Consider the following 72,089-nt stretch of genomic DNA (forward strand, 5'->3'; position numbering starts at 1 on the left):
TCACCAGAAACTCTAAAGAAACTGGACAACTAATACACTACCTTCAATATTGACAACATGCCAATCCCAGCCTCCTAGTCCATAAAAACCTTGGGAATTTACCTGGATTCAAACTTCTCTATGACTAAACAAGTCAACTCCATCGCCTCATCCTGTGACTACTACTCCAAACTTATAACTGCTGTTAGGCCCTACCTAACTAGGAACAACTGCTTGACGATAGCCAGAGCTATAATAGGTTCCCATCTAGACTCTTGTAATGGCCTTCTGACTGCTACGTCTAAAAAGAATATTGACAAACTACAAACTGAGCAAAATAATGCACTCTGTGTGGTTTTCAAAATCCCCAGAAGAGACCACATCGCAGCCGCCTGGAAACAAGCACACTGGCTACCTGTAGAAGAACCTGTGATCTTTAAAACACGTTCCCTCACTCACAAGTGCTACTGCTATGCCGCGCCCCAATACCTTTCCCAGAGAATCACTAGAACAACCACGGAAAGACCTATGAAAACCCCATACACTAAACTTCTCATAGTACCCAAAGGCAATAGACCAAGGGCAGGAGGCACAAGCTTCCCCTTTATAGCAGCATCCCAATGGGACGCCCTTCCTCCCAGGCTAAGAAATATCTCATCACACAAAGCCTTTTGCAAGGAAATCAAAACACACTTGTTTATCTGAAACCCTTATACTTACTCACTCACCTCGTCCTCCAGGACATACTACCTACACAAAGACTGAATGTTGATGTACCATTTATTTAACTTTGGCTCATTTTAACTGTAACTTCTTGTAACTCTCACAACATGGCTACGCCTAATGTAACCAGTAAGCAATGTTGTGTTCGTGTAACTATGTTTTCCCTGATTTAACAGCGCCTCGATACCTATGGGCTGCAAGTGTGCTATATAAATTCAAATAAATACATTCAAATAAATTAATCTTATAGGAGGAAAGTCTACCTTTTACATATGTCACCTTATCATTTAAAAATAAATTAGGTAAAATGGGAAAAAGTCTATTTTCTAAGATCTTGGCAAAAATCTTGCAATCTGTATTTATGTGGGATATTGGTCTATAGTTTTGAGGACATTCAGGATCTTTATTGGGCTTAGGGAATACAATTAACATAGCTTCCGAGAAGGATCCTTGTTCTGTATTTGCTATAATAAAATGAGAAAACAATTCATTGAGTTTAGGGACCAATAAGGTATTAAAATGAGCATAAAAGTTAATAGTTAAACCATATGGACTTTTACCTTTTTTTAAGGTCTCTTATGGCTTTATGAATTTCGCTGGGAGAGATAGGGATATTCTGTGAATCAAGATCAACTCTTGGGTATGTAGAATGAGGGGCACGCTGAAGAAAATCTTGACTTTGAGGATTATTAGGTTGTGATTCTGAGGAATATACATTCTGATACAACTTATATAAAAAAAATGGATTTATTTCTCAGTCTGAAAATGTCCTGTCACCTGTCTGATCTTTGATAATGTTGACCCTAGCTCTACCCTTTTCTAAATTTAAGGTATACAAGTGATTTGCTTGTTTTATTGGAAAATTGGTAGATTTTTGCTTTGTATTTTAAAATGTTTGCACAGTAGTATTGGGAGGTATTTTTATTATATTGAAGTCTTAGTCTAATAGATCATTCAGAGTATTCAGAGATTTGAGAGATTATAGTTGTTTAAGAATAGTATCAGATTCTTGTTTTAGTTTTTTCTTTGTATTAGAAACAATGGAAACACTATGACCTCTAAGTACAGCTTTGTAGCAGTCCCAATTATTGCCAATAGAAGTATATTGATCATTGTTGTCGGAGAAGAAATTACTATGCTGCTGAGTAATGAATGGAGGCGAGTTGGATATGGACAGGAACATGGTCTGATAGTGCTATACATTCAATGTGGGCATTAAGAATAAGATTTGACATAGATTTAGAAAGAAATACGGATTCCATTCTAGAAAAGGAATTATGGGAATTTGAGAAAAACATGAACCCTAAATCATAGGGGTGAGTAATGCGCCACATTTCAATAAGACCTAACTTTGATACAAAGTTTAACAATTGCTTATGGGATTTGCTGCTTTTGAAGTGCACACTAGATTTTCTATAGAGATAAGGATCTATTATCTCGTTGCAGTCTCCACAAACAATTTGACTATGAGGATTGGTTTGAATGATATGATTTCTTAATTCTAGCCAAAAAGAAGCATCACGAGAGGTGGGACCAAACATACTGAGAATTGTGTCACACCCACCTTCCCATATTGTCAGAGTCAGTTCCTACAACTTTACATTTGAATACTTTATTAATAAAATGAATGACCCACTCTTTTTCCATGCGCTGAACTTGACAAACCTTGACCAACCCCAATGGCATTTAAGTTTGGCAGCTTCAGCCTGTGAAAGATTCATTTTTTGGATACAATCTATCAATGGTTTTGTTCTATTGAGGTGGGATAATGCTTTCTGTCAATTAACAGGGTTATGTAAACCTTTCAAATTCCAAGAAGTTATGTTAAGTGGTATGATTTAGATTGAAGTAAAGATACAAATCAAAATTTCTAAAATTAAGAACACAAATTGTTATTTTAGTTATTAGCACAACATTATGATTAGAAGAAAAGTCAGATAGCAACTTATTATGGATATACTGATTTCCCTGCAAAAAATATTAACATAAAGAAGAGACACATGAGGGAAAGGTATAGACAAACAAGGTCAACATGGATATGTTCATTAATCAATACCAGAAAACAACTGTGGATAAGATTGTGGCTAAAATGAAACAATCACACTAATTCATGTTTACAGTAATGAAACAGGGGTGAAGTGCCAATTGAGAGAAGGCCCAAACTGCATCCCATGGCGGTATAAGAGATCAGTAAATATTCAGAAGAAGCAAAAAACATGTATTACTTCTGAATCTAATTGAGTGGTTGTCTTGATGTATCCATTTCCTCCATTTTGTATATTTGAATACAACATCTCAGATCTATGGGGTTTTCAAAGGTAGCGTTGTGACCATTGAGGGTAACTTTGAGGATAGCTGAATCTTGCCTCAGAGCGGGTCTAAAGGTGAGAAGTTATTTTCTACTAGCAGCTGTTACATTGAACACATCCTGGGATATGCATATCTTCCTGCGTTCCCAAACAAGTTGCTTGATTTGTTTTAGTGTTCATTATAAGAAGGACATGAGTATAATCCAGAAGAATGAAGTTGAGAGTTCTAGACGGGATGTTGGTGCTGCATATTGTGTTATTTGGCCCACACGATGGGCCTGCTGAATATTTAGTTGCACAGACGCAAGAAGATCCAGGAGCTTTGGAAGCAAGGTATTAAGGAACAGGATGGGATTATCTTTTTTGATTCCTTCTGGAAGGCCCACAATAAGAGGCAAACCTCTTCTTTTTGTTTAAAAAAAAAACACAGCCCTAGAACCAGCCTTTGACTGAATCATGCAATGTTAAAATCCTGGTGCTTCTCTGTGTATTTCCATGCTTTTTCATGATTTTTCATTTTTACATTGGATTTCAACTGAATGCCTGCTTTTTATAAACATTAAAAAAGAAAAAAGCCACTTAAGAAATAAAAAAGGCTACCATAAAAAACCTACTAATTGCTAATGGTTGTTTTCTCACCTCATGTTAGGGATCCTTGGACCTTGACATGGGACACCTAGGAAGGTTAAATAATTAACTGCCCAAAACCACGTGCAGTACCCGAAATTCTTTGAGGACAGGACCACCCAATGTGTACATACGTTACTCTACTGATAACATCCTCTGCATCACACACTCATCGTTCCACCTTTATCATTCTTGACTCAAAGTTAGACCATTTACCATCAAGATGTTGTAGTTTAGCATTAGTGGCCTCTACGAAGGGTTTCAGAGTCCTGATTTCCATTAGAAAGGTCTACATGGCGAGATATAGAATATCTTCCTTTAGCGTGGGTGAGACATTTTTTGGCTTTTGAGAGTGTTAGTCGGTGGGAGAGACACTTCTTTGGCTTGACCTTTTTTGATGCTATAAAGAGGTGACTTACGTGAATTCAAATACCTTAATTTAAAAGTTATAAGGTCAAAAAGATGAATACAGAGAATCTTCAATATATCCCTGTGCGACTTGACCAAGGCACTCGAAACAATATTAGGCAAACCCATATTGTATATTATTATTATTAATTTGTTTTAGTTCATCAAGAACCTTTACAAATATAAGAATATGATATGACATTAAGAACATTAAAACATTAAGACAAAGGTATGTACATATACAAGTATACTTGAACACATGTATATAAACAAACAAATACCACCATACACAAAAGCATAATTTTGTAATCTCCATAATCTAAGTCCCAGGTCCCCAAACCACAGTTCGTTCGAAAGGAGCTAAGAGCTGGCTCATAGCTAAAGGGGCGCACACCAATAACATAACATATACCCATACCATACCATAGGCCCTACCTTGTATAATCTGCATCATAATGTGTTTCTTCATCTATACATATCCAATTGTATATTGTTCCATTTGTATATTGATGTAAGAATGTTTAACTCAAATAATGTGAATCAAATCAGGTGCACACTGAATGCTGTTCTTAATGTAGATACTGTGAAGCAATAGAGGAAAGAAACTGCAGTATAGTAATAGGGTTAATACAATGCCAGCATATATGCTTGCGGCAGTGCTTTCAGGTAAATGAGAACTTCCATGTGCATATAATATATATTTGCTCCCATATTCATTTAAACTTATGAATACAATTGTATTTTCTGAAAAATAGTCATTGAAAAACACAATCTGTGCGGATGTTTCAGTTAAGATTTGCACTTATGTCCATTCAAATGGTTAGATATGATGAGGAAAAACATATACATTTTCCAGCGCTTAAAGTGATTTTGTTGAAGAAGAAACAGTGCTTTTTTGTGTTATAGTACTGTTTCCAGGCTACGTTTCTATCTGGAGCCTGTGTTGTGAAGGAAAGGCGCCTCCGGTGTGAGACCGTACCTCACGTTGCTGACAGGAGATGTTGGCTTCTGTAGTCATGGGGTCTCGCAGCCTGAGGCCTTGACTGCAAGCATTCCAAAGACTCTCCCACCAGGTAGCCCGCACTTCTCCAAAAGTGCAGCAGCAGATTACCAAGGATTTTACGAGTACATTTTATGAGTTTACGTCCAAATACATAGCGAGATGTTTTTATAAAAGTACAACCGGGACGGGGGCGTTAAAGTTAGGCGCCATCTCGCACAACACTTCGCCACGCCTTTCAAATCTAGTAGCTTATACTCCGCTGATCCATTGCATTGATCATTACTCAAATGGTTCTCTATAATCCTGTGCTCAACATATCATCAAAGGGAAGGAGGATCTTTACAGTTTGTGCACGACAAACTGTAACACCTCACGCGGGAGGAAATTTAAAAAAAATCACCTATTTGCCAAATTAGACAACGGCAATGTGTATAAATCCAGTGTTAGACGGTCTCCAATTGGTGTACAGACCAGCACTTAGAGACATAGATGTCTGAAAAAACACTATTCAAATGCACTTTTAAACTAACGTGGTGTTAACTCTACCTGAGAGAAATGTGGTTAGAGAGGGCACTTCTCGTGCTATTAATATAAATATAATGTTATAGATTATTTATAACACGCTTAATACCCAGAGATTTCGAAGCGTGGACCCGGGGATCAAACCTGTGTTGCTCTGTGTTTTTTTGCTTTCAAGGCGAGCACCTTACCCTTGGGCTATCCTCACGACTCTAAGAGATATAATTACATTTATTAGTTGCTGGTGTACGGTCCACACTAGAAATCCCTCTGCACAGGGGATTTTGTGAAACTTCAAATCTATATCTACTGGCTACTGTTAGTCAGTAACTGGGTGAACCCCAAGCGGAAACCAGCATTATCTTGTAATCATACTGTCAATATTTCTTTAACAAAGGTGCTCCTTTCTCATCCATCATGATGAAACCACAAGCTTTTATTGTTCACGTAGGTGTAGATGCATTGGATTTCGTATCATGTCCTTCATCAGGGATGTGCCTGTTTTACAACTTGTACATAGGTCTTCACCATTTTCGTATTGATATTTGAGGCTAGGAGTTAAGACGTCAACCAGTGACTTGACTGGTCAAAGGAGTGAACAGCTCTCATTGGCTCGTACATGTGACATAGCTGAAGTAGTATTAAGGAGAATGACACGCAGGCAGTGGTCGCAGTGGGCGGGAGCGTTTGGGAGCAGTGCTCCTTGACTTAAAAAAAAATAATAGGTTTTACTGCTCCAATACTTTTATTTTAAAAATAAACCGTTCTGGAATGGTTTACTTTTAAAATAAAAGTGTAAGAAGAAATGTAAACTTGCACTTCAGTGCACTGCACCGAACATTACCTTAAACAGCAGTTGTGCTTGTTTGGGGGTTTGGATTGTGCATGGGAGGTGGGTGTGATAGGGTTTGTGGGCAGCAGGGGCAGGACAGCAGGGAACTTAGTTTCACTACTTCTTTTAGTACACATCAACCACTGAACACAGGGCTATATTCTCTAACTGTTGTTAAAGGAATACTAATAGTAAGATTGAAAATTAATGATGGTGCCCACTTAGGGTTCACCCAGCCACTGTCTAACAGCAGCCGGTTGAAATAGGTTTACTATACTAAGACCCTGATTTATGGAATTTATTGTGTGGCAAATAGGGACTTTGCGCAGAAAACCATGTGCAAAGCTGCTTTTGATGATTCATGTAATTGACTGAGCAGGACTTTCCAGGGAATTGTGAGGACTTTGTGCAGCCCTGGCACGTCTCTGTGAGCGAACCATCACCTTGCACGAGGCTCCTCGCAAAGTGTTGGCCGTGTCTACACAGTGGGCAAAATAGGGTGTGGAACATGCAGAGTGAGGAAGAACATAGCAACATGCGGGCGTGCTGAGGAACGGTCCACGGCTAAGCAAGCGTACGCCCATTCATATGCAAACCCAAACGTATTTATGCATCTCAACGCACATCCTTGTTTTGAGAAAAGGTACGCGCAAACCCTGTTATCCATCCGCCACATGATAGCAGGAGTACATTTCAATGTACATAGGAACCGATGCGTATAAAGCACACAATGCACACCAAAATAACATCTACAGCCACGATGAACCCAACAATAGTAGGAGGTATTGTGCACGGACACAGCAGGAGCAGGAGGATGTGCAGGGCCTGGATATTCACAACACGAACCACGCTGTTTGGGATGGTGGATGACCAGGTATATTCTAGATAGAGGTTCCCCCATGTACTCCTAGATCTTGTCAGGGAGTGGGAAGATGGCTTAATATCACCCACCATCTGCTCCCAGGCCCTTACCCACCTAGAAAAAGTGCTAACTGCACTCCATTTCATAGCAACTGGATCCTTCCAGCGAACCACCACAATAGCTGTTGGGATATCACAGGCCAGCCAATCCCGCTCTCTATACCAGGTATTGTCATGCATAACTGCACAAGCATGTCTATGCAGGCACATGTATGCCCGAACACTGGTGGACAGGCACATAGTGATCCAGGAATTCTATGCAGTAGCAAACCTTCCCCACGTATTAGGTTCAATTGACCGCACACATGTTGCACCCCCCCACACCCCTGATTGACAGAGCACATCTATTGGAATCAAAAGCACTAGCACTCTATTAATGTGCAAGTAGTGTGTGATGCCAATGGAATCATCATGGAAGTGTATGCCAATGTTTTCGGCCAGCACACATGATAGCTACATATTCTGCCAGTCACCACTGCATCAGGCCCTGGCATCTGAGAAATATGGCAATGCATGGAACATCGGTGAGTATGAATGGTCATGAACATGCATGAATGCGACACACGGAACAAAAGACCCTCACAATAAATAACAATGACAACCATGTACACATAAACAGGGGACAGTGCCTACCCGATGTCAACATTCATGATGACACCAATCCCGAATCCCACAACACCAGCTGAGGTAAGATACAATAAAGCACATTTAGCTACTAGGGGCATAGTGCAATGTACATTCGGAGTGCTGAAGTCACGGTTCTACTCACTTGATGGCTCTGGTAGGGTATTGCTATATGCACCACCAGTAGTATGTAAAATCATAGTTGCTGTATGTACTGCACAATATTGCCACACCGAGCAGCGTACCAGTGGACACCGCCCGCACCCATAGGCACCACTGTTGCCCTTGTTTGGTCAAAGGGCAATTGGAGAGGCTGCACACATCCAGCTGGTGAAATCATACTTCATATAAAAACCTGCACACACATTGAGGCCACTTCCCAGGTGTCATTCAATGATGAATTTGGGCCCATCCTCCGTGGCCATAACAACACCCTGAGAATGTGTCTCTTGGAGAGCCAAATTGTTGTGTGTTAATTAGACATAGAACAACATGCACACACACAGCCCCAGATAAGACCTGCAAGTGGGAGTATTCCAATCCCACTTTGCAAAGAGTAATATGATTTTGGAGGCATACAAAATGTAAGCACAAAACACAAATGTGAGAAATAGATAAATAAGTATAATTATGTTGGAACAGAAACAAACATGAACTTGGCAACATTAAAATCTTAGCACCTAGTCGTTCATGGCCATCAAAAGCTACATATTTACTTATTCCAATCAGCCAGTCAAAATACTATAATACACTTTTGGGACTGTGTGCACTACAGGCCAAAACCTATCCATATAACTGTAACTGTGAGTGTGAAAGCAGGGGTGCACGATTCTGCATGTTTGAAACATACTGGGGGTCATTACGACCTGGGCGCAAAGGGATAGCGGGCACCGGTAATGACACCGGTGCCGGTAATACCTTTGCGCCCTATTCTGAGGTCCCTGGTTTAGTACACCCAAAAGCACACATCACACGCAATAAACTCTCCGCCCACCATCACATGCACAACAACTGTTCTGCACGTGGACACCAAACTACACACAAGTGACCACAAGTAGGAAGGAATAGTACTACATGAACGTTATCAATAAAGACATGTTAGGAGTTCCCTGGACCCACTCTGCATGTTCCACCACAATAAACACGTTGAGTGGCCAACCCATTCTCTGACACCAACTATGCTCACAATACACAGGCACACCAAAGCAGTTAATCAGATTCCGAAAAATGCAAGTCCACTGAAAGAAATATGGACATCTCAACTCACACCTTATCCCTTGTGAGCCTGCACCAGCCAGACCATGGAATCCAAGGATGCCCCCGTCTGTAGGGAGGCCTGGAAACCACCAAACCCTGATGTGTCCTATACACCCTTAAAGCAGCAACTCCCCCAGCAGTCCCAACGACCATGTTCCCCTGCAGAAGGCCTCAGGAGAGAAATACAACACAATGTGAGAGCAGGCAACACATCCATGCACCCAATTACACAGCAACATGCCCCCCCGACTTACCTGCAACAAATGCAAACAAGAATTCACCAGCCACTCATCACCATGAGTCCCTGCACCTATGCAGCCAGATCTGCCCGCCTCATGCAATGCAATATGAAAGCCCCACACAGTGACATCTTACCCACCCACAACACCTAGACTGCCTGCCCCCTGAGGGCCATGCAGTGAAGGACCACGTAACACTTACCTATTATCAACGTGATGGGATATTGTGAACACTATGATCCGGTGATAGTCAGTATGACACTGAGAGGACTCCCAAAAAGAGAGAACTGAGAGGTTAGAAACACAGTATTACCTTGGACACAATATGTCATCCCCTGATTAGGGTGGCAGTGGGACAGTGCAGTAAACAGTGGGAGGGGATCCGGTGATGTAAAGTCCAAGACGATGTGATGGAAAAAGATTACCAATTGCACAGAAGACAGGGTCTGGCAGAAGGCAGCTCTTCACAGAGGCAGCTGTCATACTGGAGGGCAGGGCACTGAGGCAACTGGCATGAACGAGACAAGGAGACGTGAGAAACGAATAATAAACAGAGGCCAAGGACACTGCCACACAAAAGGGAGAAGGCAACAAGAAGGAGGAAGGGAAGGCAGACTTCACTGGGACTGGATTGAATTGGGTCCAATGTACTTTGAACTGAAGGGAGCATTGATATGCACTCAACATCTGTCAACAGGCCCAAACAAATCTGTCAGTGTACCATGCACGGTACATATTCACCATGGCAAACAACCCAAGGCCAATGGTGTGTGACTGGTGTCTGTGGTGAACATAGCATCCCCCAAATGGCCAGAAATGCTGCTCTGTTTGTGGAATTGTCTTGAGATCAGCCCCCCAAGAAGGGGGGTAAGGACCAAGATTGGACTGCCTGCATGACTATTAATAACGCATTCAATGGGATGCCTTGTGGCATGTGAAATGTGCATGTGAAATGTGCTAGGAAAAACTCCCCATCACTACCATAACCATGTGTCACAGCACACAAGCAGCCCGGCTTGCCACCCTCATGACAACTCACCAACAAAGGTTCTACAGTGACAGCCTCTCTCACAACTATGAGCTTGCACCCAGCACTACCCTGATTGTCTTGACAAAACAGCATGTATAGACACATCAGCCTACCATCAGCATGTGTCACATGTACCCATGAAGCTGGACTGGACCCGCTCACCTCATTACAGGTAAAAGAAAAACAACCCCACACAGTGCCAAACTCCCTGTCACCAAACACAACACAAGTGCCAGCCTGAGTGCCCTTCACTTACATGCAAAGGTACCCACCTGGCTTGCATCCACTGTATCACACCTGAAAAAACATTTTGAAATCGTTAAGACATGCATTGCATCGAGATAAAGAAACTGGACATCTATATCAACTCCTGTATGGAACAAGAAAATAGGCATGGAAGACCCACTGTCGAAGGATCATAGAGTTCAAGAGGGAGACAGGACACAGAATGACGATTGCCTAGCAGTGGAGTGGAGAGAGAAAGAGAGAGAGACAGGTGAAAAGCATTGCAAGGAGGATACTGGTTGCATGGTCGATGAGGATGGATATGCCTGACATCACAATGGGTGAGGGCAGAGGGAAGTTGTCCAAGAGAAGTAGTCAGCGACACTTTTGCAAGAAGCAGCTTGTTTATAGAGCCTGGAAGAAACATAGAAGGAAAAGTAACACATGTAGTGGGCAATGGTGAAGGGCACCTGCGAAGGCCAATCAGCAGTTCTACATCAAAGAAACTACAGGCAACACCCACCATGGCATGCAAAGCGTAAAAAGACCTATGTATGCTATATCCCCACAAAGAAGTGCCTACAACCACATTCACATAGCCTACACCAACCAACATACCCCCTGTTGGACACCACTGTAAATGGACCACCCAACAGACTGCACACCCTGTGTGAGACCATCTCATCAATTGTGCATGGATCCCAAGGTGCACTCGCAAGCCACACTGGGAGAACATATGAAGTCAAGCTGTGTGGAGTGAAGGATGTAACACATGCATGGGCCCACAATGTATGTGTACACACACACACACACACACACACACACACACACACACACACACACACACACACACACACACACACACACACACACACACACACACACACACACACACACACACACACACACACACACACACACACACACACACACACACACACACACACACACACACACACACACACACACACACACACACACACACACACACACACACACACACACACACACACACACACACACACACACACACACACACACACACACACACACACACACACACACACACACACACACACACACACACACACAGGATGAGTAATGCAAACAAAAAATCATGTGACAGATCCTGTTGTAGATAAACCTACCGAATTAATGAAGAAGAAGTGACCTATTGGGTAAGACAGAAGCAGCCTGTAAGTGGTACACATGTGCATATCTCTACAGCCCTACATGCAGCAAGTGTGACAACCTGCCCTGTGGAGTCATTGGCTACATCATGAAGCAGTGCAGCTGAGGATAAGTAGACCTGACAATGGATGTGTGTGGTACATGTGGAACAGGTGCAGGGCTGGTCATGTAAGTGGATAAGGCAGTGGAGTGGGAAGTGGCGCAGGTCTAAGGGAGGTGTGGTCAGGGAGTACACCTGCAGGACCCGGTAGGTAACCTCGGTCCAGGGGGAGTAGAATGGGGGCAGTAAGGAGACATCATCACGGTCAGTGAGGCAAGCATTGGAGAACCCAAATACACAGAGTACAGATGCACAGAGAATGCATGCCGTCAATTTGTATGAACATCCAGAATGTTGGAAATACTGAAAATGGCTAAATTGTGACAAGTGCTACCCAATCACTTGCATAAATTGTGTCAACTGTGAAAGTGCATCCACAAAAACAATGCACCCGCACAGAAGTGTAACTGCACATACACACACAAGCATGTGGACACACACATGCACATACATTTACTGTGACTCAAGTATAACACACACAGCTAGCACAAATATGTCATGCATGCAAAAACCATGGTGACCAATAATACAGACACAACATGAGAGACAGTGCACATGCTTACCTGCTGACAGAGCTGGCATGATGTGATTCCCTCATCACCTCCACTGGAAACTGTACCTCCAAATTCGTGAAAAGAGGGCCAGTACCTGGCAGAGGGCATGGGGACATGAAAGTTTTCAGGGTGGACCTCCCGTGGAGTGCAGTCACCGGATGACTCAGGATCACTGCAGCAACATTGGCCATTGCATATCACCAGCCATAGTTAACAATAATTCATACTGCACATATGTGTCTCATTTCCCTCAACCCATTGTTACCTGCACATGCCATCCTGTGGTCCTCAAGGCAGCCATGGCAGTTGACACCACTGTGAATGGCTGCATGTCTGCAACTGCACTCATATATATGTATATATACATATATTCAGTGAAAAAAACTTTGTTAATGGAATGTTATGATTAAGTTGCGCTACCAAAAACCTGTGAAATTCAGTGAAAACATGTTTGTTAAAGGGACGTTATGGTTCAACGTAAAAGCGAAAAACCCTTGAAATTCGCAGTTATTGTACGCTAAGCAACCATAACTCGCGCCACCACGGCTAAGACTAACACTCAAGACATCAACAATGACATCACAAATATCATTGATGACATCACTGATGACATCACATGTCTGGCTCCCTCTTTTTTCCTTTACTGACATATCTAGGCCAGTAACAGTCAGGAACTAAAAAATCATATACTCATAATTCATATTTAGGTACTGTATTTGTAGAGTTATACTTCAAATATGTTCTTACAGTAATTCACTTGGGGTTCACTCACAGCATATGAACCATACATAGGGGAAAACACAGATTTGGAAAACAGCAATGCTTTGTGCGTATAAAGATAATCAGTAAGGTTATCAACACGTTCTTATAGTTCTGCCTTTTTTTATTACTTTACTTTCCTGGATATGCTCATATTTGTATACATTCTATGCACACTACTCTCCTTAGCGTCCAGTCTCATTATATGATGGTTATACATAGCAAATTAGTAGCTTTTAAGCTGAACAATCATTTCTGTGTATAAAGTTAATCAGTTGGGGTGTGACGATTGGCTGGTAATACTGTTGATTACTTCATTTTTCCTGTATATGCTCATGTTTGTATGTGTTGTTGTCATTTGTGTTTTGTTTGAATAATGCAATTATGTAGTAAGTGGGTTTTATTAGCTAGTTATTAAATGTTGCACAGTAGAAAAAACTGTAATAAAAAGCCTTTATCATTTCACTATTCAACATGGTAAGATTAAAAATATTGCACATCCATTGTTTATGTTGCACTCAATGCCTATGTTTTTACATGAGTAGCTCAGTATACTGGAAAGAACCTGATAATAGAATGGTATTCTTATCAATGCATTACTTAATGCGCTACGTACCTCATGAGTTTTATTCCAATAATCCTTCACACTTTTTTATCAACATTATTATAAGAATCCGATGGACACACTTTTCATGAAAAGTAAATGCACATGTGATGTCATCAGTGATGTCATCAATGACATTTGTGATGTCATCTTTGATGTCTTGGGCGTTAGTCTTAGCAGTGCACGGTGGTGGCGTGAGTTATGGTTGCTTAGCGTACCATACCTGGTGAATTTCAAGGGTTTTTGGTTTTACTTGGAACCATAATGTCCCTTTAACAAAGTTTTTTTTCACTGAATTTCATAGGTTTTTAGTAGTGCAACTTAACCATAACGTTTCTTTAACAAAGTTTTTTTGCCTGAATTTCATAGGTTTTTAGTAGCACAACTTAACCATAACGTCCCTTTAACAAAGTTTTTTTGACTGAATTTCATCGGTTTTTAGTAGCGCAACTTAACCATAACGTCACTTTAACATTTTTTCACTGAATATAGATATAGATAATGTAAATTGTTATAAATATATACTAAGTCTCCCTTAGCTTACATACATATAACATAGAAAATACAGAACCCCTGCCTCGCTAGTAATTTTAGTATCCGCCGACCGCGCACATGTCCGCGGACGGGCGTGGTCACCATTAACACTATCGAAAAACTCAGGGGTTATCTTACATTATTGTATCATACAATAAAAACACCAAACATGTTCAAAAAGCACCACATAAATACATTACATTCAATAATAAATAAGAAGTGGAAACTATATGTAACACACCAACCTTCCAATTTCATAACATATGCAACATAATGCAATGTACCAAAACAAAATAATTATGCCTCCAACAGAATTACCTCACACAAACTGCACAGCAAAAATCAGCAGCACACATACGCAGCAGTAACACCAAAACCTAGCAACAAATTAGTGAGTAGACAATATGTATTTTATATATTTATCAACTTTCTGTATTAGGTACAGTGATAATAATATATTTATGTCTTTTTACACAGAAATGTCTACTATTTTGGAATGGCTGGAAGAAAATGTCCCTCGTGATGAAATAAGTGAAAACATTTATACTAATGGAAGACACTACACTTCTCTATATAAACAAATTATTACCCATTACTTTATGTGTACTTACCATTTTGTTTTTTTAAACACGCCATACAGACATTAAAAAGAATATAGAAACAGACATTAGAAAATCATCTGCAGTGAATGCAGCAAAAAATGGATCTATTAAAAGAATAGTGCACTCAGAAATATTATTTTACCAAGTGTTCAGGCATGTGCTTCTAAGCATACTTTGATCGATCGTACAAACATTTCCTATGCACCTTACCTTAATTTTCCTCTTTTTTACACATGCGAAATCAGACACCAGGGCACGACCATCTTGTGATAATCTTATCCATTGCCGCATCGCCCAAGGTGGACTGCCCTGGCGACACTAATTCATATGCCCTGCCCCTGAGGCTGACATCACCAAACCTGTGACATTCTCCACCTATCCGGACATTACTATACAGTGTAGTAAAACGCACCCAATCATCACCTACGTGATAATGTTACTTGACGCAAAACCCAGAATATCAACACACAATATCTCACAGCACAGCGCGTCCCAATTTTGAATATAAAACCATAATTTTAAAGGAAATAGCAAAACGGTACAATTTGTAAAGTACTTTTATTTGACAATAAACGCTCTGAGAACATCCGGCGATTGCCATATTCAAGCAAATAGGTAATTTTTTTCTTTGTTCTGGATCCACAAATATTTATCGGAAGTCAAGCAGTGTTCCTTTTGGGTATAATAACGCATTGGACGCACTGTGAATCGCAAGCGCATGAACCTGGCGCTAGGCCAACGTAAACAATGTAAAAGTTGCTCCTTATCGCTGGTATGGCATATGGGCCCATGGCGATCGTCCCAAAAAAGCGTAACTGTGATCCACCCATTCATGTGTATCTGTAGCTGACGGTTAAAAATAAATGTCAGTTGGTATCTGGAATCCATGACAATCGCAGAAAGCCAAGATGTAGCTGTTTAAAAAAAGATAACAGAAATGTATCTCAGTAGCCAATCTTTATTACAGTTTACAATTTAACCATTAATTTGGCCCCCTGTTACAACTATTATAAACATGGACGTGAAACAATGTGAACTCAGACAAAACAACGTGCAAAATACTCTTCAGTTTGCTTTAAAAGTTACTGCTATGGACTATGGTCAGCTCGAAATAGGATGCTGAGGCTAACGCTGCAATCAGGGAGCAAGATAAAACCAAGAAGAACACATAGACAGAATTTTAATTAAATATTAGCGTTGAATTATGCATTTGTGCAACCTGGGGGAACCCACTACTGGACTACACGCATCTCGAAGCTGCACTGCCCACGTACCCAGGCCAAAACAAACTACACACACAAGTTGTAATTGTGTATTGTTGCAATATGCCACACACAACAAACAATACAATGTAACCCACCAATAATGTCACCGAATGATAATTTGACTACTTCGTGTATAAAATCATCCAAAGTAAAACTTACATAATATTCGGCATTTCCATTTTATCGGCGTAATGCAGACACTCCATTCAGTTCAACGAATTTTCATGAAAATGAAATTACATGTTCCTTTGTCCAATTTTTGAATGGTGAACATTATCACATTTGAAAGTCTTAGATCCCTCCATTCATGCATTCCTTTTGAATCCTTCCTTTATTTCAAGGTCAAAAAACAATTGAACCTTATACTGTGTACCATGTATGCGTTTGCTCAGCTAGGAAACAAAAATTCAATGGCACTGACCTTCACTCAGAATGGGAACCAATAGCCCTTCAGACCACAGTGGCATTACAAATATTTTTGAAAAACATATGAATTGTTTGCTACCATTCACCAATGCGGGCGACATTTCTATGGATTTATTTTGTTTCTCTGGAGAACTTTGCACTCTCCCAGCGACTCCCACAGTCAGGACACACCACTGTCACCTCATCCCATCTCCTCTTCACACGGCAAATCACATAAACATTTTTGAAAGGAGCAACTCTCGAGCCCTGACAAAAAGTGGTCATATGAGAATGTCCGAGCAAACTCTGCTGCAACCCCCTCCGGCCACGACACGGACCCTGACCCCAATGACTGCAGTTATATATTAGTGGCCTATAATTTGCACACATGTGTTTGTATTATCCCACTTCCGGTCACTAGCGAGATGAACGGTGTGGGCGTCTTGCCACCTTACATATACTGACACATAATAAATAAATAATAGTAATCCTTTCACGTTAGAATGCAGATGGTACCAAAAACAACTGCAAGCTAACTGGATTTACACATGGTAAACTATCACTTGGTAAAAAACCTTCACAACAGTAGGTATAATCTACCACACAGCAGCCACAACCAATACACATCACTACACTGCATATATAGAAAAAAAAGTGTGGATGGCTCACATATAGTGATACCAACATTACTGTAAAACAGAGAATGAGAAGGTCTGCGACCTACCTCAATAAACCGCAACCTGATCTTCTTCTTTCCACCTGCTGAGGACAAAAAACAAAACTTTTGTCCCATATTGCCCTAGGTACTAAACCAGAACAAATAACCTTGACATTTGGAAGTATTGTCATTACTGCCTGAACCAAATATTCCAAATCGACCAACAAAGTAGGGACACTGACATACCCCAAATACAAAGCACCACAGTGCCAAACAATTACATGTGCAATGTTGACCCTGCCCATATCTCCACAAACTTGAACAATTCCCTGCAAATTAAAACCAGGCACAGTGCTCCACACCACCTCCACTCCTTTAACATCAAAATTGTTTGCCACATTCCAACATTTAGCATACTACTCCAAACCATGCACAAACATATCTCCAACCTCCAACACCCTGATTTTCTCCACCTCTCCCATCTTCACTACACACAGCCTCTTTCAACACAAACCACAATCTCAATATCTGATTGGCTGATCCCTAAAGTCCCCTGTACATGCTGCATTTGCTGAGAAACCCCAGATGTGGCATGCCCTGCCCGCGCATACCCGCGATGTCCGAAGAGCGCGTAACACTGGGGCAGCCCTTCTACCCTTTCCACTTCACTTTCTGCACCATTTCCTCAATGGCTACTGAACAGTCACACAATCATCCACCAATCACATTAATTCAAGAACTCTACATCTAATCTATCATCACAAATCAGCACTTTAGATGTACTATTGATCACTCTCAGTCCAATATGGCTGTCTCTACAGCAGACCTACAGCAACAACTACTATAAAACTGGCCAATATGTCTGCTTGCAGATTCATGCACATCCACATGCATGAACACAGACTACAGGTATGAATGTTTTCTACACAGTACATGTACTGCTCTTCTAAGATTACATATACACAAAGTAACTGCCACTTACCCTGTATAAACTGTAAAATGACCTTAATGTAATTTATCCCATCTGCTATGATGAAGTGTCAATTGCAAAGCTGTCTCGTCTCCAGCTCTCACAGCAATCTATTTTTTTTTAATTTCATATTAAAAGTAGGCAGAAATAATAGTATAATTATGAAAAACACTGTCCAGTGTGTTATAAAATTACACACAGCCAGGGTGAGTACATGCATCTTCATTCAAGCACACACACAGACAATATCATTACAAAGGCTCACAGCTCAAACAACACCACTGCCTCTATATGAAATCCTACTCCTTTATTTCTCACACCTTCACGGCATGCTTTTCTGTACAATCGCTGCCATTTACCCTGTCAAAATAGCAAAAAATGCATATGATTATTTCTTCTACCTCTTACTTTCCAATAACATAACATTAAAAAACAAGTGTGTTCTATACAATTACTATTATACTCATTTGTAAAACATATTCAACTAACAGATTCTAAATAAAAAATACAGGATCCACATAGGCAATAAAAGTGCATATGCATATTATGCTCAGTTGTAAGAAAACACTACTACTACAAAAACAAAAAAACAATGTCTACATTAGCAAAAGTGCTATAAACACACATATTCACTAACTTCTTTCTTTTACAATTGCAGTGAAGACCACTCTCCTGAAAAGCAGCAGCATCTGAAGAACGAACGACGACTTTGAAGAAACCTACCCCTTCCATACAAAAAAGTAAGTACAATACTAACATAATGTTCTAACTGTTACTCAAACACACTAGTATTTTACTGTTGTAGAACAAAGAAGTGTATTAACCCTTTCCCATTAGATGTATTATTAGTGCTTCCCCTTACCAGTTGCATACTTTATATTGTCATCTGAAGTCCAGCATAGTAACACACAAATACAAGAATAATCTTCCCAATTTGATATAGCTGCCCATTGCACAATCACACACCTCCACAATCATCCTTACCATCATACTCAGACACTCGTGCACAAAGCATGAGTACACGGCACAACAGCCCAACCGGCACTTTCTTTTTTTCTCCAACAAACCCCAAAGAATGCCTACCAAAAAGCAACTCCATAGAAAGCAACGCAGAAGTAGAGCAAATTAAAATAAAAGTGTCCAAAAAATCATCCATCTCTACCAGATTTTGTACAAAAACTTCAAACAAAACAGCTAATAGTCATTACGCGAAACAAAACAAGCTTCCAGTACAGAAACATTCCCTCCTCTATCAAAATGTAAAAGAAAACAAAACAAAAAGTGATTAACAATACTTTAGCTACCACTACTGCTAAAGCTGCACCTATAAATCTTGATATAGTAGCAACTAACCATACCAAAAAAAATATTTTACAAAAAATGTTCCATCACAGTCCTTCAGAACCTTATAAAAACAGGAGAGAAATCATGAACAACCCTTAAAACCTACCGTAGAAAATTAATACTAACATCTCTCATAGACACTGCAATCCTTCTCAAAAGGAAGTTATTTATTTCATTTTTAAAAAGAATGAAACCACTAACAAAGCTAAATACTAAATTACAAAAAACTAACAGGGTAATTCATGGAAATTCGCACAAAAGTGTTGCACGCGGCTGGCACACAGCGTGCCCGTGCGAATGTCTGCGCCAGCCGCGTGCACAGCGTATTCATGGATTCTCGCCTCCAAAAGCAGACGTGGCGCAGAGTGGCGCAGCGACCCTGCAGCAGCGCCAGTTACGCCCCCAAGAATGCCCTCGCGCAAGGAAAAGCCATCAAGACCGCAAAACCATCGCAAAGGGCTACGCCAACCCTGTACCAGTTTACCGGACTGGCAAACAGCAAACGCAAAGTGGGGAACGTGTATTACGGGTTTCGGGAACACGCGTGCGCGAGAAGTTTCACACGCGATCTGGCCTGGGGGAGCGTGTGCGTGTATTTCAGAGGTGCGCGAGAAGTTTCACATGCGAACGGGCTGGGTGCGTGTATTCCAGGGGTGCGCGAAAAGTACCACACGCGATTGGCCTGGGCGCGTGTATTTCAGAGGTGTGCAAGAAGTTCCACACGTGATCGGGCCTGGGGGAGCGTGTGCGTGTATTTCAGGGGTGCGCGAGAAGTATTACACGCGAATGGCGTGGGTGCGTGTATTTCAGGGGTGCGCGAGAAGTTCCACACGCGATTGGCCTGGGCACGTGTATTCCGGAGGTGCGCGAGAAGTTCCACACGCGATTGGCCTGGGCGCGTGTATTTCAGAGGTGCGCAAGAAGTTTCACACGCGATCGGGCCTGGGGGGGCGTGTGCGTGTATTTCAGGGGTGCGCGAGAAGTTTCACACGCGATTGGCCTGGGCGCGTGTATTTCAGAGGTGCGCGAGAAGTTCCACACGCGATCGGGCCTGGGGGAGCGTGTGCGTGTATTTCAGGGGTGCGCGAGAAGTATTACACGCAAATGGCCTGGGTGCGTGTATTTCAGGGGTGCGCGAGAAGTTTCACACGCGATCGGGCCTGGGGGAGCGTGTGCGTGTATTTCAGGGGTGCGCGAGAAGTTCCACACGCGATTGGCCTGGGCGCGTGTAATCCAGAGGTGCGCGAGAAGTTTCACACGCGATTGGCCTGTGTGCGTGTATTTCAGGGGTGCGCGAGAAGTTCCACACACGATTGGCCTGGGCGCGTGTATTCCAGAGGTGCGCGAGAAGTTTCACACATGATTGGCCTGTGCGCGTGTATTTCAGGGGTGCGCGAGAAGTTCCACACGCAATTGGCCCGGGCGCGTGTATTCCAGAGGTGCGCGAGAAGTTCCACACGCAATTGGCCTGGGCGCGTGTATTTCAGAGGTGCGCGAGAAGTTTCACACGCGATTGGCCTGTGCGCGTGTATTTCATCGGTGCGCAAGAAGTTCCACACGCGATTGGGCCTGGGGGAGCGGGTGCGTGTATTTCAGAGGTGCGCGAGAAGTTCCACACGCGATTTGCCTGGGCGCGTGTATTTCAGAGGTGCGCCAGAAGTTCCACACGCGATTGGCCTGGGCGTGTGTATTCCAGAGGTGCGCGAGAAGTTTCACACGCGATTTCAGCAGGGTACGTGTATTTCAGGGGTGTGCAAGAATTTTCACACGCGATTTCAGCAGGGCACGTGTATTTCAGGGGTGCGCAAGAATTTTCACACGCGATTTCAGCAGGGTACGTGTATTTCAGGGGTGCGCGAGAATTTTCACACGCGATTTCAGCAGGGTACGTGTATTTCAGGGGTGCCGGGGAGTCCTACATGTGATTTGGCAGTGTGGGTCCTCCCAGGTGTTCCCTGTACACCCTCCACGGCCCCTGCAGGCAGCCCACACCACAGGGGACTACCCTGCATCCCTGGTCATGTCCCGCAGGCAGCCCACCCAACATGGGCATGCCCCCCAGCAAAGGCACATGTCTCCTTGCACTACTGATCACCAACTCATGTCCCCTTGCACCCCCACCCCCAGCATTGCGGGGCACCTGCCAGCAGGCCCCCACTCATGTCCCACTCATGTCCCCCTGCAACCCTACCCCCAACCCCCCAGCATTGCGGGGCACCTGCCAGCAGGCCCCCACTCATGTCCCACTCATGTCCCCCTGCACCCCCACCCCCCAGCATTGCAGGGCACCTGCCAGCAGGCCCCCACTCATGTCCCACTCATGTCCCCCTGCACCCCCACCCCCCAGCATTGCGGGGCACCTGCCAGCAGGCCCCCACTCATGCCCCACTCATGTCCCCCTGCACCCCCACCCCCCAGCATTGCGGGGCACCTGCCAGCAGGCCCCCACTCATGTCCCACTCATGTCCCCCTGCACCCCCACCCCCCAGCATTGCAACACATGTCCCTCACATACACCCAATGGGTGTCAGTGAATCTCAAAACCCATATCATGATATGCATGATACCAATGAGATGATACTACACATTGAAGTTTGATGAAAAAAGTGTATTAAAAACAGCATAAATGGAATTAAAAATAAACAAATGACAATGGGAATCAAAAACCAAAAGCAGCATGTGCGTAAATAATGAAAAACGACAAATAATAATCCAAAGAAAAGGTGTCCAAAGTCACAGTTCAAGAAAGTAAATCCAAGGTAAAAACAAAACCGATAACCATTGCTCCATGGGTAAATCCCAAAAAAAAAAAAAATCCAACTGTCAACTATATACAGATAAACAAACCAGGGTCCATGATCCCAACTGAAGAAATGAAACCTACATAAAAATACTACCTAATAAAAAAAAAAACTATATACAAAAATGTGGCCCATTGTCCAAAAGGTCCAAAATAAATAAAAAAGCAAAGGAAACCTAACACTAACTACATAACTATTTACAAGGGCAGCGGGCTAGTCCGACGGCTCACTGGTTGTTGTCATGGGCCAGGGCATCATCGAACTCCTGTTCAATGGCTTGGAGGCGGGCATGTTCCCTGGCCCTGAGGTCCCGCAGGGATAATGCAGTGTCCAGCTCCAACTCTCTGCGAAGACCGTCGAGGCACTCAGCCCGCCTCAGCGCCCTCCGCATGGAGTTCTCCGCCCTGACCATTGTGAGCCGTTCCTCCTCTGCCCGCTGCCGCTCCGCACCCATCTGCTGGCCCAACCGCTCCCACACGGAAGCCACTCCCATTCCAGGGTTCTCCTGCCCTCCGGCCGATGCCTGCACCCCTGATGTTGATGGCCCCGAGCCATGATGCCTCCCACGTCGAGCCTGCCGCTGCCTCCGACGCAACTGCCTGTGCCCTGCCCGATGATGCCGTCACATACTCCATCTGCTGGGGTCCAGTTGCTGGTGTGTCCACCCCTGCTGGACCTCCGACTCCCGACTATGGCAGGGATGGGATCCCCACCGAGGTGGCTGCATTGGTCGGGGCAGGTCCACAGGGGGCCCTGGTGGCATCTGGGCCGGAAGACGGCATGGAGTACGACTGGCGCATAGCCTCCACAGAGGAGGAGAGGGTCGCCAGAGTGCCCGACACATGTACGAGACCCCCGACCATGACCGCTCCAAATTGGGCCACATTGCCACGGTGCTCTTCGTGATGACGTGCGTGTTCCCCCCGGGAAGCAGGCACCTCATCACGAATGACAGCCGTGCGCAACGCGACACCAATCAGGACCTTCTCCATACGGCCAGGGGTCCCCTTATCCGCAGGTGGAGGGGAGTCAGATGACATGGACATCCCCCCTACCTGCGGACGGGCCTGGGATGGGGCATCCCTGCTGGTGCATGGTGGTGCAGTCACAGTGTCAGGGACAGTGACATGCACAGGCACCTCCACGGCGACTTGTGCTGCCTCCTGCCCCTGCCCCTGGACTGCACTACTTGCACCAGCAGGGATGCCCCCACCAGGCCCCGTTTGCGGCTCAGTAGCGGCCTCCTCCTCCTCTGTGGAAACCACCAACCTGGATGGCTCCACACCGTCTTCCGCCGTTGCAAGCCCCTGTGGGGGCTCACCCACCCCTTCCGCTGCAGTCGTGGGGGCATCCCCGCCGCTTAGCTCCACAGCGCCGTCTCCGCCCTCTTCTTCACTTTGCGCTGTGTAGAGGGAGACATAGAACACAAGCATCAGGGTACTGTACAATGGTCCCCTAGACAGGAAGCAACAGCAGATGAGTGGCACTGTCAAAGATCACTTCCATCATGTCCCTCCACAACACATGGGTCAGTGCAGGCAAAACACATGCAGTAACAGGCATGGCGCATGCTATGGACATAAGTAAACATGTCCAAGGGACTCTTGAAGCATACAATATTGATTTTGGACTCACATGCATCATGGGTCATGCCTATCACATGCACACACTTCAATGTACTTTCATCCATCTGGACTCATACACCGCAGACACAGTGGATGCAAGGATAACTAGGCTGCATCAGTGATTCTGAACATTGTCACTGACATGTGTCATGCATCCATGGCATTTACAAGTCACAGACACGCAGGTCTGAAACACAGACATGGACACCATACATGTACATGACATCAGCACACATCCCTCACCCCCACCCATGTCCAGGAACAGAGACTGGCATGCTCTCATGTGTCCATTCCGCATAGGGCTCCCCATGTTGCATTTAAACACATACACCAACCGTGTGCTTCACACATTACTGGTCTCACATGCATGACCATGATGTCCCTGCACACACACACATGTACATGGCCTATGTCACACATACAGGCAAGTATCAGACAACCAGCACACTGCAACATGCCCTGTCTCACACAGCAATGCTTGGCCACTTAACGCTTGACTCCAGACGGGTCTGCCTCTCAAGGATCTGGGCATGGAGCGCTGGGCGTACGCATTCCAGGACCCTCAGCTGGATGGTACTCATGCTGCCCCGGCCCCCCTCCACGAGGCGCTGGGCCTTTATGAGGGTCCTGGACCTGAAGTCCTCCCAGCGCTTCTTGACTTGCTTGATGTTGCGGTTTGCCACCCCCTCCGTGTTGATGGCAACCACAAAGTCGTCCCAGATCCTGTCCCGTCCTTCCTTGTCGGCGCGTGGTGATCCAAAGAGGGCATCCTAATGCCCCAGGACAAGCTCCACCAGGACACCAACTTCCTTCTGACTGAAGCTGGTGGCCCTCTGCCCCTCTGGCTGGGGGTCGCCAGTGGTCTCAGATGGTGTTTGCCCCGACATGGTGACCCCCGAGGCAGGCGTGGGTGGGCAACTGGGTCCTGGGGCTGGGTTGTGGAGCGATGGTATCCCAGTCGGGAGTGTTCTGTTCCAGCAGGGGTGGACACAGCAACTGGACCCCTGCAGATGGCTGATGTGTAGGCACCAAATGGCAGGGCACGGTGGCAGCAGGCAGGCAGGCAGGCAGCAGCAGATGGCTCGTGGGAGGCTGCTCGGGGCTCTGGGGGGCAGTAATTCGGCCTTTTGGGCAGAAGCGTGGTCTTCCGTGTGCTTACGCGTGGCCAGCTTGATACGGAGTGATTTGGCACGTGAAAATTCTGCACGTCAGCGTGTAAATCGAGGAAAGGCCCTTAGCGCTTAAGCGCGTCAGCACGCATACGCGATTCCATTGGACCAAAGGCCCTTAGCGCGTATGCGCGTCTGACGTATCGCGCATGGGCGTTGCTTTTCGTGGGGTGCGGTGCGTGTGTTTTGCAGGCTTTGGGGTTCACACGCTATTACTTCACAGCGGGTGGGTGTTGGCTACGTGTTCTTCTACACGCAAGGCAGACGGTGAGTGGTACCCTGCTCCCCCAGGCCCGATCGCATGTAAAACCACCCGCGAGCCCCTGAAATACACGTACCCCGCTCCCCCAGGCCTGATCGCGTGTAAAACCACCCGGGAGCCCCTGAAATACACGCACACGCTCCCCCAGGCCCGATCGTGTGTGAAACTTCTCGCGCACCTCTGAAATACACGCGCCCAGGCCATTCGCGTGTGAAACTTCTCGCGCACTTCTGAAATACACGCACACGCTCCCCCAGGCCCGACCGCGTGTGGAACTTCTCGCGCACCCCTGAAATACACGCACACGCTCCCCCAGGCCCGATCGCGTGTGGAACTTCTCGCGCACCCCTGAAATACATGCACACGCTCCCCCAGGCCCGATCGCGTGTGGAACTTCTCGCGCACCTCTGAAATACACGCATACGCTCCCCCAGGCCCGATCGCGTGTGGGACTTCTCGCGCACCCCTGAAATACACGCACACGCTCCCCCAGGCCTGATCGCGTGTGAAACTTCTTGCGCACCTCTGAAATACACGCGCCCAGGCCAATCACGTGTGAAACTTCTCGTACACCTCTGAAATACACGCACACGCTCCCCCAGGCCCGATCGCGTGTGGAACTTCTCGCGCACCCCTGAAATACACGCACACGCTCCCCCAGGCACGATCGCGTGTGGAACTTCTCGCGCACCTCTGATATACACGCACACGCTCCCCCAGGCCCGATCGCGTGTGGAACTTCTCGCGCACCCCTGAAATACACGCGCCCAGGCCAATCGCGTGTGGAACTTCTTGCGCACCCCTGAAATACACGCGCACAGGCTAATCGCGTGTGGAACTTCTCGCACACCTCTGAAATACACGCACACGCTCCCCCATGCCCGATCGCGTGTGGAACTTCTCGCGCACCCCTGAAATACATGCACACGCTCCCCCAGGCCCGATCGCGTGTGGAACTTCTCGCGCGTGTAGAACTTTGGTGCACATTTTTTGCCTGTGCAGGGACGCTACCGCCTGCTTTCGTGTGGCAGACATGTATGGGCCTGTGCGCGTCTTTGGCCGTGCGCTGTTTTTCCCTATTCCATTCCATGAATACGTGTTGTAGGCGAGCGTGTGGGCGTTCCGCTCACTTGCCTCCTGTACTTCCCCCGTGACGCCCACATTTTCACGAGTTGTTCCCCATTGTGCGTGTAACGCCCCGTGTTACGCCTACTTTTGTTATGTGCGCCACGCTATGTGCGAATTCGCTGTGGCCTTATCGCACGGCGTTCGATGACCTGTGCGCCAGCATGCGCCAGCGTGCGCCGCGCACTTTTTCAGCGCACATCCCACATTTTGCGCGTGCACGGACTTCCATGAATAGATGTGCGCTGTTTTCTGTGCGATAATCGCACTTGCACTGCGATTTTCGCTCTTTCACTGCGAATCGCACGTTTTCGCACGCTTGCACCGAAATTTTTGGCGCACATTAATTCCATGAATCGGCCTATAAATATCAACAAAAATAGCTCCTTAAACATCTGTGGAGGTGAATGGAGTCACACCACGATCACAGAACCATATTTTAATGAAGAAGCATATAAACAAAAACAAACAAACCCAATTGCCATACATAGCAGTGGATGAGTGTATGAAGATATTAATAGCACCATTATGAAACAAGAAATATCCCCAGAAAACTCAGTATCACCTCTCCATTCTAATAAACCAAAACGTCCAGTCTACAAATGGCCGTGCACATCAATGTGTAACATTGCCAAAAAATCTTTCAAATCTTTATGCCACTTCCTCAATCAGTATCTAAAAAGCAAAGACCAAATCAAAATAAACTACTACAAAATATGGATGCCTGTCCAGTGCGCAAATACACAGGACTACAAGGACGTTCATTAGCCTGCATTTCAGGACCTATTTGCAAAAGCACCTTCCATCATATCAAAATGATATCAACACATCATTCAACTATAATAATCTGGTCCATAAACTCTACTATGCTAGAAGTCCTGCTTTAGCACTACTCTATATAAATAACAATCTTCTGCATGGTACAGTCAAACAACTACTCAAAGAAAAAGACCATATGCAGATAAAATAATTTGGAAGTGAAAGTCACGTACAAAATGCATTAGCTTTAACAACAAACTACCAACTACTGTACAAATAGCAACCTTCTATTAAACACATACAAAAAAGAAATACTAAAGTTTAAAAGTAACTCCGGTGAAGTACCAAACCATGTGTGTGTGTGTGTGTTGCCGCAGGACTTTTTATAAAACTAGCACAAAAACTGTAGACATAACGTAAACAAATAGAAGACAATGATGATTCCAAATGGTTCCAATTAGCTCTCTACCTTATAGCAGAAAACAAATACGAAATTACTGACCCCTTAATACTTTGCAATATCTGCACTGCAAAACTTGACAACAACCAAACACCTTCACGTGCTATCAAAAATAACTTGGAAAGATTCCCTCTACCAAAACCTCTGCAACAACTAAATTTATATGAGAGCATCATAGTTCAAACAGTGCACCCACTTCAAGCAATAATACGCCTTCAACAAAAACAGCAAAATTACCTCCCTCTAAATTAGTGAAAGGCATTTGTGGCAAAGTAGTTTATTTACCATTAGATCCCAAGAAAATGTACACACTCATACACCACAATCCAAAATATTTACTTCCAAAGACAAAACCTCCCATAAAAACTGTACAAATGAAACAGTACACAAACTTTTGGGTACTGGATATTTGATGGGTGTTTGATTCTATGGGTGTGTTATGCTGCGGTGGTTGTGGCCTGGGCCTAGACTCTTGGGTGCATGGCCTACGGCCTATGGCCTTCGGCTATGCACCCAAGACTCTAGGCCCTGGCCACAACCACCGCAGCATAACACACCAATGCTACCAAACATTTTGACTGTGGTAAATGGGCTGCTTATAGGGGATATTAATTACAATCAATCCTCTACTAACAACCCAAAACCAACATCAAACTAAAGTAAAATAGCCAGTAGTGCATTTATAATGTCCTCAGACAGCTGCGAAGACTGCAGACATGGCAAATGCATCAGGGGCACCTGCTACCTAAACAAATACAGAATTTGACCCATCTCTTACTCCCCAACCCTCCCCAAGCACTTCTGCACACCAACACACTCCCCAAAATTGCATTTTGCCTCTGTTCGTCGCCACGCTGTTGGCAGGTCCAAGATGGCGGGCGCATCGAAACAATGTGACGCACCTCACGCTTCACCCCAGCCAATCAGCGAACACGTTGCGTGTCCGCGAACATGACTCAAGCTGCTCAGCCAATCAGTAACCTGTCCGCGGAGCGAACAGGGAAGCGCATCCACGGAGTGGACATAGATATCACTAATTGTTTTGCCTTAGGTTTTGGCCATTTAAAAAAAACTACTGGATGGATTTACACCAAATTAACAAAGGCACGTTTTCGGAACTAAACCGCCACTCCTGCCGCAAATTTGGTGGAAATCCGTCTAGCAGTTTGAGCTGTAGGCTTGAGCAAAGTTTTTTTCCATTATGTCTATGGGAAAAAAAAGACATTTTGGGACCCCCACCTACAACTTTGCCCTCCCTGGACCAAACCTCACCACAATTAGCAAAATAAACCAGAGTGGGCCATAAACTTTTTTTTGCAAAGCTTGCTGAGGATTCGTCCAGGGGTAGCAAAGCTATAAGCCGCCAAAAAAAGTGCTCTTCCTATGGGATTAGCAAATTAACCATAACTACAGAGCCACTACCGTGGGCTGTGTAATAAACTGGTCATGTTCAAAGCAAAATAGGGGCGGGGGCAGTAAACCCTAGAGGGGGGTGGGGGGATGGGGTACATTGAGTGGAAAATAAAATTCCCTCCATGGGCCAGAAGGTGAGGAAAGGGAAAATGCCTCTGAGGAGGCACATCTGAAAGTGGGCCCTCTAGGTGAGGTCCGTAGTCTTAAGAGTGAAGGAGAGAGGATTTGAAGATGACAAGGTCCATTGACCCATGAAAGGCTGAGGGGAGTGGGCCCATGGAATACAGCCGGAGTTTGCAAGGGAAAGATGGTGCAGGGGTCCCAATGAGTAGGCTCTCTCTGTGCCACTGGCATTGAGGCAGACATTGTTAGCAGTACACCATGCCTGTATAGCAGATGGGTAGTCATGAATGAGAAAGGATGAGTGGAAGTCAGAGGAGTGAGGTTAATTGGGAGCTCTGTGTCATCAGCATTACAGTCGCATGGCCCTGCCCTTTTGCACCCACTCCAACCATGTTGGTGGTGAGGCTGTATATTTGCAGATGTGGGGGACATACAACATATCCTGAGACAAAATGTTTGGTTATAGTGATGAAGGTCATACAAAGGCCATGAGTGGCATGTATGTGCAACAATCATTTCCTACAGCAATGACTCCGGTATAGGTGTTCACGTTTGCAATGCAGTCCCTGCATATGGACATCATACAACAATGATGGGTCAAAAGTTCACAGTCCTGCATGATCAGACGTTGAACCAGCAACACCTCAAATACCTATGACATTAAACATGTTGCAACAGAGCCATCATGCCACATCTGAGTGGGCGATGCAGCTGGCATATCTGACCTTATCAGACAGATGACACGAACATTGGGAAGTCAGCATACATCCAGTTCACAGACATGCCAATGACTGTGCAACTGCACAGCAAAATGATGGGAGTGACAAGGCATGTGAATGTAAAATATCAACTGACAGACACATACAGGCCTTTGATGTCAGACAGGTGCAAACAATTTGATTTGGTTTGATATGTTTGAAGAGCTACCATGCACATGCATACAATGGTTTGCAGCCAAGCACACTCATTGCCATTCATGCTGCCCATGACCTTCCACATGGGCCGTCTATGGCCATGTTATTGTATTATTGCAAGGATGGCAACCTCTGCATGACAACCCACCATCAGCTATTGTTCACAATGTGGTGAATGTTGTAACCCCTTACTACATTAATTTGTTATAGCACCAACATCAGGTCTGCATCTCAGGGATGTGGTATGTGGGCACTTATGCACCGTCACTCTGGGCACACCGCAAGGTGTGGTGACAGACAGTTCAGATATGCATCATGATTCGGCATCCCATAGGGGCAATTGACAAATGGAACATGCAACTCTGCATGAGATGAGGTGATTGATCAATATCTATTGCATGTACCTATCTAGAAGTGTAGAGTGACATGCCACAAGAATGTAGTAGATAACAGTACATGTAGGTGTCTCATTTCTGGCCCATTCAAGAGGGGAGTACCCTGCGGGTGATCTGTACCGTCAGATGGACAAGTGCTACACATGCCCACCACATAGGACACTTCGAGAATGATGGCCATGTGGCATGAGTCTGAACGTCAGCAAACATACATTACTCAGGGATGTCACACAACTGCAGCCATATGTACCACTGCACAGATATGGTGGGTTATGCACGATTGGCAAGATATACGATGCACAATGACATCCACTCACCGGAAGTGTCCTCATAGTTCTCCAGGCCTCCCAGGCCTTCCACTCAAGGAGGATGAATTGGCTCATGGCCTCTTCGTGTGCTGTCAGCTGCTCCTTCTCTGGTGGTTTCCCTCCGGTAGTCAGTGCAGAGGCCAGGTTGACTCTGAGCTTGTTCACAGTGTAACATATGAGATCATACCAGCGCTTCTGAACCTGTTCAGCATTGTGAATCTCCACACCTAGGCCATTGATCTGGTCCATGACCTGCTACTAATGCACCATCCGATGTCCGGGTGTATGTGTGCTCCCTGCATACAGGCATATGTCACAATGGTGACCAGTCAGGTAGTCAATGAGGATCTGGAGCTCCTCATCAGTGAAGCGCTTCTTCCTCTGCGTGCCAGTGTCCAGTGCCGTGTCTTCGGGTGAAGCCTCTTCCTGTTGTGCAGGCATCCCTTCTTGGCCCAAGTGGCACAAGGTGTTGGTTCTGCCTGTGTCTGGATGGGACCATATTGGCGTCCAGGTGCCGGGCCACCTGTGGACTGGAGCCTACCACATCATCCAGGGACTGGGGCAGATGTCTCCCCACCATGTCTCCGACCCACTGGGGCTGAGGTAGATGTGTCCTCACCACGTCCCCCATCCTGACCCGTCTTCACGCCTTTTCCTCTTGAGGCCTTTCTAGTCATGTCACAGTTGTAAGGGATCAATGGAAGGCAAATCAAGTTATTGTCCTGGGCAATATGAGTAAGGGAAAAGTTTACGTGATGTGCAACATAGATGTGTGGTCCAGTAAGGCTCCAGTGTAACACAAAAGTAAAGAAATGCGGTACACAATACACTCAGGCACACAGATATTCGAAAACTGCATACGTGGCACACTGTAGGCCTAAAATAAATGCACAAAACATGCACGTATGTGCAGAGGCAACCACGCCTCCCCCAAAATGTGGTACCTGCTACCTGAAGGGAAGGATTTCGTAGCACCCCAAAATGCATGTGCAAAACTCGGCAGGATTGTACCCTTCACGTGCACAGACAGTGATGCACACCATATATCACCTGGTCATGCTGCATAGGTGTGCTGCATCACTGTGCGTGGGATGTAACTTACACATTAAGGGCCTTTACTCTGCTACTGGCTGCTGCGGATGCAAGTCACACAACACTGTTTCTCCTGGCTATGTACTGCTGTATTTGCCTCCTACAGCCCTGCTTTGCCTCGCTCACTCCTATTCTGCAAGAGTGAGTGTCTACCTGCAACCAGCACTGTCTTGGTGTGCCAGCTGTCCCACTTTCGCCTGGACACCTGGGTTGGGCCTGCAGCCACCTTTTCTGTACTTGCCAGGACTTTCACCTCTGCCAACATCACCAAAGCTCCAGAGCATCTACCCAGGACACAGAAAGCCCATATCTGCCTCAGGGGTACAATGTCCGCCCCATCTACATCATGTGAGGAGTGCAGCACCCCCACATTGAGGCAGGGGGCTGCCAAGTTCATCTCCGCAGAGGTTGGCATCCTGGTGGATCGGGTCCTGGGCGCCTACGATGCCCTCTTCAACCGAGTTACACATCTGGGCAACAACGCAAAGCTGAGAATCTGGGACGATATCACGGCTGCCATCAATGCGTAAGGGGTGGCATTCCACCCCAGGACCATGGTCCGGAAACATTGGGACGACCTCAAGACCTGTAGCCATTCCAAGGTGTGGCAGCCCTCGACATGGAACGTGCCATGGAGGTGTACTGTGCTGCCTGTCACCGGTTCACCCAGATAGAGTTGCAGGTACTTGAGAGGTTCTATCTGGACCTCCACTCCCAGTTCTTGGAGAAGTTGTCTGGATGCTGCTGGTGAGTACCCATGTGGGACAATACTCTAAAGCATATGTGTGGCATGCATGTTTTCAGATGCCACAGACATCTGTGGTGTGAGATGCAGCTGATTGCTGCCTCATGCCAATGCTGGCCATTTGTGGCATCAGCAATTGTATACCTGCATTTGAGTGAGTATTGGCCGATAGCGCATTAATGGCTTGTTGTACTCTGGCACGTGCAGTGTGTGAGCATGTAGCAAGTGCTTGAACATGACAGATGTGGACATGTTATGTTTTGGGCATGTGAGTGACGTGCATGATGTACAAATGCATGTGTGGCACACCTGACAGTGCATTCATTCAGGCATATCTGCTGAGAGTGGCACATGTGCATTGAAGCCTGTGTATGTGCAGTTGATGCATTGGCGTCTCTCGGACTGGGATGTGACCTCTCATCCCACTGCAACGCAAGTGTATGTCTGTTCATACAATATGTGAATGCTTGGCTACCTGACATGTGCAATTTGTACACAGATATGTGTGTCGGCACATGTTGCTTGCTTGCAGGTCATGCTGTTTCATGTGCACATTGGTGACTGTGTTTGTGTGGGCAGGTGTTCTGGTATGGTTCCCATGCACATGGAAGCATGTCATTCTTGTGTTAGTTGGTCATTGGTATGGTAGTGTTGCCTGTTTTGGTGATGTGTTGTTTATCAATGTACAATGTGGTTTGTTGACATGTGCAGGTGTCATGACTGCTATTGGGACCTCAGACTACACTCATGCAGCATTTTATTGCAGTTTTCCTGGGCACGTACATGTGTGTGTCCATAGTGTGTATATCAGTTCATGGTTGGTACATTCTGTATGATTATACATGTTTATTTTGTGTATGCCATACATCCATTCATGGCGGTTGTTAGGCAAGATTGTATTCACTACCTTTTGGGTGCACTACAACAACCCTGACCGCCTGGCAATAGGAACCCAACCTTTGGTATAAGTCTGTACTACACAGGTTGGTAGCATGTTGGGCAGCCAGGCTTATCTCAATAGGGGTCAATGTGAGCTGTAGGGGAGTTACACAGAGATTCACAGTGACAAGTATTCAAATACACTGTTACACACAGGGTTTCTTGATTAAACAATGATTCATTTATTTACGATTAATGTGTTTACCAGTCAGTTATAGTACGCCTTCTTCAGGGAGCAATATAAAACCACACACATATACACTTTAAAAATACACACTCTTAGTTATCTAAATCAGCAAAAACCCATGTGGGATGACATACAGGCACTACCTACACCATCAAGTGACTTCAATAACAAGGGTGCTGTTGGCATTAATATATCACTGTTGCATTTAGAATATTCTTGTGAGTAGTCTTAAAGGGAAGAGAGTTCACAATAAAATTCACACAGTTATTCTTAAGTTCGTAAGTACTTTCAAAACAACCCGCCAGTGCAAAGTTAGTTAACACTTTCCTGGAAGGAAGGCAGAACACATAAGCAGAAGCGAGAAGAGTCATTCAGCGAGCCAGGCCAGCCAATGTTAAGTTAGCAAAAGTCAAGGTGAACTGAAGCTCTTCTTGCAGGTAAGCAGAATGTCTTTTCCAATGTTTAAAAAAGTCTTGGTAGGATAGAAGCAATCAAAGTAGGGCCACAAGCTTATTAGGCTTGTGAAGTAAAGAAGGTGCAAGCAACTCTACACATGCAACCAAGCAAGTCTCCAACGAGGACAAGTGGCTACACAACAAGAGATAAGTTCTCTTAGACTTTACAGTACCATTAGTTTGAAGAAAAAGTGCATCAGATGACTTTTGTTCCTGTGCAGTAATGGGGACAAGAGGGAGGACTTCTGGGGACGCCTGCACTGCAATCCAACGCTCGCCGCTCGCAACCGGCAAACTTCAAACAAGTGGCTGTTCGGTGTTTTACCTCCTCGTGTCTACCGCAAATAGCAACACTGCAGTTCCTGGCTGTCGAGATGGGCTTTCCTTGCTTCTGGGGTCCCGCACTCGGTTGAGGGGGCTCAGGCTCGGTCCTTCCTGCTACCTGGAAGTCTGGAGAATCTTCCTGAAGCGCTTGGCCAGCTTAAAAGCAATGCACACAAACTGGTCTCCCTTGCTATCCGTTTCCAGCAGCAACTGTAGTGGATACTCGACCAACTTTGAGTGGATAACTTTGGAGTTGATTGGTGCCACCAAAGCAAAGGGAGAAGTTGTCCTTGCAGGGGCTTCTCTGTCGATATGAAATTGGAGTTTCATCAGAGCAGCAGGTCTTCACTGGGCAAACCAACTGTCCAGGAGTTGCAGCAGGCGTCCTCTTCAAGATCTTCTTCGGATTCCTTCGTCCAGTGGTCAACTCTGCCTTCCATGCCAAAAAGCCTCACTTTTTATGCAGCTTGCTCCCATTCATTCCAGCTAGCTGTCAGTCACCCAGCCAGCTAGCCAATCACCTAAGAGTGCATTCCTGTCTCCTAGGAGACTAAGCACAGGGAGTTTTGAGCAACTCCCTTGCTTCCTGCCCCCGCCAGACACCCTGGAGTCAGAGGCGGGCTTCACTCGTGAATCCCGCTAAAGACAAAATTAACAAAGGCACCAAACCTGGTTTGGCGTGCAGATTAAATCTCAAGAAGGATCTTTCCACAAAGAAATGGTGAAAAAAGAAGACCGGGGCCATTTTCACAAAAATGGCACCCATGGGTGCTTTACCGTGGCTGTGAACGCAGCCCGTTGTAAAATCCCATTATGGTAGTAAAAAGTAAACCACTGCCACCAGCCATTCAGTGAGGAAAGGGTAACATAAAAATGTTACATGAGAATCTAAACAAAGGGGATACTAAGTAACCCCTCCAGCACACTATTGTAAGATAGCGCATGCGGGGTCTAGAAAGTTACAAATGTAAGTAAAGTCAATTTCACTTTACTGCTCTGGGAAACATTTGTTTATCCCAGAGAAGGTATGTAAACCTTTGGGAAATCTGAAAGACTTCCCTATGTCACTGCACTGAGGGTGCTGTGTGACACATGTAAAAGATGATGCCTATGGAGTTTGTCAGACTCCACAACCAAAAGAAACAAAGAGATCAAAACCACATTAAAATACATGAGAGAATGGGGAAAAGGGTCTCATTCTCTCCAGGTTAAAAAATCAACCCTCAAAATCCATCAAGTTTGCTGGGGGTCTCTAAGGTAGTGGGAATTAGCACATTTTGGAGAATTCTCCCTAACAGCGGTTAATGTCAATGCTTTTCTATCCCAATTTCCCACTGTTGTTGCAGTTCATAAAGAGGGCAGAGGCATTGATGTGGAGCATAAGGGCAGGGACAGAACCACCAGGCCTAAGCACACAACCCAGCCAGCCCAACTTCATTCCACATCAACTGAGGGTGAGTTGGCTGGGGGACGGCAAGTTCCATTGGGAAAAGCCGCTGGGGGTACGTCCCAGGAGGTTGTTGTGGTGGGGGACTACTCAGTGGCTGTGGGCCAGGGTGCAGAAATGAAGGGGCCATCCAGGGAGGAAGACTTTCTGGAGTCATCCAGGGAAATGGAGGAGGTGGTGGATGAGGAGGCATGTGAAGGCCAGCACACAGGGTTGGGTGGGGGCATCTGGGAGCGTGTTCAGGCTGCACCTCTGGGCCAGGGACAGGAGGATGTGCAGCATGGAGTGAGCTGCCTGCCCTCCTGTCCCTTTTCCATCTGATGCAGCAATGACCACCATGGAGGATGCCTCCACCCAGACCGTGCCCCTCCTTGGGGCCACAGGGATCAACCCTGAGATGATGCATTCCCTGCTGGCTGGGATTGTACGGCAGATGGCTTTGATGTGTGATGATGTCAGTGCTTTGCGTTCTGAGCACCCACAGCATCACAAATCGATGTCCCTCTACCTGGGCCAGCTGGCACGTGTGCTACTCTAGTATGGTCTCTGTGCGCTGACACATTCAGTTGCCCCCTCCTCCACTTCTTACTCTGTGCCCTGTCGATCTCCAGGGGGCCTTCCTTGCATGTTTCCATCACGACCCCCTCTATTCCAATTCCCACCCACACCACTCAGTCTAGTGGTCAGCACGTCCCTGCCTCAGGTGGAAGTCCTGGCAAGTACAGAGGTGGTGATCGGTGTGCCTGACCAGGCACCTGCTCTGGAACATACATCAATGGGACAACTGGCACATCAGGACAGTGCTGGTACTTTACCCCCCTTTGGAGCATCCAGGTGGCAGGGGTACTTGTGCAGTGTATGCTTGGTCAGGCAGCAGCAGTATAGGAGTGGGCAGGGTCAGTCCTTGCAGTGCCCATCAACATTGAGGAGGCAAGCGAGCCAGCAACATACATACAGTCACCTGGCAGGAGGAGCGCAGGCACTTTTGCAAATTGATGTGCCTTCAGATGGCTTTAGGATACAGCTGATGGTGGAGAGGCAGCGGGCGAGGATGGCATGGGTTGCTAGAGCAAGGGCAGAGGTGATGCAGGTAGGACACTGAAACGGGTTGCCTTAATGGAGGAGGCTTACAGGGATACAGAGCAGGCTGCGTGGAGGTTGAGGGAGAGCCTGCAAGCTATCTAAGACCAGGCAGCATCCCCCAAGTGGAGGACGATGGATGTGACTGTACCGGGAGGATGTCATGAGAGACTATTGAGCCTGTTGCCTATGTATATAGTTAATTGTGTTGTTTTGATATTTGGACTTTTGTATTTTTTTACCCTTAGGTATGTCCCATTTCCACGTAGTTTGTTATCATAGTGTATATATTGCTAATACAGTTTTCTCTTTGTTCAGCACACAGTTTCTGTCTCTTTGTTAATGTGCTGCATTTGGTTTAGTTTTATTTTCGTTAAGCATTTGTTCTGTGACTGTCACTTGGGTTGGGGTCCTAATTTTGGATGTGTACCATACACTCATCAATTATGCAGTTGCCGGAGGGGGTTGCCTCCCAATGCATGGCCACCCATCTACACACATCTGGTATCAGCGAGTAGGTGCTCTTATGCGATGCATCTGCCACTAGAATGCTTCTTCATCACATGTGTGTTTGTTTATATATGGCTGTCCACATCATCCATTTGTTTGGCTCACACACTCTCAGCCTTCCTTTGCATCACCCCAACAAATACCTGTTCAACCTGTGTTAGTTGCAGGACCTTGGAATGCTATCCTTTCCTACCCGGGTCCCTTCATTCATTGTTTTTTTATTTGCTATTATGCACTCACATTACATGTGACTCCATCCTATCAGTGATGTCTTGACCTTGTGTCCGTCTTAGTCATTCACCTACGGCACTTTGGGCCATTGCATTGGCACATGGACACAATGATACATCACATTGCATTCCATTGTTTTACTGTGTCACATGTACATGGTGCTTTCAATGTGTAGCTGGTGCTACATTCTGCTATCCTATTTCTGTGCCACTGGTTGTGATGTACCAGGGAGTCCTGTTATAAGCTACATACATGGATTTTGCATCAGTGCCCACAGTCGTTATTGGTGAGTATGTGGCCAGTGTGCTTCATATTGGTGGCAGGCCAGTGGAGTTGAGGTAAATTGTTGGTCAACATTGGACTGGTAGAGGGGTTATGTGGCAGGGCCAGCCTGTGGTGTCGTTAGAGGTAAGAGGGAATGCTGGGTGGTGTGAGGACCTGTTGGGCTGCCTGGGTGTGGTGCCGGAGGTGTGGGGGGCTGGTGAGTGGTGTGAGAACCTGTTGGGCTGCCTGGGTGTGGTGACGGAGGTGAGGGGGGCTGTTGGGTGGTGTGCGGACCTGCAAGTCTGCCTGGGGGTAGTGTCAGAGGTGTGGGGGTTGGTGAGTGTTGTGAGGACCTGTGGGGCTGCCTGGGGTGGTGTCAGAGGTGAAGGGGACTGCTGGGTGGTGTGAGGACATGTGGGGCTGCCTGTGGGTGGTGTCGGAGGTGAGCCGAGCTGGTCGGTGATGTGCAGACTTGTGGGCTGCCTGGGGGTGGTATAATAGGTAAGGGGGTCTGGTGGGTGGTGTGAGGACCAGTGAGGCTGCCTGGGGCTGGTGTCATAGGTAAGGGGGGCTGGTGGGCAGTGTGAGAACCTGTGGGGCTTTCTGGGGGTTTTGTCAGAGGTGAGGGGGACTGGTGGGTGGTGTCTAGGCTTGAGGGTGCTGCTGTACAGTCTGGGTATTTGGCAGCTGTTTCAGTGTGTAGGGGGTCATGCACAGACTGGCTGGGGTGCAGCCGCTACTTACTCAGGATTGCGCAGGTTCGCAGGGGTTCAGCCGTTGCTTACATTGGGCATTACACAGATTGGCTAGGCTGCTGCCTTTACTAACGTGGGGCCTCGCTCAGATTGGCTGTGGTACTGCTGTTACTTGCAGGGGAGCTTGCACAGGTTTGCAAGGGTGCAGCTGTTACGTTGATCCTCGCTCAGATTGGCTGTGGTTCTACTGTTACTTACAGGGGAGCTTGAGCAGGTTCTCAGGGGTGTAGCCATTACATACAGGTGAGCTTGCACAGGTTTGCAGGGGTGATGGGTGTTGAGTCAATGGTGGATGTGGAGGTTTGCAAATTGGTAGGTCTGTTGCTCTGTTTTTGGTTTGCCTGGGGGCGGGTAGTGGGCGTTCCTTGCGCAGCTCAGTTTTCTTTGCGAGTGCGGTTGGAATGCCCATTTCAATCCATGAATATACGAAGCGTGCATTGGAAACCTTGCACGTAGGGCCATGCAGAGCCGTTGTGCACGTGAAGGCTTTGCGGCATAAATGCACACTTTTCCACGAATCAGGGCCTAAGTCTACCTGACATTGATATCAGCGGTCATGAAGCCAGCATTGTCTGTGTTCAACTATACAAAAACAAGACCGGTTGTAGCCAATCGATAACCCTACGTTGCACTTGTCACTCAGCTTTCACTCATCCCATTCCCAACATGCACTGGCACAGTGCGGCGGTTGCCACTGCACCTGGGTCCGACGTTAAAGGTCATTGATTTGCTGCTGTTTATGGTCGAGCTTGGGATACTTATGCTATATCAATTCTGCTCCCTTGAAACCGGCCATTTTTACCCCAATGAGAATACTGGGTTAACTTGATCTGAACTGATCAACGAAGATTATAAACCTTTAAAGCCTATCCATTTTAGATTTATTCACACACGTCCTACAAACACCCATATACAAATGAAGTACATTATGAAATACGTAAACTTTATTACCACCAACCAGGCTTAGAATAAAGTGTAATTGACGTTTGGCTTGGACTGTCTTTAGACCCTTTCTGAAAGTTCCGATATGAAACAAGATACCAGGAAAAAGGGCATGGCAGACCGTGAAGCTGCAGGAAGGTGCATGCAGCATTCAGTACTGTAATGACAGCTATGAGCCAGGGAAAGCAAATAGATACAGAAAGCCTGATTCATGGAACTGTTATTGTGGTGCAAAGTGACTTTGCACTGCCAAAAAACACCCTGATTCACAAAACTGTGCAAAGTGTATTTCACTTTGCACTACAAAAATACTCTTTGCAGTCGGCTAACTGGGCGTACATCACGGTGCAAAAGGTACTTTTGCAGTGCCAAGTGACTTGGCACTGCAAACATACACTTTGCACCGGTCTGTGAATCAGGGCGTTTGTTGGCAGTGCAAAGTCACTTTGCATCAGTACAAAGTCACTTTACACTGCGCTAAAAGTTCCATGATATAGCCCCACAGTCTCACTTTAGTGGAAATTATGTTTCCCAGGAGTACAGCCTCATATGTTCTCGTGTACAGGAAAACAAGTGGCAACGGTGTCTGTTTGCCTACCCCCACTCTCATTCATGGAAACGCTCCTGACCCTTTTCTCTGTCTCAGTATCAGCATGGTGATGGGTGAGGGCATTCCAATAAGGAAGGGGTTAAGTGCAAGTTACTATTTTGGTTTTAATAATTCCATATTATTTGACAGATATAAGTGCCTTGGTACATGCATAATGTGCGTAACATTTGCAAACCGTGCAATAATTGTGTTAAACGCCTTCTCGACAGTTTCCCCGTTAGAACCTGATGCTTGGGTCCGAGGTGGCAATGTTCATTAAGTACTGAACTTCAGTCGTGTGCATTTGAAGCATTTTTCTGCAGATGCTCCCATGATTTATAGCAGAGTGAACTGTACACAAAAGGTCTCGTAACATGAATGCACAGCTATTCTCTGCCTGCATACATTGTAGAAAGGGCTTCTAGCATCCTGTGCTCAAAAATAGGTACTACTTCCCAATAAGATGTGTCTTTACTGCTGTGCGCAGGGAAGATTCAGCAATAGGTGAGTATGTGTTTTTTGTAAAACTAAATCGAGTCTTGGTGCTGACGGCGGCACAGGTTTTTATGTTCCTCCTGTATTGTCTGCCTTCTTCGGAAATCGTGTGTGTCCATTTTCAGTGTGCTTGTTTATCTCCACACTGATACGTGAGCAGCATAGCCTCTGTACACAGCAGCTGCCTCCCTCACATTACTCATGGCCGTCATTTAGGGGCCGCCATGGGTCACAACTGCGACACGTGAGGTCTCCCTTGCTACCCCTGAGGTCTCCCTTGCTACCCCTAAAAGAAATTCTACTAAAAAACGTTGTTTCTTTTTTACATTGAGGCTCATGGGCTGTGGCCAGCAGCATGTGGCTCTTTGTTTCTTGAGTGGCTAGTTTTCTGATGGCTATAGTCGGTGAGATAGCTCAGTGGGTTGAGCTGTGGCTGCTGAAATGTGTGTGCGATCTGCAGGTTCGACTCCCAGCAAGGTCAACGCTGCCTTTCATCCTGCTGAGATTGATAAATGAGTACCAAAACAGGTTGGGTGATATGGTATGTATATTTGTTATTCAGTAAAGTCAGAGTTATTATTATTATTAAGTTGCACTACTAAAAACCTATGAAATTCAGTGAAAAAACGTTGTTAAAGGAACGTTATGGTTCCAAGTAAAACCGAAAAACCCCTGAAATTCCCCAGTTATGGTAAGCTAAGCAACCATAACTCGCGCCACCACCGTGCACTGCTAAGACTAACACCCACAACATCAAAGATGACATCAAAAATGTCATTGATGACATCACTGATGACATCACATATCTGGCTCACTCTTTTTTCCTTTACTGACATATCTGGGCCACATGGTTTTCTTCAGTAACAGTCAGAAACTAAAAATGTTATTTTATTTGTAGACCTATCCTTCAAGTAGGTTCTTACAGTAATTCCCTTAGAGTCCAGTCACATCATATGAAACATATACATAGGGGAAGACACAAGCTTGAAAGACAGCAATCCTTTCTGTGCATAAAGATAATCAATAGAGTTATCATCACTTTCTGATAGTTCTGTTGTTTTTTTTATGGCTGTACTTTCCCTGTATATGCTCATATTTGTAAACATTATACTCACACTACTTTCCTTAGGGTCCAATCACATCATGTGATACATATACATAGGGTAAATAGCGATTTGAAACAGAGCAATCATTTATTTGCATGATAATTATCAGTTAGGTTATGAATTGTTTCTACTACTACTTCTGCTTTTTTGCTAACTTCACTTTCCCTGTATATACCCATATTTTTATGTGTTCTTGTCTCTTTGTGTTTTGTCTGTTGTAATGCAATTATGTAATACATGGGTTTTATTAGCTACTTATTACATATTTCACAGTACACAAAAATCTATTAATAAAACAATTATCAATTCATTATTCAACATATCAACATTATGAATATTATACCTTCATCTTGTACGCTGCACACAATGCTATGTCTCTGCATGAGTAGCTTAGTATACTAGATAGAACCCCATAATAGAATTCTATTGATAGCAATGCATCGTTCATTGCACTTATTACGGTATGATATTTATTGCAATGATCCTTGACACTTTTTTCTCAACATTATAATAAGAATCCCTTGTACACATATTTAATGAAAAGTAAATGCACATGTGATGTCAACAGTGATGTCATCAATGACATGTGTGATGTCATCTTTGATGTCGTGGGTGTTAGTCTTAGCAGTGCACGGTGGTGGCGCGAGTTATGGTTGTTAGCTTACCATAACTGACGAATTTCAGGTGTTTTTCGGTTTTATTTGGAACCATAACGTCCCTTTAACAACGTTTTTTCACTGAATTTCATAGGTTTTTAGTAGTGCAACTTAATAATAATAATAACTCTGACTTTATGTACATGTCAAATTGAACATACTGAACCCCTCTACTGAGTTTGATGTCCGCGAACTCTTTTAATGTCCGCAGACATGTTCGGACAACAGCACCACTACCCAAAAACTCTGTGGGGGGTATATTTAATTGTTATATCATAACATATTAACGTTTTACAAATTCACAAACCAGCACACATACACATTATATGTAGTAATACATAAGAAGTGTAACCCATATATGTAACGCACTAACCATTCATTTAAATACAATATGTTCTAATATGGAATATACCAAAAGAAGAAAGATAGGCTTCCAACATAATTACCTCACAGACACTCCACAACCAAGAACAACAGCAGATCTACAGACCACTTACAACATACCTTACCAGAAATACTAAGTATATTTATAAACTTCCTGTATTAGATTAAAAAAAAATGATATTATGTTTTTTTTTTTCTCACAGAAATGTCTAGTACTCTGGAGTGGCTAGAGGAGCATTTCCCACGTGAGGAAATGTCAGAAGATAGTGAATCTAATGATAGACACTTTACAATGTATACCATTTAATTATTATTATTTTATATACATTTAAAATATATATTTTTTTTGTACAGAGCATACCAAAATAGAAAGTACTAGAGAAAAAGATGTTATGGATAAAACGCTTCACAGCATACAAGAAAAAATGAATCTACTGTTGGCTAATTTTAATAATTCAAAATACTTTGTGGAAGATCATTTTAAACAAAAGACCACGTACCATTGTCCCACATGTACCTGTCCCCCCTCACCATATCCCAGTCAATTATCCCCAAACCCTCTCCATGAACCAAAACATTTTGATGAGACTTCCATCCCTTCTTCACCTCATACAAATCCTGTTGAAACCCCTAATTCTCCTATTTTTGTTTCAGTTTCTGCCTCAACTTCTCTGTCAAAAATTAATCATACATGTTAAATAAAGTTACATTTTTATATTGTGTTCTAATTCATTTCATGTTTTTTTGTTTTTTTGTAAGCTATTTAGGTGTCCGCGGACAGCGCGGGTGTCCAGAATGTCCGTGAAGAAATGAAAATGGAGGTGTCCTGAAGAACAATCTACCTATCCGTACTGTTCGCTAGCAAGTTGAAACTGTTCTAAGAACACGCGCGGTGTCCTGAAATGTTCGTAAATAAACAAAACGGGGGTGTCCTGAGAACGGTATGGCTGTCCGTTTTGTTTGTAGGCAGGTTGAAACTGTTCTAAGAACACATCATGTGCCCTATGATGTTTGTAAATAAACGACATAGGGGTGTCCTTAGAACACTAAACCTCTCTGTAATATTTGCATGCAAGTTGAAACTGTTCTAAGAACAAACGCGGGGTCCTGAAATGTTCGTAAATAAACAAAATAGGGGTGTCCTGAGGACGCTATGCCCGTCCGTATTGTTCGCAACCAAATTGAAACTGTTCTAAGAACACATGTGGTGTCCTCAAATGTGCATAAATAAACAAAATGGAGGTGTCCTGAGAACGCTATGTCTGTCCGTATTGTTCGCAAGCAAGTTGAAACTGTTCTAAGAACAAATGCCTGTCCATAACTGTTCGTTTGAAGAGTGACGCACTTTTAATTACTTCAGGACCCGAACAGTGTCCGTAGAACATCAATGCGGTGCGCAAACCAATGTCTGTGCCGTTGGTGTCATGCCGACAGCGGCTCCCTTCGCGGACATGTTCACGAAGCGATCATGTGACCGCACCCACGTTGATCGTGTGTTCTGAATGCGGACACTGTTCGAGTCCTCGAACAATTTAAAAGTACATTTTCAAGTAATCCACAATATTGTTCAATAAAAGCTCACCATAGCACAAGTCCCACATACTAATCCTGAGTTTCTACATACTTTTTGAAACTTTTTGAACCTTTTTTGTGTTTGATCTGTTCGCTGACAGCGTGCATGTCCGTGAACCGCGTACAAGCACTCCTATAAAAGACCACGCCCTAGAGCTTATTCTCATTGTGTTTCTGGCTACTCTACAGAGCACAGTGAATTTTACTGCCACCTGCAGATTTCCATCTTGAACCTGATGGCATCCATGGCGGCACTGCTGCCACCTGGTGCTGCATCTGCCTCAGCACCAACCCACCCCCTCCACTACCACCACCTACCCAAGGGCCTGAAGAGGGGAACAGGAGTGAGGATGCAGAGGAGGAAGAAGAGGATGACGAGGATGAGGTAGTTGAACTCCCTACTACCCGCACTCGTCGTTTGTCTTGAGTGTGGCGGTTATTTACCATTCGTGGGAATGGTCCTAAGGCTCGTGCGAACCAAGTCACCTGCAATGAGTGCAAAATGGTACTCAGTCGCGGGAGGCTTGGTTCGTACAGTTTTGGGACCACTACCATGAAGCGACACCTAAGGTAATTTCACACTGGGGCCATTCGCAGGGTTGTACCTTGCGAGGAGCGTAGCAGTTTGACTTCCTCTACTTCATCCTCCGTTTCTGATCCTGTCACCACAAGGAACACTCCTGTGGGACAGCGTATTCCTCAAGCTGCCTCACAGGCCATACACAATGCTGATGACCCTTACCTTTTGAGGGTCACAGTTGTGTGTATGTACTGCGACGCAGTACTCTGCAGGGGGGAGCGACTTCACAGTGCTTTTAAGACTATCGTCTCAGAGCACGTGAAGATCTGCGCACTACCCAAATAAAACCCTCTCTACATCTTCCTCTCTCAGCACGCCCTTTCTTATCCCTGTGGTTGGTGTCCCCCCCTTTAGCCTCCTTTCCCCTCCTCTCCTAGTGTGTCTTGTATAAAAAAAACAAAAAATATAAAACAACAAAAATCAAAAATTAAGGCTCTTTTCAGAGCCGCCTTTCACAGTAAAAAAAATAGAAGTGAAAATAAATGAAGCAGGGCCCTTTGTATTTTTTAGATGTCCGCGGACATCTAAAATTTTGGGGTGCTACCCTATCATAACCATTGCAATTTTCTCTGGGAGGAAGTGGTGGCTCTGAAAAGAGCCTTTTGGTGGTGTTTGTGTTTGAAAAATTATAAACACTCAACACCTACTACAAAGTGGATGCTGTAATTCTAAAAAAGTTTGCAATGCATTTTGAATATTTCTCAGAAAAATCTGATTGCCAGCATAAGTTAGATGGACTCCATCTCTGCGAAAAATGTATGTACTACGAAACATGATATTTTCATTGTGAAAAGAGAACATGCCAAAATCTCTTAGAAAGGCACAAACAGCCTTATTGACATTGCGCCTTGCTTTCTCCATTTGTGGACCAAATGAAGAAGAACAAAGCTACATTTGTCTCTGCGCAATCCATGAAAAAAATACTTGAACATTTGGAAACTTGTCCACGACCTTCCCAAGTCCTTCTTTCATTGCAAATTGCAAAGAATTTCCAGACACATGTCCTAAACTGTTCCCTCCACAATTAATTATAATTATATCTGGATATTGCTCTGTCGCCAAAGTAGCACAGAGAGATAGCAAGTCCATCCACTTCATTCCACATACTCCATGCCAGTGTACTTCCACATGTGGAAATACAAGATCTACAGCTACTCCACAGCTTTCTGCATGCACCTTCAACCAATGTATCCACGAATCTCCCAAAATCCAAACAATCTGTTTTCTGAAACACACAGCCATAGCTATCTGTTCTTCTCTCAGCAAAAAGAGTATCTGAGAAATTCTCTACTGGCACAACACACCCACTAATCTTTCCTGACCAATCCCTTTCTATGCTCATTCTAATTTGCATGGCTTCCCAACCCAAAAATCCCCGGATGTAACACCCGATGTCCGCGAACTACCGCCATGTCCGCGGACATACCGTAACATGGACAGCCCTTCTACCATTTCCACTTCACTCTCTGTGCCATTCCCTCATTGGATGTAGCTAAGAAGTCACATGACCATCTACCAATCACATAGAAGACCTCTGCATCTAACTGCATCATCATAGATCAACACTGCAAATGTACTGTGAATCTCTCTTGAGTACAAATGTAATTTCATTGGAAAGCATCTTCTACAAGAAATACTGTACAAGTCTCCAAGATTTCTACTTGCAGCTCCATGCATATCCATAAACATGAACACAAACTACAGGTATGCATATTTTCTGTAAAGTACATGTACAATTCTTCTAGTTTCATATAAACAGATTAACTGACTTTTACCTTGTATAATCTGTAAAATGAATTTACAGTCTTTTTTTCCATCTCCTAAAATCAACTGTCACTTACAAACCTTTATACTATTTAATATCTTTTTACACACACATATTCAAATCATGTTGAAGTAACATTTTTTAAATAAAATATATAGACTGCATATAGTGAAACAAAATTGCATGCACACAATATGTTCAAATCTCAAACAACAATACTTGTACAATAACATAAACATTTTTTTTTTAAATTTAATTACTTATATTTATATATTGCAAGCAGCCCATGAAATTGAGGCAGTATTACTTGCAAGAGCTGGTTACAGGAATAGTGGTATTCACTGGTACATTATGAATTTCACAAGGCATAGTAAAGATATATTGGGGGTAATTCATAGAATTTAGCGCACAAGTGGCGCACCAGCTGGCGCATAGTGTGCGCGAGCGAATCTCTGCGCCAGCCGCGTGCGCTAAAATCCATTTCCGCGCACAGCGTATTCATGGATTTCAGCTACCAAAACCAGCCGTGGTGCACAGTGGCACAGCGACCCTGTAGCAGCGCCAGTTACGCCCCCAAAAACACCACTCGCGCAGGGAAAAGCCATCAAAATCCCCAATCCAGCGCAAAGGGCTGTGCTAACCCTGTGCCAGCACGGCAAGCGGGGTACGTGTATTACTGGGGTTCGTGGGAAGTTTCACACGCGATTGGCCCTGTGCGAGTGGCGTACCTGCATTTCAGGGGAGCGCGGGAAGTTTCACACACGATTTCAGCAGGGTACGTGTATTACAGGGGTGCGTGGAAAGTTTCACACGCGATTTCAGCAGGGTACGTGTATTTCAGGGGTGCGCGGGAAGTTTCACATGCGATTTCAGCAGGGTACGTGTATTTCAGGGGTGCGCGGGAAGTTTTACATGCGATTGGCCTGGGTACGTGTATTTCAGGGGTGCGCAGGAAGTTTCCCTCGCGATAGGCCCTGTGCGAGTGGGGTATGTGTATAACTGGGGTTCGCTGGAAGTTTTACCCGCGATTTCAGCAGGGTACGTGTATAACTGGGGTTTGCGTGAAGTTTCACACGCGATTGGAGCATGGTACGTGTCTTACGGTGTTCGCGGGAAGTTTCACACGCAATTTCAGCAGGGTACGTGTATTTCGGGGATGCCGGGGAGTCCTACACATGATTTGGCAGTGTGGGTCCTCCCAGGTGTTCCCTGTATACCCTCCACGGCCCCTGCAGGCAGCCCACACCACAGGGGACTACCCTGCACCCCTGGTCATGTCCCGCAGGCAGCCCACCCAACATGGGCATACCCCCAGCAAAGCCACATGTCTCCTTGCACTACTGATAACCAACTCATGTCCCCTTGCACCCCCACCCCCCAGCAGTGCAGGGCACCTGCCAGCAGGACCCCACTCATGTCCCCTTGCACCCCCACCCCCCAGCAGTGCGGGGCACCTGCCAGCAGGCCACCACTCATGTCTCCTTGCACCCCCAACCCCCAGCAGTGTGGGGCACCTGCCAGCAGGCCCCCACTCATGTCCCCTTGCACCCCCACCCCCCAGCAGTGCAGGGCACCTGCCAGCAGGCCCCACTCATGTCCCACTCATGTCCCCTTGCACCCCCACCCCACAGCAGTGTGTGGCACCTGCCAGCAGGCCCCCACTCATGTCCCACTCATGTCCCCCTGCACCCCCACCCCCCAGCAGTGCGGGGCACCTGCCAGCAGGCCCCCACTCATGTCCCACTCATGTCCCCCTGCACCCTCACCCCCCAGCAGTGCAGGGCACCTGGCAGCAGGCCCCAACTCATGTCCCCTTGCACCCCCTCCCCCCAGCAGTGCAGGGCACCTGCCAGCAGGCACCCACTCATGTCCCCTTGAACCCCCACACCCCAGCAGTGCAGGGCACCTGCCAGCAGGCCCCCACTCATGTCCCCCACAAGATGTCATCACGATCCACAATCATGGGCCTAATGGCCACCCAAATCCCACCCCACGCCACCCCAGTCGAAACAAACAACTAAGTATTACATACACCCCACATTGAAATCCCCATCACATGAAACATCCCAAATGGCAAGTATGCACATCAATACATGTCCATCACACACACACAATGGATGCAAGTGAATGAGAAAACATGCATCGTGACATGCAGGAAACCAAGGAAAGCATACCACACAATGAAGTATCAAATAAAAATGTATTAGACACAAAAGCAAGGGAATGAAATGAAATCACACAATGTAAATAATAAATAAAAAGCTGCATGTCCAAAATATGAAAAAGAAGATGTGTAAAACCAGAATAAAAATCAATCCAAAAGCAAATGGGTCCAAAGAGTCTGTCCGTCAAATCAAATCCAAAGTGAAAAAAAAGAAAAATCCATTGATCCATGGTTAAAAAAAAAAGGCAAATGAAGTGAAATCCATTTTGGAACTATATACAAAGTACAAATCCAGGGTCCATGAGCTCAGCCATTGAACGGAAACCTACAAAAACCATACATAATGAACAACTATATACAAAAAGGTGGGGCATTGTCCAAGCACCCCAAATGAAAAGAAAAACAAAAGGAAACCTAACACTATATAACTATTTACAATGGCAGCGGGCTAGTCCAATGGCTCACTTTCTGATTTCTCGCGCCAGGGCATCATCGAACTCCTGCTCGACGTCCCGGAGGCGTTCCTCTTCCATGGCCCCGAGGGTTCGCAGGGACGGTGACATCTGGAACCTCCAGGTCCCTGCGAATGGCCTCGAGGCACTCGGACCGCCTCGAGGCCTCATGCATGGAGTTCTCCGCCTTGACCATCGTGAGCCATGCCTCTTCCGCCCGCTGCCGCTCCACATCAATAGCATGGCCCAACTGCTGCCACACGGAAGACACTTCCCGTCCTGGGTCCTCCTGCCCTCTGGCCGATGCCTGCCCCTCCGATGTTGAAGGCCCCGAGCCATTGTGGCTCCCACCTTGTTGCTGCTGCTGCTGTGCCTCTGCCTGTGCTCTGGCTCCTGCTGCCTGCACATCCTCCTCCGGCTAGGGTGCAGTTGTTGATGTGGCCACCCCTGCTGGACGTCCGACTCCCGACTGTGGCAGGGATGTGTCCTCCACCAGCCTGGCCGCAGGGTCAGAGGCAGCTCCACAGGGCACCCAGGTGACACATGGGTGGGAAGATGGCACGGAAGACGACTGGCGCATAGGGGGTTCGGTTGAGGAGGGGGTCGGAACAAGGTCCAGAAAACAGAGGAATCCGGCCCTGGTGAGCTGTCCCAGTGGATCAACGCAGTCAACGAGCCATGCGAGAAGACGTGCAGTCTCCTCATGAAAAGACTGCAGGTCAGCTTGCATGGCACATTGACGCAACGGAACCCCACCCAGGACAGGCTCAACCCGGTGCCGGATAGCCACATCCGCAGGGAGAGGAAGGCCATTTGGTGTATGACGATCCCCTCCCTGAGAACGGGTCTGGACGTAGGCATCCCTGCTGGTGCGCGATGATGCAGTGACAGGATCCGGGACAGGATTACACACAGGCACCTGTGCGGCGGCCTGTGCTGCCTCCTGTCCCTGCCCCTGCACTGCACCACTAGCACCAGTGGAATCCCCACCTCGAGACCCCGTCTCTGTCCCTTGCATGGCCTCCTCCTCCACCAAACCCCCCACCAACCTGGATGACTCCATGCCATCTTCCTCCGTCGGGCCCTGTGGGGTCTCAGCTGCCCCTTCTGCTGCCGAGTAGTCCAACTCCGACGTCCGCCTCTTGGACCTACCCTCGTCAGCTGCGGCCTGGGACGCGGCACCGGACTCCTCACTCCCCGACGAGATCACAACCTGGGAGGGGAACCGGGCCTTGCATATCCGGCTGGCGGTGCGATCCCTGCCGCTGGGCTCCACAGCACCCTCTCCGCCCTCTTCATCGGTTGATGCTGCAGACAGGGAGAGATAGGAGACAAGCATCAGGGCACTGTACAATGGACTGATACACACATGACAGTTCCACATGAGTGGCAGTGTCAAACTTCAGACATGGCATCACAATTCCCAACACATACACATATGTCATTTGAAATCACACACATGAGCTATCCCACAGCCATATCACAACGGCCAGCACCATCCATACACATACAACAGCATGAGCAGCCAAGGATGAGCCAGACATCACATGAAACACAGGGAGTGCACTAGACATGCACACACGCCACCACACTTACATGCATGTGTACACCTCCACCAACTGTCACAATGATGAGATCGGCATCCATGTCACATCAGGCAATCAGCCTTCTACATAACGGAGTCACATGCATCCATGTTGCATCACTGTTGCACCCTTGTCAAATACACACACATGCACATGTACATGGTGCAGATACATGCAGCTGGAACCAACATCCATGTGTGACACCACTACGATGCCAATTTACATACACAGTCATTCAAACATGTGTGCTCACACATATGCATTTGGCCTGCATGCTTACCCACACATACACCATCCATGTGTCTCACACATGAGAGGACTCACATGTGTTAGTCCCACGGCCCTATACATACACATCCATACATGGCCCTACAAAACCACATGTGCAACCTGCACACTACTGGCACACCATGACACGCACAGCTTCCAATCAGTATGCATGTTCACTTACTGCTTGACTCCAGACGGGTCTGCCTCTCAAGGACCTGGACGTGGAGCGCTGGGCATATGTGTTCCAGGACCCTCATCTGGTGTTCCGACAGGTGGCCTTGTTGAGGGTCCTGGGCCTGAAGTCCTAACAGCGCTTCTTGACATGTTGGAAATTGCGGACTGCCACCCCCTCCGCATTGATGGCAGTCCTTGTCCGTCCTTCCTTGTCGGCGCGCGAACTTTCGAAAAGGGCATCATACTGCCCCAGGACTTGCTCCACCAGGACACCAACTTCGGTGGCAGTGTAGCTGGTGGCCCTCTGCCTCTCTGGCTGGGGGTTGCCAGTGGTCTCAGATGGTGGTGTGCCCGACATAGCAACCCCAGAGGCAGGTGTGGGTGGGCAACTGGGTCCTGGGGCTGGGCTGTGGAGCGATGGTATCCAAGTCGGGAGTCTTCAGTTCCAGCAGGGGTGGTCACAGCAACTGCACCCCTGGCTGATGTGCAGACAGCAAATAGCAGGGCACGTGGGCAGCAGGCAGGCAGGCAGCAGCAGATGGCAGGTGGGAGCATGCTCAGGGCTCTGGGGGGCAGGAAAATGGCCTTCAGGGCAGGAGCGTGGTCTTCTGTGTCTTTTTCGCATGGCCAGCTTGATACAGAGTGATTTGGCACGTGAAAATATTGCACGGCAGCGTGTAATTCGAGGAAAGACCCTTAGCGCGTGAGCACGTCAGCGATTTCATTGGACCAAAGGCTTCTGTAACGTGAGGCGAGGGGCGTGCACGGGCGTTTCCCCCGTGACGTGGGCATAGTGGATTTCTGAATCGCGCTAGTCAGACCGTGAGTCCCGCACGCTATTTTTCCCACTGCGGGTGCCCCTTTGTATCGCACCATTTTTGATGTCATAGTAGCCTGCGTGTCCCACGCGTACGCGATTTTTGTGTTACTGGGTGCCACCGCGTACTGCGGGAGGTTGATTCAATGCACGTAGGCTGCAGGGTTGCGTGCACGGTTTTCCAGCAGTTTTGGGGGGCCTGAGCATTGCGCAACCCGTCACTACATCACCGGGGTCACATACAGCCTTGCAGGTGCAGGGGGGCTGTTAACATCTTGTTTCCCACCCCCTTCACCCCAATTGCCCAGGTCAATTGTGGTGTACACCTCCCATTGGCACTACTCCATCTGTGCCGGCACTACTACATCTGTGCCATGGTTGGGAGGCCACCAAAGGTGAGGGGCGCCTCAGCTGGGTGTACTCCTCATGGCGGGCATGGTCAGGGACGTGGCCGGGGTGACCAGGGAGTAGGGGCACTCCAGGGTGTCCAGGGCAGCCGCAGAGGGGGAAGAGGCAGGGGTGCGCCACTTGAGCATGATGTCGTGCCATGTGTCGGTGCAGTCATGCCACCACCCCCTGTGGTTCCGGGAGATGCTGCTTCTGCATCTGGCACTGGCGCCCGTGTGACCCGGCAGTCCGTTCCATCGACTGCCACGGGCCCAAGGGTAGTGGTAGTTGCAGGTGCAGCTGCGGACACCGCCACCCAGGCTCAGGGTCTGCCAGCGCAGCCTGCGTTGGCACTGGAGGTGCCCTTGGAAGATTTCCAACAGACCAGGAGGGAAACCGTAGGGGCACACAGGGCTGCCCTGACCAAGACACATGTCCCTGGGGCAGTTATGTCATCTGCTGCCCCAAACAGCCGGGTGTTGGCAAGTGCAGGGGCAGATGCACCCAACAACACCCCGGTTGTAAGTCTGCCAACCAGGACAGTTGCGGTCAATGACCCTGCCACAGCGGAGGTTGCTGCGCAGGGTCCATTAGTGGGCACCCAGCTGCCACTGACAGAAGTCAGGCCTTTGGTCGTCCCTCCACCTGCCACTCCCTGGTCAGGGCGGCATTAGCCTGCCAGGGTCTGAGCCACATTCCAAGAGGAGGAAGGTTGCACCTGCAGCACAGGCTCGGACCTCACACACAGCCACAACCTCCTGCACGTCGAGGAAGAAGCCTTTCTGCCACCAGGAACTGGACTTCCTCATGGGTTACATGTGGGGCCACAGCCGTGACATGCCAATGGGTGCCAATAGTCATACTACGGCTGCCCAACATGATACCCACTGGAAGCATGTTGCGGAAAATGTCAGTGCATTCGGCCATGAGGTGCGCACGGCGCAAGAGTGCAAAAAGAGTTGGAATGACATCAAACGCAGCGCTAAGGCTAAGCGTGCCTCAAATCACAACTTGACTCTGATGACTGGAGGTGGACCTGCACCAGAGGAAGAAGTCCTCACTCCACATGAGTCACTTGTTGTAGAGTTCATACCATCTGAATCGGTCGAAGGAGTGGGAGAGATGCCGGACTGATGCCCAGTCCAGTGAGTGTTGATGCGTGTTTGTTGAGGACGTGTGTGTTTTACTTGTGGGATGTGTTGTGCATGATTGCCACTACATGTGAGGTGTACATGGTTCGGATGTGCAAGTAATGCAATGCTTCCAAGATGCATGTCTGCTCTGCTGGCTGGTGGACATGTGGAGCAGACGGGGACTGTCAGCATCAACACTATTGCATCCTACTCACATTCTGGTTACCAGGATGCCCCTTCGGTCCATGTCCCAGCTCACTGGCCCTTCTGCATGTAGCGTGGGGTGAACTTCCTCTCAGCACAGGCACAATGTCATAGCATGACTGATGTGCATGTGTCCTCTGCCTGCATGCGGGTACTCCATGTAGGCATGCTCCCTTGCCCCTCCACCCCCCGCTCTGCACCCCAATTCCACCTTTGCACTGGTCTGCTTCAATATTGCCGTTGGGTACTTCCCTGTTAATTCGTCCTGTGTACATGCTAACTTCCCGCAACCAATCTGCCAGACATATGCTGTGTGGTACAGCCTTAGTTCTTGATGCAGGGTATCTCACTTGTACTGTGCAGAGGTCAGATGCCCCACAGACACATGAGTGCCCATTCATGATCCATGTGCATTGCACGCATGCCCCAATGTGTCCTTGACTGGATGATCACTGTAATACAAGTCCTGGGTGACATACATTGCATGGCATTTCATCAGTCTTCCCATGTCTACTGTGGCTCGGTACTGTATTGCACACATGTTTAGGGTCTGACAATCTGGGTGGGTCACAGGCCTCAGCCTGTTTAATGGCCAATGACTCTGTCCAAATGATGTAGTGTCCTCTTCACACGTGGGTGGCCTCTAGACGTTTCATCATGTGTCCTGAATACTGTCCCATCATCATTTGCAGTGTTGTCACTTGACTCACATGAAGCTGTTGATGCTAGTCAACACTGTCTGTCAATACACAGGTCTATGGTCAGCCTTTTGATACCATGCTAGGCATCCCTGCTTTTGCACTTGGGTGGAGGGGTGCTTTGCTTGTAGATATGCTACCCATTGGATGCACATTGCACGTGATGCCTGAAGTTGACCTTGCACTGCCTTCACATTTTCTGACACACACCATGGAGTCCTTGTACCTGTAGGTAGTGAGTAACATACATATTTGCTGCACTGCCTAGACCCACTTCAATGCAGACTGCCACCTTTCAACAGGTCTGATCACAGAAGCAATTCCAAGTTGACCCAGCATGCATGCCAGGTTCTATTTTGTGTGTCACATGTATGCCTGACGTTGTCAGTGTGTGTGTGTGTGTTGTGTGCTTCTGACATGTGTAGTGACCTTTTTTCTCTCTATTTTTCAGATGATGACGCAATGGAGCCGGAGGATGGTGTTGTCATGCCAGGCACAGGGTTGGTATCACTACATCAACCCGTCACAAGTGAGGGTCGTGGGGTGGCAGGCCACGAAAACCCCCAAGTGCTACAGGCCATCTTGTCTCTGGCTGCCTATGAGTCCAGCCCTGATGATGACTCTGACGTCCATGTCGAGTTGGATGAGCATCAGGTCCATGTGTCAGGGGTGAGTGATTTTGATGTGGACACTCCTCTTTCCGTGACACCTGCACTGAGGGGTCAGACAGTCTTGGAACCTCCGCCCGTGGTGGATCGGGATGCAGTGTCACCCTCCACACCAGTCACTGATGTGCCTGGGACATCACGTTGAAGGAGGACAACCGGTCCTTGGGTCCCGCAGGGGTCAAGCCCAGCAACACGGTTGCCGCGCGCAACCACTGTATACTGAATGGGAGCAAGACATGACTGCCAATTCAAAATGGCAGGGGGCAGCAATGGAGAACATCGCTGAGAGCATGGAGCGTGTGGCCCGATCCGTGCTCCCCCTGCTAGGCAGGTGCTTCTCCAGCAGCAGGTGGCACGGTCCACGGCCTGCTCGCTCAGGCTGGACATGGCAGCCTCAGACAGGGCACACCAGGCTGAAATGTCGTCTCTGCGTCAAGCAATTGCTGCTCATGCAGAGGCACACATGGAGGCCCTGAGGGAGGAGTATGCTTCCCTCAGATCCACTCTGGGTGTCCTTCTGATGTCCCAGAGGGAGCGGTCAGAGGAGAGGTTTGCACAGCTTGAGTGTACCATCTCGGCTGAGCTACAGGCTTGCCGGGAATTGCAGCGGTTGTCAAGCCAGGCCTTGCAGGAGGAACTCCGTGTTACATGTGCTACCTTGTAAGAGGAAGCACATGTATCACAGGACGTTCTGCATACAGACCTACGTGTCATCGCCACACAGAACCAGGCTCACCCGTCCGGCAGACTTTCTGCCGATGAGGGGCAAGCTGCGGCTAGGCATGGCCAGGCTACTGTGACATGTCCTCCTTTCCAGGATGAGCCAGATTCGGACAACCATCTATCTCGCACATAGGTCGGGCTGTGCAGGCGTTGAGCTCATGGAGGTTTTTCTTTTGGCTCAGCATCATCGCATGTGGGTGTTGAGCAGCACCCTGTACCTCCCCCTCCTGGGTGCCCCCCCCCCTTGGTCGTATGTGGCCATTTTTTATTTTTCTTTTAGTTTAGTTAGTTAAGTTTCTGTTTGATAGTTAGTTTAATTAGGTAAAGTAAGTTTTTCGTAGTTAGTGTAATTAGTTAATATAGTTTAAATTGCTTGTCTATTGTGCTTTCATGTGACAGTGTGGTGCTTTGTGGCTTTTGAAAGCATCCACTGTCTGTTCCAGCTGGGCCCTTCAGGCTTGTCTTGTGTATGTGTTTGTTGCTTGGGGTCCTTGACTCACATATGCCACTCCTGCATCCCTTATCCATGGGCTTGCAAGGATGATTCAGTGTAACAGCCTATTACACAAGGTCTTAGGACTGTCATATCTGTGGCATGTCTGCTGCTGTGGAACGTGTGTTAACACCCCTAGTGGGGATGACTGGGGTGTTATTGACCACTGTTCTGCTTTTGCTAGATGGGGTGTTTCATGATTCATGTGTACATTCATTGCCATGCATTGTGTAGTATGTTTCTTATCTTTACTTTACATGTGCTTGTTGCAATTCATGCCGTAGATAGTGTGTTCCACACTTTGGCTGTGATAGACGGACTGTGGTGTGATTTCTGATGTACATCTCTGACATGGTCCAGTGGTGTGATGCCTGAAGAGACACACACAGATGAATCTAATGCATTAATCATGTGTTTCATGCCCTTTCTGCAGGGGGATGAGCCTCCAGACCACCTTTCCCAGCCGACATGGGCCATTGGACGTCTGAAATCTGGACACGTTTGGTGGTGCCCACATGCACATGTGTGCGCAAGCAGAGGCACAGGGATTGCAATCATATATCTGAAAACTGCTGACGTTTGTTTGTTTGTTTGTTTATTTATTTATAGCGCGCGCCAGACCTGAGGGTATCCGGGCACGTGTTCAAGAATACTTTAAGCTTACATGTTACAGTTACACATTTCAGGATGGTTACAGGGTGCATTAACAGTAAATGATGACAATATACATGGTTACATACACAGGTGATTCAAGGGACGTGACGTGTTTCAAGGGACTCCAGGCAAGGTGAGCAGCACAGGGGGGCCACAACACAGCAAACCTTCCACCAAACCAGTTGCACATGCATGCTTAGTAGCAGCACTGAGGGTGAGCTTGGACAAATATTGGTGTTGAAAAGCACAATACAGCTCAGATGTGTTGGTGGACTCATGGCTAGTTGATTGTAAGGTTGTCTGGCGCACCGGCAGGGGCAGTGGCACATTCCCTCCGGTCCACTATGGTCCATTGAGGCACTTGTATCACCCAAGTAGCGTTCCGAGACATGGAAAGAAGCAGCTGACAGGGACAGACGGCAAGGGACAGACTCGGGTGCAGTGCATTTCATTTCCATGTAGAATTTGAAACATGCACTGCCTACTTTATTTGGGTCATGGTGGAACACGACTTGTTTGGAAGTCATACTTTGCTATATGCATCTGTCTGCTTACCCAGGGAACATTGCATGTTGTGTGATTCGTGACACATTGGTCTCCCATTTGCCACGCACCCACCGGCGCCTGACTTACTCCATTGACTGTGTATGAACCATCACAGGGGTAATGTTATGTATGGGTACGAAGCATCCACACCAGATTTTCTGTTTGTAGAGTAGTTTGTTACTTTGGGGCATATTTGGTGGTGTGTTTATGTGTTATGGGCACGCACAGATTTTTAACTGTGGCTCTCTTTGCAGCATTGAGGTGCTCTTGTTACCGGACCTGAGAGTTTGCAGGCAGAAGGCCAGCACTCACCCCAGAGATAAGTTTCTCTTTGAGTTCCATTTCAGTGAATTGCTGCTATGTTTATGATGAACAAGTTTGGTATGATTGTGTATGTGTTAATGTGAGTACTACATTCTTGGCCATTCCCTACTTTCCTGTGTCAATCCTACTTCCCTCTCCTGCCCCTCATTCCGGTTATCCAGTATGCCAACGCCTATCCCGACTCCATATACCTGACCCTCCTTCCCCACCAGGGTCTCAGAGGCCTGTGTGAGTTTGACCTTGCATCCACCGAGACCACGGTGGGGGTGGTTGGTTCGTGCCACTCCTGCACCTGTACACTGGAGCAGTGACAGTACACATCCATTTGTGGTGCTTCATTCTATGTTATGTACCACACATGGTACACATCCTGTTGTGACATTGTTTTACTGTGCTACCTTGGTTGTTACGTCATTGTGGTAGTACTTGGCCTTTGTGAGGTACTGCTACTTCAAGTCATCTACTGGAGGCTGTTCTGGTTAGTTTTTCTGCCTGCAGGCTTTTTGCTTGGCTTCTGTGTTGGCCTGCTTTGAGTTCTCCTGGATGTAGTGTTTTTGCAAATCAAGGTGGACTCTGAGGGTGCAGGCAACTTTTTACACACAAGGTGGGAGATGGTGATAAAGGGGAAGGGTGATCCTGTGGCCAGGTGAAATTCAAGGATGTAGGCTCCATAACCCCGGTGCAGTTGTTCAGTGGGTCATGGTGATTTGTGAGGGAGGGGTGGTGCTTGGTTGGTGATAGTTGCCTTCCCCTGCAGTGTGATGGGCACCCTGACATTGTAATTGTGGTATCCTATGTACATGATGTGTTCTGCTGATCAATGCCTGTTCATGTGTTGTGTTTACCTTTCAGGTGTGAGGGCATAGTTGTGGTTTGACATGTTGGGGTGTACACATGGTGAATGTTCACATGTGATGTGTAGAGGACACTGATGGTCACTTGATTGCACATGCATATGTTGAGTGCATGTCCCTACTGACACACACACTCGCACTATAATACACTACATGTACAACCACCCTTCCATGTCCACGTGTACACTCTGTTTTCCTTCTGGTGCCCACTGTGTCCCTGCAGCACATGTCCTATGACCAATTGGGGATCCTGTACATGCCTAATTTGCTTTTTGATGTGGTTTGTCACTTAGATGTGATGCTCAGGGTGTGCATCACACGCAATGGCTGTTAACTGTGCTGTGCACTGAGAAGTGTGTTGCAGGAGGTGGACACGGCACACAGAAGCTGCAGTGTTGATTTTTCAATGCACAATGTGCATGTAGACAGGCATTCATTGTTATGTTACAACTTCGACTTTTGGAATGCATTTGGGTATGACTTCTTTTGGGTGGGAGGTTGTTGGTCAGTCATTTCATCTGATTTCATGTCAGGCATCATTGTCTGATGCCAATTTACATTTTTCACATGGCAATGTGTACCTTATTGGTACTGTGTTGGTGTATGGCTATTGCTTGCCATGTCATGTTGTGCTTTGGGAGGGTTTGAGTGACATACCAGTGATAGTCATGGCCTGTTTTGCAGGTGTGCGTGATTCACACCTTGCATGTGTGCCTTTTGGTCACACAGGATTGCTTGTGTTTAAGTAGCTAGTGATGCACACAATGTGGCACTTCCATGGCAACAATCTCAGGGAGGTAAGGTTGTGACAGTTGACTGTCTCTTTGTCATCATCGATTGTCACCTGGTATGTGCCAGGCCTGTGTGCACTCCGCAGGGGTCGGAATTTAGGTGAAAAATGTGTTCACAAGCTGGGTCCGGGCATGGGCAGCGCCTGTGCCTGTGGTTGGGGATGTGGAGGCACCACCATGTCCACCGGTATGCCCTGCCGTGTTACAACATTGTGCAGGACACATGCTGCCACAATGATCCTGCACACTACTGGGGGTGCATAGAGTAGCTGCCCACCAGAGCGGTCAAGGGAGCGGAAGCGTGACTTGAGCACTCCGAATGTGCGCTCCACTATGGCCCTGGTTGCAATATGGGCCGCGTTGTATCTTACCTGGGGTGGTGTGGTGGGGTTCCGGATTGGCGTCATTATGTGGTTGCTCAGAGGGTAGGCACTGTCCCCTGGAGAGGTGATAATGGTTGTGATTATTGGGGTTTGTGTATTTGTGTGTGTGTGTGTGTAATATGCATGCATGTGCAAGGGCATTTGTACTCACCTAGGTGTCATGTGTCGCCATACTGCCCAGCTTCCAGGGCCCGGCTCAGGGCAGACATTCTGTATATGAAACTGTCATGGGTGGAGCCAGGGTAGTTTGCATACACAGAGGTGATGATTCCCTTTGCATCGCATACCACCTGTACATCTTCCCTTGCATATTCTGCACAACTTAATGTAACAAACCAAGTGGGTGGTCCAAGGTTACTGATCATACAACGTACATCTCCATGACGTCGAAACCAGTACTCTTTAGTACCACGCATATATGCTAAAAGATTTGTAATATTTGATTGTAAAACCTCATCTTTTTGTTGCACTTTTTGTAATAATTGTGTAGCTGACATGTAGAAAGTGGGATCCTGATTTTAATGTGTGTGCAACTCCGTAACATAAAGTTGCTAGTTCACTTTCAAAGAGTAGGTGGAATATGTATTCCCAGATTTAGACAAAATGTGGATCTTCAGAATACATCCGTAATGAGCGGTATTCTGATGCTGATATTTGAATAGGTCTATCATCGTACCTTCCTCCTTTGCTAGTTGGAAAGAGTAGAGGAAAAGCACGTGCTTCTATACTTTTTTCCCATATGCTGGTTGGTGATCCTTTTGTTTGACGCATTTGGTATGTTTCTAGTGCATCTTCTATGGTGTCATTAGAGTGCAATGGATTAATTGTATAATGCTTTAAAGTATTTGATATTGTAGCAGGATCTAGGTGCTCAAATTTACCAGCTTCTTGTGTCTCTTGAATTATTTCAGTTGTACCCTTCAAGTTTTCTTCAATATTAATTTCTTTGTAGTATTCATTATTTTCTTTAAGATATTGCAAGGCTTATCTAACTTTATGTAAATCTACCAGCTGTTACTAAGATAATGAAAGATTGCTGCATTGGACGTTGCACTCCTAGAGTGTGAACATTTTCTTTTAGATCTAATGGTAAATACACAACTTTTCCACAAATACCTTTCACTAATTCAGAGGGAGGTAATTTTGCTGTTTTTCGTTGAAGGCGTATTATTGCTTGAAATGGGTGTACTGTTTGAATTATGATGCTCTCATGTAAATTAAGTTGTTGTAGGGGTTTTGGTAGTGGATATAATTCCAAATTAATTGTGATAGCGCATGAAGGAGTTTGGTTGTTGTCAAGTTTTGTAGAGCAGTAACTGAAAAGTATTAAGGGGTCAGTTATTTCGTATTTGTTTTCTGCTATAAGGTAGAGAGCTAATTCAAACCATTTAGAATCTTCATTGTCTTCTGTTTTGTATGATAGGTCTACAGTTTTTGTGTTACTTTTATAAAAAGTTCTGTGGCAACATACACACACATGATTTGGTACTTCAGCTGATGTACTTTTAAATTTTAGTATTTCTTTTTTGTATGTGTGTAGTAAAAGGTTGCCATGCTTAGAATTGTTGCTAATTTGGTTTAAAGCTATTTCATTTTGTAACTGGCTTTCACTTCCAAAATATTTTTTCTGGACATAGTCGATTTCTTCAAGTAGGTCTTTTGCTGTACCATGTAGAAGAATGTTATTTAGATTGGCTAGTGCTAAAGCAGGACTTTTAGCATAGTACAGTTTATAGACTAAGGGCCTCATTACACGGTATACGGTAACCATGGTGCAATTAGCGTCATGGTTGCCGCCGGTATTTTACCGTGCCCGCCTTGGTGGAGGGCAGAATTACCGCCCTACTCCAAGGTGAGTGGGGGTGGTAATTACCCATTCACCAAGGCACTTCCCCATTCCCATTTTTGCCCCCATAGGGCTCAATGGGAATGGGGAAGGATCTAATTACGGTACCGCAAATTGTGTTACCGTAATTAGCACCAAGGTCCCTTTGCAGGCCCGTTCCTTAACAGCTGGTAAAACCAGCCGTTGAGGTCGGGTCCCGCAAAAGGACCTAATAGTAAGGCGGTATTGGTTTACCGGGCGGAGAAAACCATGGCGCTAAGGGACCTCGTTGTTAATTACGCCGCCGTACTTTACGGCGGCGTAATTAACTCCTTCCCCACTCCCATTATACCCTATGGGGCAAGAATGGGAATGGGGAAGGGTAAAATGGGGATTGGGGATTTACCGCTCCGCCAAGGTCGGCATGGGGTGGTAAATCCGCCAACCCCCATGGCGCTATCGACGGCTTTCCGCCGTGCTTCGCGGTGCATTTAGCACCGCGAAATCCGCCAGGGTCGTAATGAGGGCCAATGTGGCAAATATTGTTGTCGCAAATACAAAAACAAAGGGAAATACTACACCAAATGCTGCTTTGTTTTCCCTAGACCGGTTACAAATACAGGTCAAGTAAACAACCTCATGTCTTCAGTTAGACATTGGGCCTCATTACGACCCAGGCGCTAATGGGTTAACAGCGCCGTAAAAGGCTGCATCTGCGTTAACCTATTAGCGCCTAATTATGAGGTCCCTTTGCGGGACCCAACCTTAACGGCTGGTTTTACCAGCCGTTAAAGTAGGGACCCGCAAAGGGACCTTGGTGCTAAGTACGGTACCGCAATTTGCAGCACCGTACTTAGCGCCTTCCCCATTCCCATTGAGCCCTATGGGGCAAAAATGGGAATGGGGAAGGGCCATGGCGGCATGGGGAATTACCGCCCGCCAACCTTGTAATGGGGTGGTAATTCCCCATTCCGCCATGGCGGACACCGGCATGGACCATGGTGCTAATAGCACCATGGTCCTCCGCCTGGGTCGTAATGAGGCCCATAGTGTTAAAGGTAAGTCACCTAAAAATACATATTACATAAAAAGAACAGAAGAAGAAAAATATATCAATGATTACAATGCAATCATTGCACACTTATGGAATGCAAACATAGATGTTCAGTGCATTGCAGACAATTCCATTGCAGTTGCACAATATGTTACAGCATACTTAACCAAAGCAGAAAACACAGAGCTCCAAGACCTCTGGAATGACCTGTCATCAAATAAAACAGTGTCTCAGAAATTATACAGCTTGGGCATAAAAATGCTCTCCCATAGAGAATGTGGATCCTATGAAGCAGCAGATCGTTTAACTGGTACTCCATTGTATGGTAAATCTGAAAATATAGTATGGCTAAGTCTTGGTCCTGCTAAATCTAGAAAAAGAATTCTAAAATCATACGAAGATATAGAAACAATAGCCAAACATGATCCCAACATCCCAAAAACAATTTATAAGACACATACTACCCAAACAGAAGTAATACTTTGGAAACCATGTGTCTATACCACATAGCCCAAAACTTCACATACAAAAATAATATTAAACCTGATGAAAAAAAAGGTAAATACAGAGTGACAAACTGTGAAGGCAGCTTAGTAAAACTCACCAAACCAAATTTAATTAATCATATCAAATTGTCATTAAAGACTCCTCAACATAAAGAACTATATTACATGTCGCTGCTACAACTCTTTAAACCATGGAGGAAAGTAGAAGAAATACTAAATAACTATGACTCATATGAAGACGCTTTCAAAGCAAATGAAAGCACTATAACTGATGTAAAATTTGCACAGTACAAAACAATGTTGCACAATGAACAGCAACACGAAGAAGAACTGCAGGCCCAACTAGATAAGGACACTCCTGACAGTAGTCATCCTTCTGTAACAGGAAGCCAAGAACCACTGGGAGAACCACTAATAGCAAATGAGGCAGAATTAGCTATAACAGAAGTAGAAAACTCCATGTGTCAGTATGAAGATAAATAAGACTTAACTATAGTACAATCAAAACTAAACAATGAGCAACGTAGCATTTTTCATGAAGTAACAAAACAAATTGGACATGGTGTACAACTTGAAAACAAAGAATGCACCTACCAAAATTACAAACCTATACTACTGTAAGTCAGTGGTGAAGCTGGTTTTGGCAAAACAATCCTAATCAAAATCATCAGTAAATTCCTTCAACAATTGACAAACAACAAACTTCTCAGCTGTTGCCACTGCCCCCACAGGTTTAGCTGCCTAAACATATGCAGTGTCACTCTACACTGATTACTACTCCTGCCAGTAGAACACCAAAACAAATTAGACTATTACAAACTTTCTACAGAAGCTGCAATGGAACTACGCAGAGTATTAAAACAAATGAAAATGCTACTAATAGATGAAGTGAGCATGATCTCCAACCTAATGTTGGCTTTGATTCACCTCAGATTACAGGAAGTACTCAAAACAAACTACGAAGAGCTCTTTGCAGGAAAACACATTATTGTTTTCGGAGATCTTCTTCAATTGACACCAGTAAAAGGTGAGCCTATTTTTAAAACATTAGGACACAAACTCTGCCGTAAAACTGTTGACAGCATTGGAAATGTCAACCTTTGGCAACATTTCCAATGCAGAGAATTAACAGAAAACATGCAGCAATCTGCAGATCTCACTTACGCCAACATCTTAAAAAGTATTAGAGTTGGTATATTATCTAAAGAAGCACAAGCAATACTGAAATCCCGGCACATTCCTGCACTTTATGGCGATAATGCATGTGCTACAGATGTTATGGAACAATTAGCCCATAAATATGTCAATTGTATGGTCTTAATGCCAACTCTTGCAAGCTGTTTAAAATTCAATGAAATAATGTTAAATAAAGAAATGCAACAATAATGGAAATTATCGCCACATACAAACTAGATGTACATGGTATGACACTACCCATGTGTGAGCAAGCCACAACAAGACTAAATCGTTTAGAAAATTAAATCTCCAACACAGCTGGGTTGGAAAAGATATTAAAATTATCCTTAAATTGCAGAGTATTGCTTAAACGTAAACTTGACGGACGTGGCCAAGGACTAGTTAATGGAGCAGGGGGTACAGTTGTTGGCTTTCAAACATACCCACGTGACAACAAAATTACATTTGTCAATATTCTCTTTGACAAACTTTCAGAAGTAAAAAGGATAGGACGCTCAACAGCTCGATACCTTCTCTTCAAAGACATGTATGTACGCAGAGAACAATTTTCTCTAACTCTTGCATATGCAGTCACCATTCATAAATCACAAGGTCTTACCCTAGACAAAGCAATGATAGACATTGGTAACACAGTCTTTAAAGAAGGCATGAGCTATGTAGCACTATCACGCTTACCTACACTTGACAGTCTATTTCTAATCAACTTTGATGCAAGTAAAGTAAACGCTGATATTCCTTGCATTTAAGAATACAATAGACTTCGTCATCTAAACACATCTAAACACATATTCTGTTCCACAAAAAGTAAAACGTTGTAAAAGAAAACTAAATCAAACAGAAATGCAACAGGATGTCACTGCAAATCCTCCAAAGAGAGTAAAAGAAACTAAAACTTCATCAAGTACCACAAACATAAAAGAACCAATTAGGGAAAGTAAACCAGGTACTTTGTCAAAGAAGGAAGACAAACTTAAAAAAAAAACAATCAGATACAGAACTAGCTGGTCCATTTAAACTCTCAAATATAGTTGGAGTAAGTTGCTACGCAATTGTGGCAATGAATATTCTGTTTCAATTGCCACCAATTGTTGACAACATTTACTTACACGGTACAGACCAATTGTGTCTGCAAATGTTAGTAATTCATAGAAACGCAACAAACAATCCAGACAACACGTATAGTGTTTTTGGAATAAGACAACAATTGGACTACTGTGCTGGAATGGTTAAATTCACTATAAACTCACAGGAAGATCCACAAGAATTTCTAATGTACTTACTACAAGTACTGGAAAATAAAAACATACCTATAAATGAAATCTTCCAGATTTCATACATGTGGAGACATACATGCACTCTCTGCAACAATGTTACACAAGAACAAATCCCCAATGAACGTGTTGTATACATATCAATACCTAATGGTGAATCCATTCCATTTCAGCAACTTGTACCAAGTATTACTTGGTAAGAAAACCTTCACAACAATAGGTATAATCTACCACACAGGAGCCACAACCAATTCAGGTCACTACACTGCACATATAAAAAAAGAAATGTGGATGGTTTGAATGTAATGATAGTACCATTACTCTAAAGCAGAGATTACCAGCAAATCTTTTCAAACACTTATTTAATGTTCTTAAAACCAAAATGTATTAACTAAACTGTACTTAAACCTTAACTAAACATGTAGTAAACAAATATAAACTGTTAGAATATTCCAACAGGTATCTAACTGCCCAAAGATTCTACAACAAGTAATCAGATAAATGAATACCACTAAATTAGAGCAAAAATAGATAGTTAGAATACACCAACTGGTATCTAACTAACTCAATATTTTACAATATCCAATCTAATTAATCAATACCACTAAATTTTATAAAAAAAATAGACAGTTAGAATATGCCAATTGGTATCTAACTGCCCCAAAATTTTACAATATCCAAACAGATAAATCAATACCACTAAAATATATATAAAAAATAGACAGTTAGAATACGCCAACTGGTATCTAACTGCTACAAAATTTTACAATAACCAAACAAATAAATGATATGTAGCTGCTCCAAAACAAGCCAATATATAGAGCATTAGCCAGAAACAACAAGTGAACACTGAAAACAAACAAACATATAGACTGTAGCATAACAAAAAAAGTTTTTTTTTTAATCCAACATGGATTTTTTTTTTCTCCCACAGACCCAATGATTTTAGCAACAAACACAGACACTGGGCAAATTGCACAGTTCAATGGTTTGTAATGTACTAAATATGAGGGTAAAAAAAAAAATGTTGATTATTCAATGTTATAAGTTGTTACGAAATACCAATACTAACATGATCTTTTCTTTGATCACAGAAATGAACAAGAAATACATGTACTCCAGTTACTAAACCAAACAGTAAGTATATTATAATAAGTACAACCATCGCAGCATATCATACCCATAGTGGCTTATAACTATGTTCCTTATACATTTGTTTTTGGATCCCAAAGTTATAGGCCACTATGAGTGTGATATGCTGCGGTGGTTGTGGCCAAGGCATAGAGTCTTGGGTGCATGGCCATGCTCCCACGACTCTATGCCCTGGCCACAACCACCGCAGCATATCACGCCCATAAAGTCAAACATTTTAACTATGCCTTATGGGAACTTTTAATGTCCGCGGACATAATGAGTGTAGTTAGAACACTTTCAACTTGTCAGCGAACAATATGGACAGCGTCCTCAGGCCACCCCCATTTTCTTTATCTACGAACATTTCAGAACACCACAAGTGTTCTTAGAACAGTTTCAGCTTGCTTGCGAACAACCCGGACAGCGTCCTCAGGACCCCCCCATTTTGTTTATTTACAAACATTTCAGGACACCGCAGTGCTCTTAGAACACTTTCAAGTTGCCAGCGAACAATACGGACAGGGGCCTCAGGACACCCCCATTTTGTTTATTTACAAACATTTCAGGACACCGCGAGTGTTCTTAGAACACTTTCAACTTGCCAGCGAACAATACGGACAGCGTCCTCAGGACACCCCCATTTTGTTTATTTACAAACATTTTAGGACACAACGAGTGTTCTTAGAACACTATCAACTTATCTACGAACAAAAGGGACAGACATACCATTCTAAGGACACCCCCATTTTATTTATTTACAAACATTTCAGGACACCGCGTTCTCAGGACACCCCCATTTTATTTATTTAACAACATTTCAGAACACCGCGAGTGTTCTTAGAACAATTTCAACTTACCAGCGAACAATACGGACAGCGTCCTCAGGACACCCCCAACTTCTTTACTTAAGGATATTTCAGGACATCGCAAGTGTTCCTAGAACAGACACATATTGCGTCCTCAGAACACTCCCATTTAGTTTATTTAGAACATTTCAGAACAGCCGTGTTGTCCGCAGACAAATCAAACACAACAAGAGGGTCTACCACATAAAAAAATACAACATTTTACCCATCTCATACGCTCCCACCCTCCCCAAACACTCTTACACACCAACACACTCTATTAAATACAATTTTTCAACCAAGTTTCACTGCGCTGTACGCTGATGTCCGCGAATCCAAGATGGCGGGCGCTACCGAAAACTGACGTGCTTCACACTCTACGCCATCGAATTAGTGAACACGTCGCATATCCGCGGCCATGATGTAAGCCAATTGGCCAATCAGGACACTGTCCGCGGAGCAAACAGGGAAGTGTGTCCGCGGACCGAACACAGATATCACTAATTTGTTTTGACCCACTTTTTGGTCATTTTAAAAAAACTACTGGATGGATTTTCACCAAATTTGCAAAAGCACGCTTTCGGGTCCAAGCCGCTACTTCTGGTCCAAATTTGGTGAAAATCCGTCCAGCGGTTTGGGCTGTAGGCGCGAGCAAAAACAAAATTTGCCCCATTGAGTCTATGGGGAAAAAAAAGTTTTGGGACCCCCCCATAACTTTGCCCCCCCCGGACGAATCCTCACCGAACTTTGCAAAAAAATTCAAAGTGGGCTATTTACTTTTTTTGCAAAGTTTGGTGAGGATTCGTCCAGGGGGAGCGAAGTTATAAGCCGCCCAAAAAGTGCACATCATTATCATTTGGCCTTGGACGTCTGCTTGCATTCACAGTGATTTGGTAATATGGGCCTATACGCACTGATATTAAGGATACATATGGTGATCCATTCGTGTATGAAATGTATATCACTTTACAGTTATATCGCAACCATATTGTTCGTAGTTTACTCAGAAACAATGCTATGGACTGCCACTTATTGTTTTGTCGTGGGGTGAAAGGTTGTGTGCCATCGCTTTTCGGGATTTCACTTCGGAGTGGGGCCAAATTACATCACTTCCTGTGATGTCACCAGAGGTCAAGGGGCATGTGATGCCACTTCCGCTACCCCTGGCATTTTGGTGAAATGACATCCCTGACATTACTCTCCTCACTTCCATCTAAATGTAAGATTTGAACATAATGTCAGGGGTATGATCCGAATATCTGCAGAGTTGCCAGAGGTGGTGGTGTGCGGGGGTGTCACCGTACTGCAATAACGTCTTCTGGGTACCAGTTTAGTCAGTGTAGAAGGGGGGGGCGTGTACAATGGATTTCCTTCTGATATGTTATTTGACCTGTGTGTCTTTGTACATGAGAGCAGGATTACAAATACACAGGTTGAGTTTTGAATATTTTGTGAATTCTGTTATCAAAAGTGAATAGTGTTCAACTTACTTTTATTGTAGTGTGTGCCAAAGAGTAAGGTGGCATGTCTAGTGATAATTCTTGTGCTATATTCATTTTGTCTATCAAATAATAAATACATTGGGCCTCATTACACGGTAGGCGGTGAGACATGGCGCTATTAGCGCCATGGCTCATGCCGGTAAAATACCGGCACCGCCTTGGCGGAAAGGGGATTTACCGCCCCATTCCAAGGTTGGAGGGGCGGTAAATCCCCTTTCCGCCATTGCCCTTCCCCATTCCCATTTCTGCCCCATAGGGCTCTATGGAAATGGGGAAGGCGCTAATTACGGCACCGCAATTTTGCGGTGCCGTAATTAGCTCCGAGGTCCCTTAGCGGGTTGGATTATAACGCCTGCAAGAAGCAGGCGTTAAATCCTCCAACCCGCAAAGGGACCTCGTAGTACGGCGGTAAGGGTTAACGGTCACCGTTGCCATTAACGGTGACCGTTAACCCTTACCGCCGTCCGTGTAATGAGGCCCATTGTTTTTTCTGCACACCGGGCTGAATCTTGGCTTATCTGTTGCAAAGGAATGAGGGCTGATAGTGGTGTGAAATGAGTCATGAACAGGACTAGTGAAAAAAATCCAATACATTGAGTTATTGAGTTGTTGCCTCTCGAATATCTACAACAAATTATACCATAACAAATAACATAACAGGTGTTAAAAGTACGACTAGTTCACAAGCTCAAAAAGAAAACATAGTAAAAGTTCTTGCTGTACAAACCAAGTAATACAAATGTCCATTTTTATTATCAAGTCACTTAAAACATAGCATATGGAAAAAATACAATAAGAAGAATAAAGAAGACGGCCATGTGAAATAGTCTGAACTGTTCCAGAGATGTCAATGGGTTTACAGTTTCCATGGGTTTCTGGGGGGGAACAATGTTAATCACAGAAAATATCAAAACATAGAAAACATTACCAGGCTTAGTGCATAGGGGAAAATATCTCATGAGCAGGATATTTTCAATGATGTGTTCCTAAGGTGTCTTCAGTGTCTGGCTGCCCTTGGATGGTTCTCAGTCATCACTTCTTTTATTGATCAAATGTGAATATTTTCCACAATACCACCAGTGTATTTAAAGGCCAAGAAGTTTCTCTCTGTTAATGGCTAGGGGAAGGGACATAGGTTTCTGGAACCTGCTGGCCAAAGGCCATTTGCGAAGAGATTAGGAGAATATTCCCGTGTAAACTATTGGATTCCTCTGCTGCAGGAAAAGCCAGTCCAATCCAGGGACATGTCAGACTAGAAGAGATGGTGCTGTGATGGCCAACAGGAGTTATTTCAAAGTAAGTTTTCTTGACGGATCAAAATATTGTTTTGTTATATATGGGGGGACCCACCAGCCCCCTTTTCTACATTTGTATCCCTACCACAAACCACTCCCTAAATTCTTTAATCCCCTTAAACCCTCCCCATATATTTGTATTCGTTTTTTCATTGTCATTTTTTAATTAAACAATACTTCAAAAAAAGTCCTGTCGGCCAAACAGCGCAATACCATATAAGTGACCGTGCTTGGCACAATCAGCTCTGGGATCAATGTAGTCCCTTAATTCGCAACTTGTAAGGCAGGGTGGATGAGTGGCAGATGTGTTTCACTGGGAAACCCAAAGTCTGTTTTATTGTTCGAGGGTTCTGATTTCAGCAATTTTCTTTTTTTCAATTCTGGTGATGTTTTTCCAGAGTTTTAAAATGTTTTCTGAACCTCTGTTTATCAGAGCCTATCCATTGTTCCTGTCACAGGAATTGAAAATATCTGTAGTTCCCCAGTGTAGACAAAGTACGCATCTTGTATTGCTGTATTTATAACATGCATAATGTTTTTTTTTTCTTTTTTAAACAAAAATATATGGCAGGTTATGCTGATGCAGCTATTTGTAGATCTAGGTGTTGTAGAATTCTTCTTCCAAGATACATTCAGAACTGCAAGTTCCAGAATGCAAAACATGAAATAAGGACTTGATTTGTGACAGTTGCTTGACATGAGACAAGTTGAGAGTTCTGAATAATTTCGTTGTGAACCCTAAGACATGTACTTCTAAATTTTCAAATAAATCAGTGCTAATATCCATTTAAGACAGGAGAGGGAAGGGTAGGCATATGGAGGACTGAGTGAGATGTGCACTATTCTATTTTCAAAACTGGAGGCAGGGCGAAAAGAGCTGAGCAAACAGTTTTAAAAACACACTTTTGGGGAACGAATCCATTGCTTTGAGATGGGCACTGTTAAAAATAACATCACTCAGCTCGAGGGGTCACATAATAGAAAC

Source organism: Ambystoma mexicanum, chromosome 2p (genome assembly GCF_040938575.1).
Source record: "Ambystoma mexicanum isolate Mex_15411 chromosome 2p, UKY_AmexF1_1, whole genome shotgun sequence".
Classification (NCBI taxonomy): Eukaryota; Metazoa; Chordata; class Amphibia; order Caudata; family Ambystomatidae; genus Ambystoma; species Ambystoma mexicanum.